Here is a 72089-nt window from a genome sequence, read left to right as displayed (position 1 = left end):
TCACCAATATGTTCTAAAATGCGTATTTTCAATTGACGTTTAGTTTGACCTATATAATATTTTGGTAAAACACATCCACAACCAATAATGTACACTACACCACAGGATCTACAATTAAAGTTATTTTCAGCAATATATTTTACCCCATTAATAGTGCAACCAGATAAATTCCTCACTCTGGCACAAACTTTACATTTACCACATTTTGACATGCCATAATGAAAATTAGAATCCAAAATGGAATCATCAATAAACAGGTGTTTAGGTTTAAGAATTTCTTTTAGGTTGGCATACCTGCCATACGAAAAGGAAACATGATCAGGAAATAAGTGACCTATCTCCTCATTTTTATGAACAATAGGCCATAAAAAATCAACAATGTTTCTTAAAACACCAGAAAAAAGTTGATTCATTTTAAAGTTTGGTACTCTCAAGCCTAAAGGTTTGAATTTGGAAATAAATTTAAACATTTAGTAATAATAGTTATTTATTATTATTACATTACTGTTTGAAGTGAATAGTTTGTATTTCATACTTCTCAGAGATATGCATTGTACCTTTAATTCTTTGGAGCTGATTCATTGTTTTTAATTGTTTTATTGATTGATTGTTGGGTTGCACTAGTATATAAAATGCACCTGGTGCTTTCATGATTATTCCTTTGAAGGCGTTTGTGCCGAGGTACCGGAATAAAATTTGCTGTATCCTGTTCCTGTGGTTTGTCTTTGCTTAATTTGTGTTGGACAGAAAGAAGGTAAGATGAAAGTGAAAGCAAGAGATGGATGGATCTCGTGTGAGAAGAACTGCAGCAGTCAGGCCTGAATGTCAAAGGAGATTGGAGAGTGGCACTGAAATGAGAGAGGTGGAGACAGCAGACACGACACCCAAACCCCATGTAGAAGAAACAGGTAAAAAAGGATATGATGATGGTGATAAATAAGATGGTGATAATAAGTCACTCTGAGAATGAGGTAGAGTTGCATGGTTGACTTGCATGTGAAGGACCCATAGTAGTCCCTGGTGTTGCATTGCAGAAAAGCTTGCCTGTTCTTGAGTTGTGGCTGTTATTTGGGATGTGAGAGAACACAAATAGGTATGATAACCAGTGTCACTTGGTTGGAATGGGTATGGCTATTGCTGAGTGTTATTTTGTGTAGGAGTGCGTATTTGTAATGGTCAAACTGAATGATGTATACATTAGGTAGGAGACATGTAGAATTTTTTTTAAGTCAATACCTCTGTTAAAAGGTGTGTCTTTATTTTGATCCATGTACTGTGTGCAGCTTGTTCTGTAGTTCAGCACATCTTGATAAAATATATAGTATGTATATATACACACACACACCACTTATTGTATGTATGTATGTATATATATATATATATATATATATATATATATATATATATATATATACATACATACATACATATACATACAACATGCACATTCATACATAGATGAATGTTCACACACGTGCACGCACAGATGTGGACATGTACTTAATATTTAATAACAATATATTTAGTTGGAATACTAAATAACTGTTTTGCCTGGGTTTCCTCTGTACAGGTATTCCACTCAGTAGGGCCTAACCTACTTACCACAGTGTAGCAACAGGTGTACATTGATGTATTGTTTGACATTGATCATACTAACTCTAGTATCCCATTGTTCTACTTGACCTACACAAAAAGGAACTGAAGTGAGGCAGAATTAAAGCAATTTTGCATGGGGCTGCACCCATGTGTCCTTGATATGAGGGCTTTGCCCCACAACTCCAGTCTGCAAAGATATTAGCTCTGAGGTTTTGCCAAATTGGAAAAAAATGAAAAGATGCTTATTCCCATTTCTCTGAGTTGGTTCAAGCTTGACAGTAGTGTAGTTAGAGAGTAAGAATGTATTCTGCCTGCTCATACTTGACTATATCAAGATAGTCAACCAGCTGGTGATAAGTTGGCCTGTTGTAGGCTTGGGTGATATAGTTAGTTTCAGTAACTAGAAGTGGATCTGTACTAATTATATGAAAAACATCTGGTAACAATTGGCATCTAGATGGAATGTAAATCATTAAAATTGAGAGCTTTTATGTAACTGGTAATTCAGAGCAGATCACATTTTTCTTTTATTTAATACTTATACTGTTGCAAAATTTCTTTTAGTGCTCTGTGTAGATCCACATTTAGTATACTTTTTTCTGAATGTGCTGAAAATGTCTATGTCAATTTCTATAACAAGAGGATGAGGTAATGACTAGTTTAATTTTGGAATTTCATCATTTTTTATCATGATAAATCATTAGCCTTATGTATGAAATCTTAATTCATTATTGGATATAATCCATTCCTCTTGCATGATAAGAAGCATCTGCTGATGCATTTCTGCCATAAACCATTTTCTTCTAGCTGGCTCTGTAATTGGTGAGGTATTGGCCTTTGCTATGCCAGAGAGAACGCAAATGTTACTAGTTGTTCAGGTAGTGGAAGAGCTGATTATGTGGGAGGAGTCGACTGTTTGTGAGGTGTCATCAGAAGAGCACCATCCTGGGGAAAGGCCTGGAAATGTGGGTTTTGCATTTGCAACTTGGGTTTGTGAACTCACCAAAAGAATGCTTAGTGCTGTAGCCAAAAGCTGTGGGTATGCAGAAAAATACATGCGCACTGGGCTCAGAATAACAACATTGCACTGTGGGATGTTGGAAGCATTCAGAATAATCTTCAGATTCCCTCTAAAAGTTGAAATCCCTGGTGTTGTCTCATTCCTCAGGTGTTCCCAGATGGTAGAGATTGGGTGAAGGAATAAGCCTGCAGGGAATGGGAGCTTCATGGTTATAGAGAATTCTTCTTCTTCTTCTTTTGGCTTTTCCCTGTTAGGGGTAGTGAAAGTGAATCACCTGTTTCCATTTCTTCCTGTCCTCTGCACCTTGCTCTGTCGCACCAACCACCTGCATGTCCTCTCTAACAAAATCCATAAACCTTATCTTAGGCCTTCCTCTTTTCCTCTTACCTGGCAGCTTCATCCTTAGCATTCTTTCCCCAATATACCCAGCATCCCTCCTCAGCACATGTCCAAACCAACGCAATCTTGCCTCTCTGGCTTTGTCTCCAAACTGTCCAATCTGGGCTGACCCTCTAATATACTTATTCCTAATCCTGTCTTCCCTCGTCACACCCAGTGCAAATCTTAACATCTTTAACTCTGCCACATCCAGCTCTGACCCCTTTCGTTTTGTTAATGCCACTGTCTCCAACCCATATAACATAGCTGGTCTCACTACCCTTTTGTAGACCTTCCCTTTCACTCTTACTGGTACTCGTCTGTCACAAATCACTCCTGACATTCTTCTCCACCCACTCCACCCTGCCTGTACACTCTTCTTCACCTCTCTTCCACACTCGCCATTACTCTGAACTGTTGATCCCAAGTATTTAAACTCATCCACCTTCGCCAACTCTACTCCCTGCATCCTCACCATTCCTCTATCCTCCCTTTCATTCACACACATATATTCCATCTTAGTCCGGCTGATCTTCATTCCTCTCCTCTCTAGAGCATATCTCCACCTCTCCAGGGTCTCCTCAACCTGTTCCCTACTCTCACTACATATCACAATGTCATCTGCAAACATCATAGTCCACGGGGACTCCTGTCTGATCTCGTCTGTCAACCTGTCCCTCACTAGTGCAAATAAGAAAGGGCTCAGAGCTGATTCTTGATGTAATCCCACCTCCACCTTAAACGCATCTGTCACTCCCACGGCAGATCTCACCGCTGTCACACTACCCTTGTACATATCCTGTACCACTCTTACATACTTCTCTGCCATTCCTGATTTCCTCATACAATACCACAACTCCTCTCTAGGCACCCTGTCATATGCTTTCTCTAAGTCCACAATGACACAGTGCATCTCCTTCTGACCTTCTCTGTACTTCTCCATCAACACTCTCAGAGCAAACATCGCATCTGTAGTGGTCTTTCCTGGCATGAAACCGTACTGCTGATCACTAATCATCACCTTCCTTCTTAACCTAGCTTCCACTACTCTTTCCCATAATTTCATGCTGTGACTGATCAGTTTTATCCCTGTGTAGTTACTGCAGCTGTGCACATCACCCTTATTCTTAAAAATTGGTACCAAAACACTTTTTCTCCACTCCTCAGGCATTCTCTCACTTTCCAAGATTTCATTAAACAATCTGGTTAAAAATTCCAGTGCCATTTCTCCTAAACACTTCCAAGCTTCCACAGGTATGTCATCTGGACCAGAGAATAGGTGAGCCAAAACACACACACCTTTGCAACAAAGTCAGTTCTCTACTTCTGTACACCATAGAAAATGTAGGATAGCGGGTCTGCAGTGGACATTCATAATCACTGATTCATTAACTACAGATGTGGATTTGCTACAAAAAAAAAATCTGTGACTGTCCACTTAAGGCCAGTATCACTAGTAACAACTGTAGAGTTCAGAAAATATAGTTGGAGAATTGCAAATAAACAAGCCATCCTGAGATCCTCAAAATTGTAGTCGTCTGTGGACAGCATTTAAATGAACCTTGAAATACTGAAACATTTGGCCTAACCTACGTATGAGCTATTCTGGGTCAATGTCTCATTATTTATGTGCAGGGCAAATGATCCCTTACCTCAGTGTTGTTTAGCACATTCAGACATGGTGTGCTTGATGGGCTGAGGTAGCTAATCTACTCGAGAAAGGTTTGATTATGCTGTGTAACAAGGCCAGGTGAAGTTTTGAGGCACCCCTAGGCTGCCATAATATTTTGTCCCTTGGTATTTCCTGTCTTCCCATCTAAGGACTGTAGCATGCACTGACATGTTAGCAGCTGTTCATCTATCTCCACCCATTTAATAATGGAATTTGTAGCGACTCATAGTTTCCAGTGTGTGGCAGTCTGGAGATGATAAAATCTTACCCCTTCTCCCTGGCTAGAAAGAGCTCAGTCTTTATCACTTAACCAACTTACCAGGCCTGTTCCCAAACTTTAAACATTGGCTAGATGCCTTGCAATTTTTAATGTTTTGTTTGATGGACCTGGACTATATTACACAGTTGTTTGTTTTAGATGTACTTTTTAATGTCAAAACACTCCCTGTAGATCTTTGACCCAAGTATGATTTTTTTTTTTAATTAAGAAAAAAAAAGGTAGGAAGTTGGCATAATGGTTGAAGTGTTTACCGTACATATGCAAGGTGCAGGGTTTCATTCTCACATGAGGTAATTGCCTAGGCTTAAATTGGCCCACAAGTGTAGTTAGCCTAATACTAATCTATGAATCCCCTTCTCCAGAATTCAGCACTTCTGTTCTCTTATGCATTTTATGCCATGTTTAGTTATTTCCATTATTTTCCTGTTGTTTCTGGGAGATTACAATGGTTAGTATGTGTCCTTAAAAAATTGGTACATTTATAGTCACTGAACTATCTTTGTAATTTTACCAGTCTCCAAGCAGCATAACCCATTATAAAAAAAGTAACATTTGCCAAGCTACCACTGTTGCGTTTGCATTGTTGTACATTTTTCAAATCCTTCACCACTGTTCATCACAGAACAATGCTTGCAGACCACAGCATTATTTTGTTGACCTGCTTAAAGCAGTTGGTCTAACATTTAAAATTAGTGAACAAATAAACAGATTTCAGTGCATTGACTTGGCTAGACAGAACTTCCAAAAAGGATTAAGCAGCTACCTAAATCGGCAGATTGGCTCTCCTTTTCCAGAACTGCTGTTAGACCCTCTATCAAAAAGCTGGCAGACTAAAGGCATACAGTAACATTTTTCTCTCTTGCAATAGTACCTTTCTTCACCTGTCGGACTGTAACACATTCTCCATTTTTTCATTGGAATTACCTTTGATAGTTAACCATTTTGATCTTGACCTGAGGATGGCTTAGTGATTGTTCTTCCAGTCCTTGAGCTGAAAATGCCTTTTTCATCACAGCAAGTGAGTGTAAGCCATCTGCCCGCTGTTTCCTTGCTTGCTGACACCAACCACAAGTCACATTCGGGGATCATGAAGCAGTAAATAAACCTATGCCCATTCCATTAATGGAGAGCTGTTAATCAGCTGCTTAAAACCTGCTTGTCGGGCAGCCCCTTTGCATCCTGTCCAGTAATCAAGGCTGATTCACATAAGTCACAGGCATGAATTCTGCATGTGATCTGGATGGCCTGTGGGACCCTAATTCTTGTTTAGAAAATAGTCTCTCTTGATGGTCAAGTAATTTAATTAGCCTGTGTTTTATTTATAAGGAAAGATGCCTTCTCCTAGCGTTCTCAGCAGTTATGTATTCTAGAAGCCAACCTACTATTCCTACAGTGTTGTTTGTCAAGGGCTGAGCTTAGCAATTGTTAGACCCAATTTGGAATGTTGTGACTGGGCCCCTGAGCTGACCTTCCTCACCTAGCAACCTAACTGTCCCTCTAAGTTGTGGCTTCCTGAACTTCAGATTGTTTCAGGTTATGTATCAGGAATGTGTGCTATTAATATGTATTAAACAGTATGCTTATTTATCAGATTATATTTTGTTGCAAGGCATGTTAAAACATAAGTAAATTATTAGACTTCTGAATTACCCCCAGATCCAGCATCTCCTGTAGCTGCTCTCTGTGGGTCTGCTTTAAATCTCTCAGGCATACAATAAGGGGTATGTTTGGTGGATCACTTGAGACCCTGTATCTACATGGTGCTTCATCGAGTGGGTACACCCTGCTTACCAGTTAACATGTTCCCAAACTTCTGTAGAACTGAACAAATCTCCCGAAGCCGAGTAGGAGATAGCTGCACATTTCTCCGTTGTCACTCCCCTTACCTTTCTGTTTTTACTTTTTTCTGTTTTCCTCCTTTCCATTCTTTCTCTCATTTGACTCTTTCCTTAGTCTTTTTCCTATCTCCTGCCCAGCAATTGTACATACTGTAAATATTTTGTACATCACTTTCTCCAAGAAATTACCGATTATACATATTGTATTTTTTCTACAGTATCAGGAATTTTATTTTCTGCTCAAGTTTCTAATAGTTATACTAGCTCATACTAAACTTAAACTAATACATTTCTAAGCAGTCTGTCTGTCTGTCTCTATAGTCTGTTATAATGCTTATCTAGTGTCAATTTCTGTTTCTGTATCGAAAGTTGTATTTTTTATCTAGTGTCAAATTTTTGTTTTTTGTATCAAAAGTTGTATTTTTATCTATTGTCAATTTTTTGCTTCTGTCTAGATGATCACATTGTTATCATATTGTTCAACTATTTGCTTTTCTGTACAGAATGTGGAGCTTTTCTTCCTGGGCCTCCGCTGTAAATGGATGTCTGTCCAGTTGGACTATCCCAGTAAACAAATGTAAAATAAAACATAAAAATAAATGTTATGACACTGTATAGTACTCTTCTTACCAATTTTACTGAATTAGCTCTGTATCATGTGCACTTAGGACCGTATTCATGTATGCTGCAAGCTTGGTCTTACATTACCACTGTCAGATTTAAATTGATTACAGTTTATTTTGTTTAATTTCACTCTGCTGAGCTTGGCAGTGGTCTGTGTGGATCACAGTCAGAGTACTACACTCGTTTTTGTTTATTTACTTGAGGTTTGTTAACCATCTTTGAAAGTTAAGTAATCTACATACTCCAGTGTCTTTGGCAGGTGCTGCAGACAACATCAAGCAGACCATGCTAATAAGAACTAGGTTTATTTTGCAACATGCAACCTAGTAAAATCTTGTGATTTATCAAAGTCCTCAGCTTTTGCTTCCCATGCACAATGTCCTTGAATGCCAGGAAGTACTGGACAAATGAGGTAGCAGGACTGTGTCTAATGGTTGAAGGGAAGAATCACCATGAAAAACGTCTAACCTCTATTATACGTTATCATCTCATATTTCCCCTTCATGGCCTTCCAGTCATCATCTGCACCTGCTCTGAATGATTGGTGTACCTTACCCTGTTAATTCTCACTCCTTTGTCTTAGTCACTGTTTCCATAAAACCCTCTAACTTCCTCAGAATTTTCAACAGTGATTGTAATGATTAGAAAAAATATATATATCCCTTGAGGAATTAACTGTGCATGAGACACCACAGCAAACAACTGTAGAACAAAAACCTATCAGCACAGAAACAGGACTGAAGGCAACCAAATAAAATCAGAACTGTTCAATTAACGTAAAAATGGGTAAGTGGTTTCACACTATTACAAGTGCTTCATCAGACTATACAATCAAGTACTCTGAAACACTTTCCATATGTTCAGTAGTCTTTAACAATCATTCAAATCAAACATTCACTGCAGTTAATCAATAAAACAATAAAATCACCTAAGCAAATCTTTAGCTTTTAGAATGGGTCTTAAGACCCTACCATTAAGCCCTGATAATTTGTCTGCCTGCAGCTTAATTATCCAATATAATTCGCAGCTCTCAGTATAACTCCTAAAATCACCTAAACGTACATTCCTCACTACTTTTTCTATAACTTTAAAGCTAAAAACACGACTACCACCACAGTCTAATACATGCTTGGCAAGAGTGCATCTTATATGGCTGATGCATATATAATATACATGCTCTCTAATATGTTCCATTAAGGAACGATTGGTCTTTCCAACATAAAAACTCATACAGGCTTTGCAATTTGCAATGTATATAACATCTGTAGTTCTACAATCAGCTCTGACATTAAACCTGAAAATTGCCCCTGTCCTCGGATGAAAGTATTGGATGTATCAATATAGGCACAAAAGTTACACTTATTACAGTGCTGCGTACCAAATGCATTGCTTACATGAGTTGTCACTTGCTGGTAATTCCTATAACATAACTGACTCTTCAAGGATTTCTTATTTTTAAAATTAAATCTGGACTTATCACCTACCAGATCTTTAATTCATTCATCCATTTGCAAAATTGGCCAGTTGGTTTTAATGATATCACAAACCGCGTTAACTTCGCTAGTGTAGTAGAGGGCAACAGAAACCTTACTTAACTTATTAACCCCTTTGTTATAACTCAGTTCACCCCCTAGAAGCTTTCAAACCCATATCAGATGAATAATAGGGTCGCTCTTTGCCTGTCTTTAGGGTTAACACCTCACTACACACATCTCATTTACCTCTTTCAGACTATAACCCCTCTGTAAAAAATTATACCTCAATTTCTGTAGATTTCATTGAAATCCTCTTCTAGGCTATTGAGCCTGGAAACCCACATCCCATGCCCCTTAAGGATGTTCTTATAAATAAGTCTGGGGAGGATACTACTACATTGTAACATCCCATTCCTTCTACAGTATTTTGTATGCTTTCTAACAACATCTTTATTAGTTTCAGATCTCTTTAATGTGGAATTATTTGATGACTTTTACTTCTGCAGAGATTGTGCATGTTGATTGATATTGGTGGATTGTAATGACAGAAGTTTGAGTGGCCTTTTATAGTTGAAGTGTTCTGAATTGGGCGGTTTGTCATTATTGGTTCATATGTTTTGTTTCATTGCTTACTGGAAAAATGTTCAAAACTATACATTTAAAACACACACTAACAAGTGGTGCTATATTATACAAGGGATATAATTCAATTATTTTATATTATAATTAATACAGTCAGGAAGGTGAATCAAAGAACCTTTGCATGGTCCTAAAAATTTGTGCAAGGGGCCTATGATTTGAAAACAGCCCAAAGATAAATTAACCCGCCACTGGCCAGATCCTTTGAATATGGGTTTCAATGCTGTTTCAGTGAATGTGAGGTTCAAAGGTAGAGAAGTTTTAAAGCTAAGTCTGTTTTCATCGTAAAACTATTGCTTTGTTTAGCAAATGTCTCTCAGTGTTTGTGCTAAAGAATTTGAAATAAAAGTTGTAAATTAAATCCTTGATATCTGGAAACAGGTTTTGTCATCCCTATCCATAAAGGAGATCCTTCTACAGACATAATAATTACAGACAGATCAGGTTCATGCACTTGTTTTGCAAGGGGGTAGAGCAGATCATAATGGAGCTTATTCAGGCAGACAGGCAGACTGAGATGGGAAGCCTCCTTCTCCATGCCTGAACTCCCAGCATGGTTTTGTCAAAGGTGAATATTGCATACTTAACATCATGAATTTCTTAGTGTGTATGTCAACACTACCGTGGATAAAATGTTTTTCTGCCTACACACCTTACATCAGTCTGGCTAAAACATTTGACACTATACACCATGATGATGTAACAACTTGTAATGAAGTTGTAATAATGTGGGTCCATAACTGACTACATGGATGTATAGACAGGTAAGAAAGAGAAGACTCCAGGCATCACTGTAATCTCGCAAAGCTCTGTCCTAAATCCACTTCTTTTTGGTATCCAATGTCAAAACTGACTTTAGTGTCTCACCAAATATGTAGATAACTACAGACTTGGGAGCACTGCCCTTAGTCCTGCTGACACCACTTCCCTCTAAACACAGCTGACCATTAGACAAGAATATTGCAGCAGGAATGGGCTTTGCTGCAATGTTAGATAGTACAGCATTCTGGCTTTTGCAACTCCTTCCCTGCATTTTATACTGTTTTATGCAACTTTGACAAAATATCCCTCCCCCATGTGTTTGAGAGTTGGACCAGGAAGTTAATTATCCTAATGCATTTAGCTGCTTTCAGGACAGTTAAAGAATAAAGCACTGTATTCTGTAACCTACTCATACATCATCTGGTACAACTGGAGGAAGGTACATAGATTCCGCAGAGAGATGAAGGGCATCAAGGCTTGTATTATTGCTAGTGACTACAGTAGCTCTCGATCTCCTCCCTGTTTTACTGTCTCTTAAAAGGACCTGTGCCTGACATACAGAGCATTAAAGGGACCTCTTACTATCTGAACAAAACTGCTTAGAATAGCTTCCTGATGACCTGAGTACAAGGAGACACTCAGCCTCATAAAATGAATTTCAGTTCAGCTTCATATATTGCAAACTGACATACATGTGGAATAAAGTATGGCTATCATTTACTCGGCCTGCCAAGCAGTACCATCATGAAGAAACTGGTTACTACATGGACACATGTAAATACCAACATAGGATATGGGACATCAAGTTCCTTGACAAGACAGTAGGTCTTTTTTTTTTTTTTTAAACAAAAAACATCTTTATTGAATTATTACTTATGACATAGACAGTCATATATTTATATAAATGAAAATAAATCATATTGACATATTTTAAGTTGCAGACATTGTACATCACATATGATCTTCTCTACGTTTATTTTCAATTGAACATTGCATATCTTATTCACTTCCTGCCTTCCCTTAAACCTTATCACTCCTCTAAAACATTATTCTGCATGTATTGTTCACACAATTCCTTTTTTTTCTTTGTAATTTGCCTCTTCCTTTTTCTAAGGATCCTCTGTTACTATGTTCACTACATCTAACACAGTTGGTTTAGACTTAGATTTTAATTTTCTAGTATGTTTTTTTGGCAGCCCCCAGAATTAAACTCAACAAGGCCTTACTATATCTAGGCATTTCAGATCCTGTATCAAAACTTAAAAACATTATTTCCTTAGTTACACCAATTTGCTCACCCAGTATTTCTGACAGAGTAGTCTGCAAGGATTTTTTAAAAGTCTGCCAACTCATTACATTCCCAAAAAATATGTTCCCAATTACCTCTTTCTTCCCCATCACACCTCCGATATTTGCAGTCGACCTGAGGAAAAAGTCTACTTGTGGTATAAAAATACCTATGCAAACACTTCCAAGCAAAAATTCTAAATCGTCTAGACTTTGTTGCATATTTGAGAGCCATACATACATTCACCCATTGTTTCTTTGTGAATTGCATATCCATTCATCTCTTTCCCCAATCTTTTCTAACCTCCTCCTGTTAATTCCTCTAGTGATCCTGTAATATTCTACATGCCCTACTATGTATCCCTTTTTAACAACAGCTGTTCTAGATTCACTTAAAAATCTCAACCAGTTCTGGTCTTTCACTTGTGAATCCCTTACTATTTTCTCTTTGCCTTTACTCTGATATCAGTCCTTGATGAGGAAAGCAGTCTCTAGTCTGCAGTCCAATTTGCTCATTCACCAAACCTGTAAAGCTATGAACCTATTTTGTCATTGAATAATCCCCATTCTGAAACTGCCACTGTACAAATGTGTGCTTGCATGTGAGCAAATGCTAAATAAATACAATCTTGATGCTATTAACAAAATGTCTGTTCTTTGCGTCCAATCCCAACAGATCTGACCCATTCTTAACCTTAATGTCCATAACAGCATACCTGATCATCTAAGCAGTTACTTGTCTTTTCTTCAGACTGTTTACTTTAGCTGCCATTGTCAATTGGCTTCCAGTCACTTAGCTAATTTCTTTATGTGCATTACTATTTTGGGTCCCACCCCCATACTCATTACATTTTTTCACTCGAGCCTCATTTGAAATTTAGTGTCAAAGGCCTACTGAAGTCCAGATACTGCCCAGGGTTCTGTCTGCCCACTGTTAAATGCAGTCAAAAGAGACTGTCAAAGTGTCAATGCAGACTTTAACCTGTTGTGGGAGAGGGGAGGAGAGAAACTAGAGCAAAGTAGCAGCCGTACAGATCTTTCCATCAAAGGTTATCTTTCATATACAGTGGGTATAAAAAGTGTATACACCCCTGTTAAAATGCCCGTTTTTTGTGATATAAGAAAAATGAGACCACAATAAATCATTTCAAAACTTTTCCCACCTTTAATGTGACCTATAACCTGTACAATTCAGTTGAAAAGCAAACAAATCTGTTAAGGGAAAAAAAATAAAAAATGTACAATACGCTGGTTACATAAGTGTGCACACCCTTAAACTAATACTTTGTTGAAGCACCATTTGATTTAATTCCAGCATTAAGTCTTCTTGGGTAGGAGTCTATCAGCATGGCACATCTTGACTTGGCAATATTTGCCCACTCTTCCTTTCAAAAGCGCTCCAAATCTGTCAGATTGTGAGGGCATCTCTTGTGCACAGCCCTCTTCAGGTCACCGCACAGATTTTCTATTGGATTTAGGTCTGGACTCTGGCTGGGCCATTCCAAAACTTTAATTTTCTTCTGGTGAAGCCATTCTTTTGTTGATTTGGATGTATGATTGGGGTCAGACACCTGAAGGTTTTGGGCCAAGAGTGACTGGTATTTGGAACTGTTCATAATTCCCTTCACCTTGAATAAAGCCCCAGTTCTAGCTGAAGAAAAGCAATCCCAAACCTTGATACTGCCACCACCATGCTTCACCGTGGGGGGAGGGTGTTCTTTTGGTGATGTGAAGTGTTGTTTTTGTGCCAAACATACCTTTTGGAATTGTGGTCAAAAAGTTCAACCTTGGTCTCATCCAGACCATAACACATTTTCCCACATGCTTTTGGGAGACTTGATGCATTGTTTTGCAAATTTTAGCCGGGCCTGGATGATTTTCTGTGTAAGAAAAGGATTCTGCCTTGCAACCCTACTTGATAGTCCAGAAATATGGAGAATACAGGAGATTCTTGTCACATGTAGCACACAACCGGTACTTGCCAGAAATTCCTGCAGCTCCTTCAGTGTTGCTGTAGGTCTCTTGGCAGCCTCCCTGACCAGTTTTCATCTTGTCTTTTCATCAATTTTGGAGGGACATCCAGTTCTTTGCAAAGTCACTGTTGTCCCATATTATCTCCACTTTCTGAGGACTGTCTTCACTGTGTTCCATGGTATCCATTGCTGTGGAAAGTTTTTTGTACCCTTCTCCTGACTGAGACATTTCAACGATGCGATCCCTTTGATGCTTTGTAAGCTGTCTGTGAACCATGGCGTTTGGCTTTTGCTGTAGCAGGCAACTGAGTAAATGTCAGGAAAATCCTACTAGGACAGCTGAAATTTGTGTGGGGTTAATCAGAGTCTCTTTAATTGATGGCAGGTGTGTACCCAAGAAGACCAAATGCTGTAATTAAATCAAAAGTTGCTTCAACAAAATATTAGTTTAAGGGTGTGCACACACAACAAAGTATTAGTTTAAGGGCATACACACTTATGCAACCAGCTTATTGTACGTTTTTTATTTTTTATATTTTTCCCCTAACAGATTTATTTTTCAGTTGAACTGTACAGGTTATAGATCACATTAATGGTGGGAAAAGTTTTGAAATTATTTATTGTGATCTCATTTTTTTATATCGAACAAACCTGGCATTTTAACAGGGGTGTGTACACTTTTTATATCCACTGTACATGTGCGTAATGCATGTTGTACTCAGTATTACCATGTTATAGCTTTTGTTCTTTTGTATACAGCATGTCGTGTATGTAATTTCTTGCAGATCGCCTGCAGATTGTTATCACTAAAGAGAGTTCATTAAATTCGGTCATTTTATTTTACTCGTACAGCAAATGAAAAAATCAGTATACCGTCATTAGGAACGCAAACACACCAGCCCATTAAATAGCTTTAAAATAAGTTAATGATAACATATACAGCAGGAATTTTCTTAAGTACATTGTAATAGATGGTGGGGAGTTTCGATGTCCATCATACTGATCACTGCTGCAGTAGCCTTAGCTGTATGGTTATATCTTGCCAAGGATATAACAGCTGGCCAAATTCCAAAGCTTCAGGGCACCTTCCACATGCTCAAACCATTAGCTAGCTCCAGTTAAGCTACCTAAAAACAGGGATTTGATCACCAGACCCTTCAGAGCTTTACAGCCATTAAAGAAAATATTTCTCTGCATGCTTTTGGGGGGGGGGGTTGGCTTGTGCTGGTCCCATGTTGGGCAGATAAGTTCCATCTGGGGAAAAACCTTTCACATAGAACATATATTGTCTTAATGTACTTTCCTGCTTAGGAAAATTATTTTGAAACTATGAGTTTTTGTTTAAATGGGCTGTCATGAGACTTAGCTGTACTTTTAAATGGGAGTGTACCTTTTTTCCTGTCAGTTTAAAAATTGTAGTTGAAAAGCATTTTTTATGTGAAGAAGTTTTGCTTATTTTATTTTGTGGCTAGCAAAGTGTATTAGTGTTTTTAGTGTGTTTTTGTAAGAAAAAAGTGACTTTGAACAACTTTAATTTTTTACCAACTTATGCTGTTTACTGTCCCTGGGAAAGAGGCACCATATTCAGCTTGACCATGGAACAAACTACCAGTCCTATGACCACTCTTCCTTCCAATCACAAAAAGAAAGAGTTGAGCAAACAGCCTTTGTCACCACAGCAAGCTAGTAATTTGTCTAAGCTGCAGATGTATAACTTTGCTGTGGCCAAACCTAGTTCCTCAGACCGTTCATCTTTTACTGAGGATCCCACTGCTTTAGCACCTACAGCCACTATGGACTTGGGGTTAGCCATGTCCTTTGCAGCTGTCAGGGTCCCATTTAGTGGGCAAGGGAGAGCCAATCTTGTCAGTCCTGGGAATGAGAACAGGGTAGGCTTCCCTATTTAGTCATAATGGTGTGCCCATCCCTGGGGAGGCTGCTGCTCTTGTTGCCATTAACAATGCTGTTTGTCCCATTTTTCCTGTCAAAAAGAAGCAGAAAATCAAACATGTATGTAGTCCCCTTCAAATTTTTCTAGACAAAGGTAGTTTACTAGACTCTTCCTGTGAGGAAACATCTGCTTTAAATGGTTTAATTTCTTCCATTTTACAGGGCAAAGCTCATTTATTAAAGTCTGTGTATGACTCTGTTGATACTTCTTCAGGACTGTAGTTACTGGTACTGAGGAGACTTGCCTGGCTGCTTTCTCAGAAGCTCCCAGATGATGTCAAAAACGAGATTTTAAATTTGGATCGAGATTTAGCTTCTGGTCCTGCTGCTGCAGAGTTTATCAAAAAGTGTGATGAGAGAGGTAAGCTAGTACAGGGAAAGATTTTTCAGCCCTCCTTTTCCAGACTTTTTAATGGATTCTGTAATGCTTCATCCAGTTTTGTCAAGAAACAAAATAAAAAGTCTCATCAAAATGCTGGTAAACAGACATTTATGAAGAAATGGCAAGGGGGCTCTAAAAATACAGGAATTCCCCCCCAAAACCAAGGATAGTTCAACAAGTCAAAATGACTAGTTAAGGGAACTTAGCAGTCCCCAAACTTATATATATATTAACTCCATGATCACCGTACCTTGGTGAACAGGGAATATTTTGAGAAATGGCATCTCAGACTTAGTATATGTAAGCCTATTCTATCGGCCATTCAGTCGCCACATTTCAGAACTCGTTCTAGCAAGTCCCGACATTTCAAATGGTTACCAGGTGGTTCTTTTATTTTACAGTAGTTGTATGAGTTGCTATCCTTTGACCTTTCATACTTCTCCATCAAGGTTCATTTATCAGCCATTTCAGCACGTCTGCTCATGGATCTGCCTCTTTCAGTGCATTCTCATGTTACAATGTTTTTGAAAGGGGTTTTGCATGAGACCTCCAAGAAAATTTGAGTGACATCAAAAACAAACGCATTAACAATGCATCATACAAACATTGCCTTAAACATGCATCAGCATCTTTCAAATTTGTCACAATAGATTGTATAAGGGGCAGATGTTTGAATAAGAAACACTGGCTTGAATTGTTAAGTTCCAAGGAGAGAAAATGGATCATAAAACTTGGGGCTTTGTTTCCACCTGGCCTTAATGATCAATTGTAATAACAATTATTTATGTGATGTTGTGATTGGCTAATGTGTATAGCCTATGGGTATTTAAATGATTGTATTCTGATACTTTGATTCTTTACTGCATTTTTGGTATATCACTGAAGAAGGCTCCTGGGAGCCGAAACCGGTTTGATTGATGTATGTAGGGTGATTTTTCACTCCTACATGGCTTTACAATAAAATCTTTTTGATTTGAATTTCGCTGAAGCTCGCTGGCTTTTTTTGACTGTCCTACCTCCAAGAAAACCCATGGCTCCTCTTTGGGGTCTTAAGTTTCTCTTAATGAAGCTAACACTTGCTCCATTTGAGCCAGCTCATTTTGCTGACTTGAGGTTCTTACCATGGAAAACTGTCTTACTGTTTGCTGTGATCTCTACAAGAAGAGTACCTGAATTGCAAACTTTGATGGTGAGCGAGCTCTGTCTCATTATCTGTAGAGACAGGACTTCTTTGTGAACTAATCCTTCTTTTATGACTAAAGTGATATCTGAGTTTACTTTAAGCCAAACTATTCATCTCCCTGTTTTCTTACCTGAGCCTAAACATGAAGGAGAACAGATACTGCATACCTTGGAGTTCCACAAACAAACTCTGATACTATCTTGAAAGAGCAAAATATTTCAGATCTGCAGATTAGTTGTTCATTTCTTGTGAAAGTAAGAAGTGACAACCTGTGTCAAAACAGACTATTTCCAAATGGTTGTCTTAGGCTGTTACCTTTTATTGTTCTTATCAGAACAAATCTTTTTCAGGATTGGTCAAAGCCTGTTCTGCCAGGACCTTGGCAACCACTATGACTTTTTGGAAAGAGCTGGAAATAATCTAGAAGTAGCAACTTTGTCCTCTGTACATACAGAGCACTACAAGCTTGATGCCAAGGTCTAGATCTTGCTTTGCTAGGACCATTTTCCCGGGGCTCCTAGATGCTTCTCCTTCCACCTCTCAAATGTAGTAAGCTAGGGTAATCTGTCCATATAGCTAAGACTACTGCAGCAGTGATTAATAGGATTAACATTTTTTTTTTTTTTTTGAAATTCTCTTTATTGCAAATTTTCAGCAAAAAGAATAAAAAAAAAAAATCAAATTACATGGAAAACCACAAAAGAAAATACAGCAAGCGAAACATAACAAAAAAAAAAAAAATTAAACATTAACATAAAGGATAAATACACTAAAACGAAAACTATATACAAATCATACATTGCCCAAAACAATTCCTATATAAGTCAAGTACAGCGTGATGAAGACTAATGGTAACCATGAAAGGAAACTACTTATTTAAGTATATGATCAGATAATATTCCCCAAAATTCCTTAATAATTGGCTTGTGCTTAATATTGTGGAACAAGAATTTGTGTGCCTTGAGGTGCTTAATAGCTATGTGTTTAAAGCCTTCCCAAGAAAGGGAGTGTCTATTTTTCCAATTCAAGGAGATGTAATATTTGACTAGCATAAAAATAGGTATCAGTACCTTGCATTTTCTTTCAGATAGGCCAGGGGGAGGAATATGAAGGATGGTAAATTCCCATGAGAGGGTGGATTTTTCATACCCAATTCTTTCAAGTATCACCCTCAAAGCACACCATAGCTTGTAGGAACACTTGCAACTCCAAAACAAATGAAGGATATCATCCGTTTGGTTCGAGCAATATTGACATTTAGGGGATTGATTAGGGAAGATTTTGTTGAGGATCTCAGGGGTAAAATACGCATTGTTCATAATCATCAGTTGAGTGTATTTCATCTTTTTGAAGAGAATAGATTTAGAGCTTAGGTTTATAGCCTTTGAGATTAGGCTTTGGTTAATATCAGGGTTGATCTTTAGCCAGAATTTCGAAAAATTTAGTTCATTCTGATATCTAAGTGTCATGATGACCTTGTATGCATTTGAGGTCTTTTTTTTTTCACTGAGCAGGAGTTTCCTTAGCGTTTTACATGTTAAGATATCTTTGTCCGAGACTAGTGGGTGGTCTAGGTATTTTTGTACTAATTCTCTAATTTGTCGTAATATAGTCAGGTACTTATAGGGCAAGTCCAGATTAGTTCTTAGGTCAGATATTGTCTGATGTCTAAAGGGGAAAAGATCAGAGATAGAGGTATTCAACAGAAGGGGGTATTGCTCCAAGTTTAACATGTGCCCATTTAATTTAAGGTTGGGGTTGAGATGAAGTGGTTGTAAGGTTAAAAACGAGTGAGATAAATTCAAAGATTTGAAAAGGGCCTGCAGGGATTTTATGCGAAATAATATGCTTTTTGTACGTTTTAGAATACCTAAGTTATCTTCATTTAAAAATGGAAGAGCAGCAGGGTTGAGTTTTAATGTTTTAATGTAGTTATTATATAGAGACACCCATGCTGGGGCCCATGGCGGTTTAACCTTATTATAAGACGCTATCTTAAATATTCTGCTGCCATTGATAATCTCATAATAGGTTTTAAAGTCAGGTAGGCCCAGTCCCCCCTGCTCCTTAGGACAGATGAGTTTTGAATAACTAATCCTGACCGATTTAGGGGCCCACATAAATTTAGAGATAGATGTTATAATCTTTTTAAAAAAATTGTTATGTAAAATGCTGGTAGTTGCATGAAATAGATAAAGGAGTCTAGGAAGAATATTCATCTTAATCACTGTTGTTCTGGCCAAAAAAGGGAGCTTAAGCCTAGACCATCTTATGATATCATTTTGAACATTAGACCAGTACCTGACTACATTATCCTGATAGTAATTATGGTTACCTTGCGAGAATTGAATACCCAAGTAGTGCAGCTGGTCCTTGGATTTGATCTCTGTATTTAAAATTATATTAGGCAACATCGAATGGATGTTTAAGGGGAGTATTAAGGATTTTTCCCTATTAAGTTTATAGTTTGCTAGGTTAGAAAATATATTAATGGAAGAAAGTATTTTAATTGGGTCAGAAGTGGGGAGGGTGAAATATATGTTCAGGTCATCTGCGTATGCCGACAGGGAGATCTTTGAGTTATAAATATTAGGGGGATGATGAAAAGTAGCTTGTTTAATAAGCATGAATAATGGTTCCATATATAAGTTAAAGAGGAGAGGGGAAAGAGGGCAGCCCTGCCTGACTCCATTAACAATTTTGATTCTGTTAGATGAGTGTTTATTGATTTGTAGGGTGATGTACGCTGTAGAATAGAGGGTTTTTATTTTGCTTATAAAAGAGATTGGGATGTTAAAGTAGGGTAAAGCGACAAATAAGAATTTAGTACTTAATCGGTCGAAAGCCTTAGATGCATCTACTGCTAAGGCGTATACAGGGTGATTTTTTAGATTGGAATGATGAATCATAGCTTCCAAAAGTAAGGTCTGATCATTAGTATGTCTACCCGGAATAACATATTACAGTTGTGTAAGTAAGCTTGTCATAACAGTAGATGTTTGAATGATCCCTGCTACAGTAGCTGCTGCCATCCTCCATCCCCCACTTTTTGTTTGTTGATTTTGCCAGGATGTGTATACATGTATATATTTTTACTCATAGTCATGTCCTGTCAAGGCTCAGCCTCTCTCTCTGTTTACATGAAAGCTCTGAAGGGCTTGGTACTCAAATCTGTGTTTTTAGGTCACTCAACTTGTGCTGAGTAGTGGTTTGAGCAAATGGAAGGTGCCCTGAAGTTTTGGAGGCTGGCTAGCTGTTACATTCTTGTCAGGATTATAACCCTGTGTAGCTAAAGCTACTTTCAGCAGTGGTCATTCCAGCATCTACTGTTATGTTAAGTTTACTTACACAACTGTTCTTAAGACTGATTAGTGGCTTGGGTAATAGGAGGAGTTGGGCAGGGAAAGATAGGGGTGAAACATAAACTCGTCTTCCTGGGGTGAAGAAGTGATCCAGCCTACTACAGTGCTGACATTTAGTGGAGAGAAAGAGAGGTGCAAGACATGCAGCAGTATAGTTTGTGGGGATTTGTCTGGCTCTCCAAAGTACTGTCTGTGTGGCAGCTTTCAGTGGACATGTCACATGGACAGGAGTGCACACTCTCACAAGGTGTGCGTAACAGACCCTCATGTCAGCCACCAGGTGAGATGTTAAGCCACAAAATTCAGAATACTTCAGTGCTGCTTGAATAATTTTTAAACCACTAGTAGCTCTCACTATATGGTAGCGGTAGTAGTTAGAAGAGCAACAGACATAGGGAATGGAAACAAAGGACAGACGCACACACAACACTAATCCTCGTTTTTTAGGCTAACATTCTGGTGAAAGTCAGAGAGAATGAATGTCTTTGCAAATAATGCCCCCCCCCCCCCAAAGTGAACCACCTATAAATGGTGAAGTTGTAAAGGAGTATTTTGTGATTCATTTTCTGCATAACGTTTGTTAACTTGTATATTTAAAATGAATAGTCCTGGAGGAACACAGAGCAAAACTGCAAGCTAAAAGTGGAAAAAAGAAAAAAAAAAATGAAGTCAGAAAAAAACTGTGATATACGCAGAAAAAGACAGGGCTGCACTTCCATCCAGACAGAGCAGATTGTTTTCACAAAGGTGTCTTGCCTTGCTAACAGTGAAGCATGAAAAAATAAAAGTGCAAGGCATCTTGCACAGAATTTTAGCTTACAAAAATCTGCACATCCATTGCCAGCATCGTGTCCCCTGTCATAAAGTTAAATACATTTAATGTCAGCTGATTCTAAGACCACAAATCTCAGAGTAAGATACTATAAATTGAGGACACAAGAACCTTACTCCTTTTTGTTGTGTTTTTCAGTTGAAATGTTAAATGGAATTATTGGGAAGTTTTCAATGTACTTCTGTCTTTGTAGTTAATCTCATCTGCTGCTTTTCAGCATTCAGCCTCTCATCTTCAGTTTTTTCATTGGACATTTAGAAGGTGAGGTGATATGTTTTCATAGTAAGCAGGCTTGAAAACCTTGAGCAAAATGCATACTAATGCAGGCAATGCATGTACTTTTAAGTTTCTTCAGTGCTGTTAATACTGTTTCTGTAATTTATTTTGTAACTAATGGTTTGCATTATCAGGGCTGATTTCCAAGTATTGTTCTGATGTTATTTATTGCATGTAAATGCTAGATTTGTGCTTTCATCTTTTGGGTAGTTGGGAACACAGGCTGCTGTGCCAGTCAATCTTATTGTGAGAGCTGCAAACATTTAAAACAGCTCCTTATTGACTGTGCTAGTCATAAAAGTTAACATATTTATCTTCTCAAATTAAAAGAATTTGGAAATGACACCTGTTCAGAAGATGCACACTGCCACTTTTTCTAATATATATTTTTCCTTTATGTTATCCTTAGTTCATTAAGTGTGTATGTTGTTGTTTTAGATGAAGAAAAACCCAATATCTTGACTGTTTAGACTCCTGCTCCTTCTTGAATTACAAACAGTGAAGGATTGCTTGCAGTAAATAAACTGGATTCCATTCAGTTACTTAGTACACCCCCTTTGCTTAACTTAGAGCATATTTGTGGCTTTTTTATGAAGATTTCATGTTAACAGGAAAATAAGCATAACAGTATACTTCTGTGTAGGGCATCACATACGTAAGCAAATCCTGAAAGGCTGTCTCTGAGGGACACACAAACATGTTTGAATGACATCCCACTTTTAGTTTTTGGATTGGATTAAAATGTTACTTAGAAGTTGACTAGATTCTTAGCCTGTATGTTTTTTATTGTAATTTGCATTTTTCAGGTAGCTTCATAGTTACCAGGGAAAGCAGAGATGTACAAGATCAGCACATTCTAACCTTAATTAGATAGCTGAGATGGTGCTTTTGGAGGCTCGGGTTCATCTCCTAAGAGGTGCTTCCATTATGGATTTTATGAATCCTTGTTCACATCTACTCACACATGTTGTTCAGTAGACATATGCATGCATATGTCAGATAAGTCTTTTAACCCTTGATCCCCCTTAGGTAGAGTATGTGAAAAGCTGAATCAGAATGTGCCCAGTGACTTTGTATGAAACCGATATAAAATGTGTGCACAATGGCTATATGAAAGGAATGATATGTAGTGGAGCCATTGTTTTACAATAGCTATCCTGGAGCAAACTGTTGTGGTGCTTCTAAGGTTTTCTTAAGAAAGTGGCTGCCAAGGGAAGTTCTCTTGGAGTGTTTTTTGTCATATTCATTGTATGGTGGGAGTGCTGCTCTTGTGCGTGCACCTTCCTTTGGCTGACATGATAATCCAGTGTCTTATATGCCTGAGTTGGTGGTAGCTCAGGTGACTGTAAAAGGTTCCCTGTTGTTTGTTGGAATGAGGAGATGAATTTCACTGGTGTCCTGGCCAAATTTCCCGTAGTCAGTATGAATACTACCTCAGGCCTCCTCTGAAAAGAGGCCATAGTCTTAATGGGGTTAATCTTGTTAACAAAGCATACAGTAAAATAAAGTGTCTGAACTTTTTTTGTTGTTCTTGCCTGCTAGGTTGCAGTGGAAGCACTTAAATGGACCTGATAATCCTCTACCATGTATACTCAAAAAGGAATCTAACAAAATGGTTCAACCTTTTTTATACCCTGTACTAAATTAGCAATGTCAACTTTTTTCCAAATTTAGACCACATCATTGTGTGTGTTCCTTAGAAAGGCAGCTTTCTGTAAATCACCATCTACTGTAACATTGCGCAGTTGTCTCTCTAGTATCCAAAAATCCTATGCTGTGTGTGTATGATTACTGAAAATACAGCCGCACTGAATTAGTGGTTACAGACTGAAAAGTATTCTGCTGCTGCAGAATCATAAACACAGGCTTAACACAATGATTTTAATTTCTTACTAACCTCTTGTCTTTTTTTTGACAGACTTCTATTATGTTTTGTGTTGACTACTACTCTTCTTTTGTTGTTTTCTGATTCTTCAAATTAAGATCAAACCAAGTGGTCTGTGAAGTAATGATGGGCAGGGTGTAGAAAACCAGTAAAGATTTTGGTTATGCTTTTCTTATTCTAAAGTCAGCAAGCAGTGTTGGAATATTGACCGATGTGCAAGTCATAACCCTTTTAGTCATATTCAGAAACTGTGTGTTAACAGGTCATTGGAGACTTTCACAAAGTTGATGCCCTCCATTTCATAAATGATGTGCACTTCTTCCTATGATAACTAAGCTGCATACCTTGAAGAGACTAATATTGTTGCTTTACTCATTAGGTGCATGGAATTGAGAAAGGCAGAGTTGTGTTACATGCCATACATGTTGAGTATTATCCACCTGGAGTATTGCCAACTGAAAACTAAAGTATTTGATGAAATTTTGCATCCAGATTGGGCCCTTTACTGGGAATGAGAGACCGGTTACATTCCCCCAGACAGATTCTAGGAACTCCTATATATCAGATAAGGTGGACTCCAAGTGAAGCTTCACTTGTGACCCTTTTTGTCCTCTGTCAGGTGGATTGCCTTGTTGCATGTATGACCAGTCATGTTGGTGACCTCACTTTGTACTTGGTCACGCATTCATTTGTGGCTACCAACCACATTCACCTGCTCCACCAGACATAATCCCCAAAGGCACAATCTTTCTTATCAGTCAGGAGCATCCACTAACCTTTTTTCATGGAGCCCCTACAAAATATTGTTGTTCTGTGAATCAGAAAACTTCTGCTTTCTCCTTCTCTTCTTTGACTTGCATTTGTATAGATAAATGTAGAGAGTGAAAAGCTTAACACATTGCTATTGAGTATCCCTCTCACCACATCTAAGCACCATTTGACAAAATCCATTGTTACCAAGGACTGTGTTGTTATTTCCCACAAAAGAGGCACCTAACACCTGTTCATTTGCCATATGTTCAGTAGTAGTCTATACGATGTAATAGTATATATCATTTTGACACACACTAAGCAGGTTACTTCAAAGAAGAATGTGCAGCCATACAGAGATACCTGGAGCATGCCATGTATTCTGTGTGTATTGGACCCACAACAGCATGCATACCACCTCCACAAAATGTGTGGATAGGTAAAATTGCATTTCCTCTGTATCCTGTCTGACTTCATAACTGTTACAGTGCTACAGGGACCAAACGTGCACTTGACTACCATTGTATGTACCCCACCCTACCAATGGCATCTGCTGTAAAGTTCTGCCAAAGTAGGTCTGCCATATGATCGTACTCCACTGGCGTAAAACCCCTGTGCTCATTATGTGTGGAGCACAGCAGTAGTCTGCAGCCTAAGACATGCCAGCCATCAGCATGTCAATGATTCACCCTAGTGTAACCTAAATGGCCTTCCATCACATGCATTTCTGAATCTCTTCCTCTCAAATCAGATATATAGCTGCATGTTGTGGATTTATTACAAAACACTCCATAAATGCGGCATAGGCCTTATGATCAACCTCTCTAAAAACCACCCCTGAAATAGAAAATAAAGTGTTTACTTACCCCCCCCCCCCCCAGTGGACTGATGCCATGCCTGCACGTTTAGGCACTGGTATGTAACTGGACTGAGTCAGAAAATGGTTTAGTAAAATTAGTGCTCTACCTCTGTCAACAAGAACAAACAAGCAAACAAATAAAATACCACCTCCCATGATCCTTGCCTACCATGGGAGGTGATTGGAAAAGGAGAGAGGTCACATCAAAGAGGTGAAGCTTGTGCTCTACATGATCCATTGCAATCACACCGATTAGAATGCTTTCCCTTTCTAAAAGCAATGTATAACACTACATGAATGGCCACTCATCACAGAAACATCTACGACACAGCAGTGTCACACTAACTGCAATCCTCTTCACAGCCCTCCCCCTTCAAGTACACTGTATGAAAAAGGGGGATACTCCTGGCAGTATCCCCTATACAGTATTCACCTATACAGTGCACACAACAACAAAATGAAATCACTGGTGCAACACTCATGGTTCTTGGCCTGTGTACTCCACTTCCTGTAACACACCCTAGACCTCCTGCTGTGGCATTTAAATTGCAGCAGCAGCAGATATCATACCATTTTAAACACCCGTCTGCGTAGATTTCTCCTTAGTCAGCAGTCAGTTGTTTGCAATTCAACTTCCATCCCCGAAGGAAACAAAAACATGTACATCAACGAGCAGATCTGCAACTGATGTACAAATGGTTCATAAAATTGCAGGCAGTATCCCTAGTTCACTTACCTCATGTGTAATGTTAATGAAAGCTGTAAAGTAGACATGGATCTAGTACAGGTCATTCTAGAATTCTGCTGAATGTAGCAAATACCATAGTGTGATGAGCACAGCAATGGCCATGTCTGTTTTTATTACACAGTTTTGAGTCTCTTACTGTGATAATTATGCTAATGAGCCTCTTTACAGCGAATGTCTGTGATTCATCTCTTTATTGCAATGTGTACGCAACCAAGCCTATGCTACAGGGCACATCCCGTATTGTGCACTTGCATGAGAAACTGCAAAGTGTCAGTGATCTCAATAGGCATATGGGTAAGTGTTCAAGGCTCTTCCCGCATATGGGTAAGTGTTCAAGGCTCCTTCCAGTATCATGCACTCGCATGAGAACCTGAAAAGCTCATGTTATGGGAGGGTCAGAATTTCCAGCAGGCACGTGGATAAGTGTATCTCTTTTATTATGGTCCATAGAGGTGCTGAAGTGCAGAATTGAAAGCAACTGTGAGTACTGTACTTTTGTGATGATCCTGTCATGGTATTGTTTGCACCCCAACACCATCCTCCCAAGCCTACATGGTACATATGGTGATACTGTAACATATACTGCACTAATTAACTGCACAATACTTGCACATGTTGGCAGCAGCGTGTTGATGCAAATGAGCTACCACATTGCTGTAGACTGTGCCTGTTAAACAGATATGGCTTCAGATGGTGCAAAGGATGACAGGGCTCCCTGGAGGTGCTCAAAGTTATCTTTCTTTCCTTGTGTCCTCCTCTATGTTTCTCTCCTTGCTCTTTTCACCTTTCTAACATTCCTGTGTTTCTATTTCTTGCCCATTTATATTAATAGAACTGGTTGGGACTTTGCTGGGTACCGCATATGGTTGTCAGCAGTTCTTATAGTGTTGTAAAGTTGCTGTTGGGTACCCAAATGCATGTTACATGCATGCTGTTGCTGTTTTTGAATTTTGGAACCACAACAATGCTACAATCCTATATTATACTGGCGACGTCATTTACTGAGAAGGATTTCTTAATTGATAGTTGAGGCACTAAACACATCCTATTTAATTGGTGATTACCTTAGAATTGTGTGCACTACTCTATATCATGCTGTTATCCATTACATGGCCACATTAGGCATGTATCTGAATTTCAGGGTATGTTTTTGAGTTACATGGTCTCAGTGGTATGCTATCCTCATGAAATTTGGAGCAGACCTCTTACTCTATATTCTGTCCGGAAGAGACTTGTTGAAAGACACTTTTTAACTCTGGCTAGATATGTATATTTTAGGCTTTGAGAGTTTACCAGTTGTTTTTGTTTTGCTGAACACATTAAATTTATTGTTACATTTGAGTAAATGCCTATAAATCTTGACTTTCCTAGCTTTCTAGAAAAGCTGTTGTGGGAAGAAAACTTATGACTATACTCTGCTGCATAACTGTGTTTATTAAAACTCATTCACTCCAATGGAGCTCAGGAAGTTTGCACTGTAACTTCCAATGGGCGGAGCCTAAGCCTTTTGACAGAATCAAATTATGTCCTCACATTTCAAAAAGCCGTGGTGGTGCAGCGGTTAGCATTGTCGCCTCACAGCAAGAGGTTCTCCAGTTCAATTCTCGGCTGGAGTGCCTTCTATGTGGAGTCTGCATGTCCTCCCTCGGGCAAGTGACATTTAAAGACATGCAGGTAGGTGCGTGTATGACTGGGTGTGCCTTCTTTGAAGGTTGGGTGTCAGGCTGGCACCTCGGCACTGTAAAAATCCACTGTCAATCGTTAGCAGACTGAAGTTCTGCTGTGGCAACCCCTAACTGGGAAAAGTCGAAAGATATTAGTATTTCAAACAATTGTTCATATCTCTGGAACCATGGGGATTATGAAAGTAATATAAATGGCAAACTCTTCAGCACAAGCTGTTTTTATACTGTTAGTATTCTTTAGGTTCTGGGTCTTAAGCCAATTTTATAAATCCCAGTAAACACAGTAATTATTACATTTGTAATATTTTGTAAACATCTTACAATATCTTGGCAACCATTCAACTTACACATGTAAATGCTGTCAACAGCATTTTATTCATATAGCTGGGAGCTTTCATATGAGGCTAAGGAGTTCTGTCTGCATTACTTGTTTGTTGAGATATTTAGAAAAATGTGAAAATTATATCTATACAAATTAATATTACAAAAAACAACAGTTAATATCTATTTGCCTGCACGAAACAGGGGACAAATACTAATGCAGTTGAGTTTGTTATTATGTAAGCTTTTAGATGAAATATTTTAAAACCTTGTACATAGCATGGTTTTAGAATTATTGATGCAAATATGAGCAAACAATATTTTTAATGCCTAGAGGCGTCAGTAGGAGTTAGATGCACCTGAAGGCGTCACTCGGATATAATGAGTTTATCACCCACTGAGTAATTCTTGTCAGAAAACTGAACCTTTCTTTTACCTGTTAAACTTCTTTTCTTCAGAGATGTGACAGTATACATGAAAACAATATATATAATAGACTGTCTTGAAAAGATGGAGTTGTTAAAGGCTTGCTGTATATTTTGTTGCTGCAGTCTTTCTGTACTGTCTTAAACTTCCAAACATCCATACTCTGTTCTGTAAGTATGTATGTGTTTGTTTTGTTTGTGGGGATTGTCCAAATGAACTGGTTGCATCTTGAGCAGTGATGCAATAAGCAGAGAGAATTATGTACACAGATGCAATAAAAAAGGTATTGGGATTTTCTGAACTCATTACAGTAAACAGGGAGTAGTGAAGTACTACATTCGCAGAATATAGCAGAGGCATATTGACAGTTACAGCATAGCATAGATTACATGTCCATTTCCAAATATTGCAGTATCGGTGATGATAACAGTGATGAACCGTACTGTTGATTGAAAATCCATAGTATTAAGTAACATTTTCTGGCAGTTAGTGCAGAGAGATTAAGGCTGTAAGCTCTTAATGAGTTTTTCCTGTAACCAGGGGCATAGGGTTTAATTCCTTCCACCTCTGGTTGCCTACTTGGATGAATCTGAGCAAGTCATTTAACCAGACAGTGCTCCTGGGTTACCCCTCCAAAAAAGGGCACTTTTCTCAGTAGTCTAAGTTATTTAACAAACAGATACAATAAAATAAAAATTGCCTGTGATCAATAATAATCTTTCTCGAGGAGACAACATATTGAGGCAATATGTTACCTGTTACAGCAATGATAAAACTATATAAATATATGCAGAAAAGATTCAGGTAACACAGAGTCATATGCTTCAAAAAGATTACCAGGTAGGTATTAAAGTAATGTAATGAAAATGAGAATAATTATTTCACAGGTTTATAGGAGGTTACTAGGCTAATGACTCAAGCGCCCTTTCAAGCCTAGCCATTTTTACCCAATTTTCTGTTTCTAGGGGAAAGATAACAAGGGTCAGCAAATAGAGTTTTGACAATTTTTTGCAGACTGCATATGTCCATAAGGGACAAGCGCCACCCCAGGAGTGAATTTGTGATTTTTCCATCCTTTGGTCTAAATTGCACTTGAAGATGGTCATGGAAGGGCTCTGCTTCCTGTGAATAGGAAGCCTATTCCAGAGGAGATGGAACACACATCTATCTTTCCAGCATGATCTGTTCATAACAGAGATCAGGTTTAGATCTTTAGAGCAGGTAACCCCTTGTGTAGTTAGTTTTGCAAATATGCAACATTTCCATCAGGACTGGGTCAGAGACTGCCTTGTAGGTCAGGCACAGATCACACTTCAGTAATTGGCAGGAAACTGAATACAGTGATAGGGCTTTTAATTGGTCAGCATATGACATGTTGGTTATACCCTGTATTTTTTGGTGAGAAACCTCTGAGGACACTCCATCTGTTGCAGATACCTAGCAAGGTACATGCCAAAGGGTGCATTGTACTCGATTACTGGTCTGATGACAGCCAAGTACAGTGGTATTATGTGACATCCTTAGATCTGGATGTCACGTCCTTACTTATATGTTGAGCCACATAGAACGATTTACTCACCACCATGAACACATGGCGGTCAACGTTCAGATTACTATTTGTCTAAGTACCCAGATCTTTCAGCACTTAGTCCACCCTTAAGGGCGTGATATCACTGTCAATGTTGTAATTTGCAGAAGTATTTTATTTTCCAAAGGATTTTATTATGCACTTCTTTGCATTTAGTTTGAGTCCATGGCTCTAAAGTTTTTTTAATTGGAAAATTTGCTACGTTCCCACAAGATTGATGATGACATTGTTTGTGAAACATGGTTAAAAAACAATGACTGGAAACCAGTACTGTCAGGGTATAAATATTTGTACTGTAACAGACATTCTAACAAAACATCAGGTGGAGGAGTTATGATAGGGATTAAAGCTAGTTATGAAACCTGTAATTATTAACATGTTCTGTGATAACACCAATACTATAGACTGTGTAACTGTAAAGATAACCCTGGAACATATAACAATTGTTAGAGTGTATAGATCACAAAAGTCAAGTGCATACGACCTAGAGGAATTTCTACATTTCTTGCATGAAACACAGGAAAGAAGAATATTATTAGCTGGGGACTTGACTCAATATTATTCCAGTCTGTTTCTGGTAAATTTAAAAACATGGTACTTTTCTGTTATCGGGGCAATGTCGATAACATTAGAAAATACATGTCAGCAAAGCTGACATTGCATTTGAAAGAAATACAGGACATTGCTTACAATTTCACTGCTTAATCTGTCGGTATATATATTTTTAAAAAAGGCAAGTGTTTAATAATCATCAATTCCAAAAGAGAAAAAGGTTCCTTTATTTAATGTGACGCATGCTCACTGCAGTAGTATAATGCCTTTTTCTTAAAAAAACGCGCCAAGTAAATATGAAATTGTACTTGAAAGTGAGTTGTGAACTAAATATTTGACAAGGGGGCTTATAAGGCAGGTGGAAGAATTCTCACTTTACACAGACGTGCAAACTTAAAAGACAAACTTGAGACTTAAGCAGATGGGTACTGTATGGGCCAAGTCTGAAAAAGGTGCATTGTGATCAACGCTCTTCTACATCTGCAATTCATTTCTGTGGTTTTACACATGGTGCCACAGTGTCACTTCAACAAGGGCAATTATCTTTAGCCATTTTGCACTAACCAGTGCCCTGCCTCTGGTAACAAGTACGTACAAATGACCAAATAAATAAGGAAGCAGACAAAGAAACAAATGCCACTGTTTCAACCTTTGAAACAATATTTTCTGTCGGGTTTGTAAGGTGAACCCAATCAAATGCATCATTGCTTTGAACCAATTTTCTGTGCAATCGAGTACAAAGTGAAATAATCAGAGCTAAATCGAGTGGAAAGTCAAAAATAAGCAGATGTAAATACACCATTTCAGGGACACTTCCAGTATATTGGCAGAAAATTTGACGGCATGAAAGGATTTGCAAGAATATGTTTTTTCTGTGAAAAATTGTAAAATATATGCAGTAGCACAAATAATGCAAACTGTTATATAACATTGAGATGTGATTAAATGATACCTGTAGGGGATAAAGAGCAAGAAAATATTAGATGGCCCCAAAGGGATACTACATATTTCTCGCTACAAATGTTGCCCCGATAATGGAAAGTACCAAGCACATTCACAACGTATATTCAGGAACAACAATTGCTTCAGACTGTAAAACATTTTTTTTTTTTTTTTTTTTTTTTAATCAGGGGAGAGAACATACTGGATTGTTTGTGTTCCTAAAGAAATCACTGTTACTTCAAGTCAAGTTTTAGCACTGTTAATGTGCAGTGATAATGGGGTTATAAAGGTAAATTTGTTGCTAGACAATACTGCCAAACTGAAATCTAAACCAGTGCACAGAAGGTTAATTACAAATTATATAGATGCAAAACAGTCACTATGTAAAACTAACTGGAGTGAGGTGTTCATTGGAAAAACTGCAGATGGAATGTGGAAAGTTTTGAAAGAGAAATCATTTGAGTATAAAAAATAAAAAAAAAAAATTTTTTAAATCAGGATCTAGGCATACAATGTCTGGGGGATATATTTCCATAAGAACAATATTTCTGATTAAGTTGAGAGACAAAATATATAAGAACTAGAAGAGAGGTTGAACTACAACTTTGAAAACTGAAATAAACTGGACAAGTAGTGAGAGACACGATCAAGAAAAATTTGAAGAAAATTTATATAAAGATATTGAGCATAATAGGAAACTTTTTTTTATAGATACATAAGATATGGAAGGAGTAAAAACATACAAATGGATAAACTGTGTGCAGATTCTAAAATTTATTCTCAGGCACAGCAGATTATAGATATATTTACAAAATCTTATGCAAAACGGTTTGGCTCCACAAAAGGAGTGCTAAGTTCTAGTGATATCCAGGTAACCTCAGATACTGGAATCAAATTAGATTATATTGAAAAAGAACTGTGCAAAGTGGATCCAAACAAAGCACAGGCAGGAGATGGAATTAGTAGCAATGACCTGAGAGCACTTCAGCAAGAACTTATGGTACTATTATATCAACTATTCAGTAGGTCATATAAATATGGGGAGATTCCTCAAGATTGGAGACATGCGCTTATTAAACCGGTCTTTAAGGGAAAGAGGAGTAGGACAAACCCAGAGGTCATATAGGCCCTTAAGTCTATTTTCATGTTGAGGAAAAATAATGGAGACGGTAATATTGGATAAGTTATTGTCAGAATTGGATAGGTTGGGACTTGAAACCATATATCAGAATGCATATGTTGAAAATAGATCTATTATCACCTGTAATGTGATGTTCTATAATGAATGAAAAATTGTGCTGTGATGTAATTTATATAGATTTAACTTCAGCATTTGACAGGGTCACACATAAAACACTGATCAATAAATTAGAGCAACTAGTTATTGATGTACTCTTGATAAGATCTATAGCTGCATGGCTTTCAAATAAGACATGGCAAGTATCATACAGCAACTGGACAAGTAAAATCCTTGGTTACAGTCAGGGTGTCCCACAGGGCTCTGTCCTAGGCCCTTACTTGTTTAAATTGTCTTTCAGACCTAACTTTTTTATCTGAGGTGTTCTTGTGTCTTTATGCAGATGACTTGAAATTGGGTAAACTGATTACATGTGTTACAGATAAGGCATGTCTGCAAAATAACTTGACTAAATTGACCATTTGGGCACAAGAGAATAATATTCTGAGAAATACATCAAAAACTAAGCATTTGGGAGACTTAAATTGAAAGGTGAATATTTAATACAGCACACAGTGATTGAAACTGTAGACTCATTTAAGGAGCTGGGTATATGGGTAGATCCAGCTATGATTTTTTCTAATTATATCAACCAATTGGTTAATGATAGTTATAGAAGTGTACGTTGTACAAAAGGATTTATAAAGTCTAAGAAATCAAAAATGATCATTGTTGGTTACATTGGACCCAAACTTGAGTATGGAATAAAAATATAGAAACCTTATAAGAAAACAAGCATTAGTAAACTGGAAAAAGTACATTGTAAATATACTAAGGGCATCCATGGATGTGAAAATTTAATTTATTATGAAAGAGTAAAATATCTGAACTTGTACAGCGTCTCTTACAGATATCTAGGAGGAGATCTTATTCAGGTATATGGGGCAGTTAGAGACAACTAAAAGTATTAGAGAATCATCCGACAACCTATATAGAAGATTCTTTAGGAATGTGAAGTGTACTAATTGGCACTCTAACAGAGTAGCTGATGCATTTAACAGACTACCAAATTACATTAAAGCAGGTACTAGTTTAGATATTTTTAAGAACAGCCTTGACACTTTGTAGGGGAACATGTTTTGGTATATTGGCAAGCTAGAAGGGCATTAATGCCTGTGCTTGAAATATTTGTATGTATGTATGTAATTTCCAGATCTGTTAAAAATGCTTTTCTGTAATGAAATATGGTGTTTAATTAAAATGGATGTCTTCTTTCAAATATATGATGGGAAGTGTATGCACTCTTATTAATGTAAAGTGTTATTAATATCACATTCAAAATGTGCTACAGAATGATTTTCTGTAACAGAGGTTTTGAAAATGTAAAGATGTTATATATTTCGAAAGGGTAGTTTAGTGTTTGAAATAACTGTAAATGGTCATGCTTGGATATTTAAATCCGAAAGGAATTCTGGTTTTATTTAATAACAGATTATGCAATTTACACATAATGAGGAAAATACTGCTGTAGATATTTGTTTGTGCTTACACTTATATTCTGTCATCATTGGATCATACATTTTGTTTCACTGCTTGCTAGAAAATGTTAGACTGCGTTTTAAATTTGTAGTTTTGAACACGTGTTGCTGTATTAAACAGGGAATATCATTTAATACAATCTGGAAGGTGAATCAAAGTACACAAGTATTTATGCATGGTCCAAAAAATGTGTGTGGGGCCCAAAGGTACACTTAGTCTGCCACTGCCAGATGCATATTTAGTTAATGTGGATTTCAATACGGTTTCAATGAATGTGAATTTCAAGGACAGAGAAGTTTACTGATGATCATGCTATCTGTTTTCATTGTGAGACTGTATTGTTTTGTTTAACAAATGCCTGTCAGTGTTTGTGCTATAAAATTTGAATTAGAAGTTTTAATTTAAATCCAAATAGCTGTAATCATTATAGATGTAAAGAAGAAGAAAAATTGTGTTTACATAAATGGATATGAATACTATTTATGGTAACTGGGTTGAGATGGCCAAGTAATGGGACACTGAATAGCTGCGGGACGGGGTGTCCTAGGGCCCCATTTGGCCATGATCTGGATATGTCCTTTACTGGTATAATGGTGTTTTATATGTACGGGTGTCTAATTTTTAACCCATGGTCAGTTGTATTCCCATGTACTTGATACAGCTGACAGTTTCAGGGAGAGGAGTTATAGAAGTTTGGATCTTTTATTTAAGTGGGCTTGGGGAACAAAATCATTGCTTTTGATTTGTTAGCATTTAAAGTTAGCATCGTCTAATGAAAGTTAAATGCAGTTTGGAGCTTGCTTTGCATTGTAGGAATGGATGAGGCAGAGCAAAGAAATGTGTAGTCATCAGTGCTCTGGTCTTTGGCATGAAGCAGCCATATTATTTGAATTTTGTTTTTGTTTTTTAAAGAGAGACGCAGAATGTGAGCCATGGAGAAAAACAAGGGGTCTGATAATGTATTGTTCCATTTTACTGTTTGCTATTAACTGTCAGGGTAGATAGCAAACCAGTCATTATTATATGGGTGAACTACTGCTTGTATAAGAATGTGGAATAGGATCCATAGACAGTAGAGATGTAAGCAAAAGCAGTGGCAATAATATTTTTGTTGAGTTCTGGGTAAATAAAGTATTTGATTTCTTGGAGTATGACCTGATGCTACATTGACAGTTGCTTGGGAAAGGATCCACTTCACTACAAATTCTCAAAAACAAATTCTTTGTAAACATACTGCATACGTCACACTCACTGAAAAATGCACCTTAGAAAAGTTTGAGTAAAATCATAGAAGTGTGTGTATTAAATATGTAGATAGATAATGATATCTGTATCTCTCTATCTATATATATTTTTTTCTTTTTTTTTTTCCTCCAGGAGAACAGGGCCTCCTGAACTCTCTTACTAACTATATACTAACTTCTAGGTCATACAGTATAGAGGAAAGAGAAAATACCTGGTACAGTTGAAAGACACCTCACACAAACATGATCTTTCTGTATAGCCAGCAACTATTGAAAAACATTCCAGGAGTTGCATTTCGGAAAGTTTACATCAGCCGTTGCTCTGTGAGTGAGTTAATATTCTGTGACTTATAGGTATTGTGCAAAGAATGTTATAATTGCTAATAAAGTGAAGCAGTTCTATTTGGATGGCTTTTTCCAAGTAATTTACAAGGGTGGAAATGAGACAACTGTTTATTTTGAAGAAGCCACGTAAAGTACTTCCTTTGTGTAATGGGTTTGCTATAGCTTGCTTGCACAGCCGAGATGTAGTATTTTCTGTAATGCTACAATTTGAAGGATAGGCAACTTTTGCGGATCTAAATTTAATTGTTTTTGGACGCAGGCTATCACTTCCTACATAGCTATTTAGTTTTAAATATATGAATATTTTGCATATTTCAGTAACAAATGTTTTATGGTAAAGAGTGGGTGAATGATTAGTGGAGGAGCTATTATGTTAGAGTTGGAATGAGCTGAATGGATACAGAGTACGTTTGAAATAGCTGTTGTTGTTGGGCAGTAGATTAGGTGGTTTTGATTTATAAGACAGGACCCTTTTATTCAGACTTAACTAAAATAATTAGGATCTGCGTAGGATTCAGTGTGAAAGTTGCCGAAATTGTTCTATTTTCCTTGTCAGTTAAGTGATTTCCAATGATTTCTTGCTGTTTTATAAGTTTGGAATGCAGTGACGGTTCTTTTAGACAGATGTTCAGTATCCCTTTTATCCATAACTTGTTTAAACATCTAATGTTATTTAGGGGAAAGAGTGCTGTTCAAAATAATTTTTATGTAGAAGATGCAATGCTAGCATTTAAAAAAAAGTGTGGAAATAAAGAATCCTGAGACATTATCTGAAGACAGGCTGTGGTGAAGGATGACCAGCTAAGGACAGCGAGTAAGTCAAAGTACAGCTGTAGCTGAAAATTCTTAGCTTCTGATGGTAATACTCCCTGATGGATGTGGGAATTGTGATGTGGTCCATATTATGCAAGTGGCCATGTGCTCATTTAGGATATCACATAATAGTACCTCCTAGCTGTTAGTATCCTATCAGTGAAAAATATATTTGATTTTTAACACCTTTATTGAATTATCACTTAAGACTTAGATGAAGTTATATTTATGTAAAAGAAACCAAACCATATTAACATGCTTCCAGTTGCATACATTGTACATGACATATATTCTTTTGTATGATTATCATAAGCTAGCTGCCCCTCTGGGCCATTTTAAGCACAGTTTCCCTTTATGTGCTTAAAATAGCCTTTTGCTTTTGGTTACAGACTGGCCCTACCTATCCCATGGTTGATAATTATATATTACGCCTAAAGAGAATAACTGCTATCAAACCACAAAGAAATTGAGGGGACCCGTGCATGGGATAAAGCGTTTAGGATCTACTTGTGTCCATTAGTAGTACAGGGGGCAGCCCTGGAGTAAATGTTCCGTCTCCCATTGTTAAAGTGCACAAATAAATAAGAGTTTTACCTTTTTAGTCTTGAGTCAGGAATAACACTTCAGGATGCGCAAAATACTGGTTTATTCCATAGGCAGTGCTGGGAGACTGCCTTCACAAATTTCCAGATCAGTCTCAAAGATCAAAGAAAAATAATACTACATTATGTGTTTATCTTTTCTTATCAATTTCATGCATGCCGAACTTCGACGTAACATAGCTTTTAACAAATCAATATATTTTAAAATATTATATGCTCCTGTGCTCCTCGCTTACAGCTTCACATGAACACTTGACAGTATAACTTTTTAAAACACAGACCAACTGGCCTTAGAATCTTATCCTTTGACCTTGTTGCATTCAGTACCAGTAAGCACTATCTTTACAGACATCCTTGCAATGACTCATCCCCCAGCTTGAGAAGGCCAGAGCTTACAAAAAATTCCTGACACATTATTTTTCTTTCTTTCCTCCATTAACATTCTGAAACCAGACTCTTAAACATAGTAACATCCCTTAACACCTTCAACACTTACTTTGCCTTCAGTTATCTGTCAGAACGCTGTAATTTGCTAATAAAGAGAATACAGTTGTAAGGCACTTGAAATATAAAGCTACAACTAATGTGAAACTATGTTTTGCATAATCGTGCATCCTTACTACATATTATAAACATTTTACTTGACTCATTTGTGAAGAAACTGCAAGTTAATATGCATTTTGTGAAGAATAATCATGAGACAGCATATTTTCCAGTAACACTATCAATAGATCTAAGTTGTGGTTGAATATGGATAGGGACAATCTTTGTTATATGCAGATGGGGAGTCTGTTCAACAGCAGCAGTATCCTCTTTGAGGTACTCCTTTCCCTCCAAACTGTTCTGTTGATGTTGCAGAAAAGGTTTAGATCCCTAGAACGAGTATTTATGATGCCATTTGACTTGCTGTTGTGCAATAAATCCATCAGAGGATTCCTTGTATGCCAGTCATAGGTCATCATTTGTGGTCTGTTGGATGCAGAGTATAGTGACAGATCTTTGAGTCGGTCCATGTAGGACATGTTTTTTACGTTGTGTCCTTTTAATAAGGTATCTCTGTGGTTGTTCCAGTTGTTGCATGTATCTGGACAGATACATACCAAAGAGGGCATTATAGTCAGTGACTGACCTAATGAGGACTGAGTAAAGTGGGCCAATGGCATACTTAGATTTAGACACAGTCCCTTTGTTTATAAGCTGTGCAGTATAGAATGACTTTGTTATACCAATGGACACATGCTTGTAAAAAGTTAGATCACTGCCCCCATAAGTTCCCAAGTCCTGAACAACTTGGTCAACTCTTAGGAGTGTATTGTCAGTGTGTGGTAGTTCCCTGGTGTATATGATTTCCCAAAGGATATGATGATGCACTTTTTTGGCATTATGTTTCAGTCCGAGATTTCAGCACCAGTTATTTATTTGGGACAAACCTTCATGCAGGATGGCCAAGTCATTTGGGGATTCGATGACCACTCCAAGCTTGCAGTCATTTGCAAACTTAGCCAGCCAGACCTTTTTGGTACTGGATTTTACTTCATAAAAGTAGATGCCACACAGGTGAGGTCCAAGCAGAAAACCTTGGAGGGACTCCTCTGGTGACTTGTGTCTTTGTGGAGGTAACTTCCCCTGTTTTGATTATTTGTATCTTATCTATAAGCTAGTTGGCAATCCAGTGTGTGACATAGGGGTTTATTCCCAGTTTTCTTTTCTAATATGCCTGAGTGGAAAATTGTGTCAAAAGCTTTGGCCAGGTTGAGGTATGCTGTATGCATCATTTTTCCTTCATTAGTTGCTTTGCTGACCTTTTCAGAAAAATCCACCAGCTTGGGTAAGCATGACCTGCCCTTGACAAACCCAGACTAAGATGGGTCCAGTGTTTGGAGGTTCCTATGCCCTGATTGATTAGTTCCATGCTAAGTCTTTCTATGGCTTTGTATATGAGGCTGGTCAGACTTGTGGGTCTGTAATTGCCTGGGTCTGTGAATGACTGTAGCTGTTCTGAATTCACTTGTTACATAATCTGTATGGAGGCTGAGACTGAACGGTGGTGTTAGGGATGTTAGTAAATTTTTGCTTTATGCTGTTTAAGATGCAACCAGGGATATTGTCAAGGCTCATCAATGCAGTAATTGTAGCTTTTGATATCACTGTCAGGGCTTGGTCTTGTATATTGGGTGGATGCAAACTATTTTCAGGTATATCTTGAAAGAGAGATGGAGGGGGGAGAGAGGGGTAAAGTTAGGGATAAATATATTGGCCAGTAGGTTCTCTTATATCATCAGACTTCAGCCTCAGTGGAGATAATGTCATTCAGTCAGTTCAGGGTATTGCTGCACTGTGCTTTTAAGATTACAAACATAACTAAAAATGTTTTGTGATTGTCTTTGGCTTGGTTGGCTAGTTTAGCCTCATAGTTGGCTTTGGTGGATTTTATTAAGCTCCTGAGATGTTTGTTTATTTCAGTGACAAGGGCTTTTACATTCTAGGAATTACTCTTCTTACTTTTGTTTAAATTTCTTTTCCTTTTATTATAAAGCTTGTTTCCATCATTTGGGTTTGTTTCTGGTTCCTACATCAATCAAACATTACATGAATTGCTCAGTTCCTGCAGTCCTTTGAACCTCATTCATCCTGCAAAACATTATTCTGCATGTATTTTTCCCACAATTTCCATTTTTTCTATTTAATTTGCTCCTACCTTTTCTAAAGATACCACTTCAAGTTTTTTTTTTCTCTTTACATTATTCAGTACAGTTGATTTACACTTTTGTTTGTATTTTCTAGTAATTGCTTTCTTGTCAGCCACCACAGTTAAACTTAAACAATGATTTACTATGTTTAGGCAATTCAGATCCTATATCCCAGCTCAAAAAATAATTTGCTTGGTTATATCAATTTGTTTACCCAATATTTCTGACAGAGTACTCTGTAGGGAATTTTTAAAGTCTGTCAGTTCATTACACTCTTAAAACATATGCTCCCAGTTACCTCTTTCTTCCTAATTTCACCTCTAACATTTGCCACCTACTTGAAAAAAAAAATTCTTCGGAGTCTGCTTTGGGTATAAAATACCTATGCAGGCATTTTTAAGCAGAAATGCTAAACTTTGTTGCATATTTGGGAGCTATACATATGTCCTTCCATTATTCCCTTGTTAATTGCTTATCCAATCTCTCTTCCTGATATTTTCTAACCTCCTCAGATTGATTCCTGCAGTTATTGTGCAATATTTTAAGTCCTACTAGTTATTCCTTTTTTAACAGCAACATGTGTTAAAGATTTAACTGAAAACTCTACCAGGTAGGTCTTTCACTAAGGATTCCCTCTGGATCATCATGATGTTTGCTTCCCCTCGACAACAACACATTGATCCATATCTATCAATGTTGGCAACATCTTTGCCAATCTTTTAGCTATCAGAGACATAAACACTGTATAATCATGGTTTAAAATTGAAATGGGCCTATAGGAAGCTGATTCTGATGGGTCTTTACCATCTGTAGGAATTAGAGTTCCCACAACTTTCTTCTGGGATGTTGGTGCTTCCCCTTCTTTTAAAATACTGTTAAAACCTTCCAGATCTTTATCACTGTTTGTTCACCAATTATGTCACCATTTTTATCTCATCTCCTCCTATCTTAACTGTTAATTGTTGAGTTTTATCTACCTATCACCTTGTCATATACAAGCCTTCCATAAATATTTCCATTTGTGCTCTTTGTTGAGTTCCTCATTTTTCTGCTTTATACAAACTTTCATAACATTTCTGTAAAATTTCTAGGACCTCTGCAGGATCTCTGGCTATTTTTCTTATAGGCTTCATAGGTTTGGCAACAACCCTTTCTACTTTCTGTTGCTTAAGTCATTGATCTAGACGTTTTTTGTGCTCTGGTGTTTTCTAAAAACCGCAATCTTTCTAAACTCGTGTATGTTATCCAGCTAGTCTCTAATTTTTTTCCTTCAGCACTCTGCAGTTGCACCTCTTGCTCTGTGCGATTCCTCATATTCTGCAATACGTTAACCTTTGTCAGTCCCTCTAAATAATTTTTATTACTTCTTAACCATATCTCTTTCTTTTATTTCTACCCCTTGTTAAAACCCCGCTTTTATTTTATCCCACTCACTAGCTATAGTGTCTGTCTTCCCTAATAACTGTCAAATAATTTCCACCACCCATTCATTACATTCTTGTCTTTTTAACAGATAGGTGGGAAGCACTAACGTCTCATTTTTTTTTCTTCATTACCCTGCATTTTTATTACTGGATGTATGTCAAAGCTTTCAGTTAAATGCACATGCTCCTCTGAAATATAATATGTTCATCATGTTGATCACTACTGCAGTAGCCTTACTTATATGGGTTATAGCCTACCAAGGATATAACAACCAGCTGGCCAGCTTCCAAAGCTTCAGGGCACCTTCCACGAACCTAAACTGTCAAGCAGCAGGAGCTGAACTGACTAAAAGACAAGTCTGGATGCAAAGCCCTTCAGAACTTTACTACTGGTGAAGACTGTGCTCCTTTGAGGCTTTTGAGGATCGACCAGCTTGTTCTTTTGGGGGAAGAAACCTTCATTTTCTTAAATTTATTGATCTTCAAGAAAGTTATTTTAAAGCTAGGAGTGTTTTGTTTTAACAGACTGTCTAGAGACTGTAACATACTTTTAAACAGAGCACTCATTGTTTTCTATCAGTTTAAAAGTAGCCTTAACCAAATGAAAACATATTTTCTGTGGAGAAGTTGTGTTGAACAGATTACCAGCCCCAAGGTCAGTTCTTCTTCCATCCACAAAAGAAAAAGTTAAGCAAACAGCCTTTGCCACCAAAGCAGGCTAGCATTTTGCCTCAGCTACATGTGGGTGACTCTGCTGTGGCCTTTTGTTGTACCTCAGACCACTCATCTCCTAACCCAGAACCCTCTGGTATAACACCTACAGCCAATATGGACCAGGGATAACCATGTCCTTTGAGACTGTTGGAGTCAACTCAGTGGGCAAGGGAGAGCCACTCTTGTCAGTCCTGGTAGGACTATAGTTTTTTTTTTTTTTTTCTCCCAGACTGTTGCTAGAATGCGCCACTGTTTTCAGTGGAAGAATACTGACGATTCTGATTCCTTCAGAAAATATTATCAGTTGTTAGAGATTGATTTTCCAGAACCCATACCAATTCCTCCTGTTCTATCAGCTTTAGAGGATTTTTGTGTTATTGCATGCAGTATTTCAGTTAGTCAGCCAGCTGCTGCTAAAAAGGCAGGTACGATGTATACAATTCCTCAATCTTTTAAATGTTTATGCACTTTTCCCAAAACTGACCCAGCAGCTTTAGCCTTAGTTGATCCCACTGCTGCTAAGCACTTAGGTAATTCCAATCTTACCTTTTCTGATAAGGATGGGAAAATTATTGCTAGGTAGGGGAAAAAGTGTACACTTCTGCAGCTTGATTTTCAGAATTTTAAATTGTCAGGTTAATTTTTTTTAGAGTTTGTTCTGACAAATTGTGAAAGTGTGAAGATTGTTTTATGTGCAGTTTCTTCTTGTGATGAAAAAATCTGCCATAAATGTTTCTTCTTTTGCACATTTCACTACTCACTGTTTGCATTGTATGTATGATCTCTTGATACTTTTTCCAGGGCTATGATCACTGAAACTGCTTTAAGGAGGTTTGCATGGAAGCATTCTCATAACCTTCCAGATGACGATACAATGAGATATTAAATTCTCCCTTGTTTAGAGATTGTGTTTGGCTCCCTCTGCTGTAGAGGTGATCAGAGGTGTGATGAAAGGAACAAGTTGATCCAGAGAATCTCCAAGATTTTTCAGTCCTCCTTTTCCAGATTGTTCAAGGGATTTTCTTTTTCCTCTTCCATTTTTGGCAGAAAACAGAATAAACCGTCTTAAAGTCTTAATTTCAGTTTTTCTCTTTGGCAACAGATTGCTTCAGACAGATGGATTCTGTCATTCATCAAGATTACAGATGGCAGTGAGAGGAAATTCCTCCTTTCTAGCAGGTCATTCGTCATCCTGCTGATAGACTGTCTTGGTTCCATCAGTTCTTCATCACAAGCTTCCCCAAGGACTAATAGAACCAGTTCCTCCTTCCCATGGGGAAGGGTTTTTATTCAAGGATATCTCTAGTGCAAAGAAAGAAAGTGCTTGGAGACAAATTCTGGAACTTTCTTTTCTAAACCTGCTTGTGATAGTGCCCGTGTTCAAAATTATGTTGTTTCACAACCTGTTACCACTTCTTTTTTCAAGTTTCCTGGTAACACTGAATTTAAAGAGGGTTATCATCACATCCCTATTCTCCCAAACTTTTTTTTAGGTTTTGTATGTCTGCATCACATTATCAGTTCTCTACTTTAACCTTTGGGATACCCACCGCACCAAGAATGTTTACAAGTGTCTAGCTCCACTTACAGCCCATTGCAGGCTACAGACTATCCACATGTTTCCATACTTAGACAACATGTTTATCTTTGAAGATTCTTTTTCAAAGTGTTGGGAATCTGTCTGTTGGGTAAGATATCCCTTACACAAGCTGGGATTCCAAGACTACAGTCAAAAGTCTTTCTTGACTCTCTCATATTGGATTGTGTTCCTGGAATGTCAATTAGCCACCTCAGTTCAAAGAGCTTTTCTTCCACAGGAAAGAACAGATCCTTATTTAGATCTGTTGTTAAGATTTTCTACTTGTAGTTCAGTCACTGTGAGGGAATACCTCAGGATTTTGGGTCTCATGGCATCCATGATTCTCATAATACCCCTGGCAAGACTTACATGAGAAAGATACAGTGGTATCTGAAGAATCTTTGATAATAGCATCAACACCCTTTCTCTTTTCAAATCCCAGTGCTTGGATTTGTCAGAAGAAAAATCTTTTGGTGGAGACAACAGATATCTTTAAATCCAGGTCTCCCTTTCTCCCTCCATGCTCCAAAGCAGTCAACACAGATGCTCAGACTTTGCTTAAGGATTAGTTTCAGGAGGGATAAAAGTGCACTGAGTGAGTAACACCAAGGATATATGCAAGCACCTGTCTAGGAGATAGTTGCTTTGATCAAAACACTCAATTCTCTGGACCATCTTTGGCCCCTGGGACCTCTTCAAGTAGTTTGAAACAGTACCACAGTCATGTGGTACATCAACGAGCAAGTGGGACCAGGTCATACCCCCTTTGCAGACTAGCCATCTTAGCTTGGGGTATAGGTTCACAGCACAGTCTCACTCTCCAGACATCCTACAATCTGTCAGAGGAAAAGTGTGTAGCAGACAAACTGAGCAGGACCAGGGCAGACCCTCACAAATGGAAAGTAGTTCTGGGTGTCTTAAAACATTTGATCCACTTGTAGGGAGCTCCTCAAACTGATGTTTTTGCCTCCTCTTTGAACAATCAGCTGTCAAGATTCTGTTCCTGGACTCTGTGGAAGAAGGCCCAGAAGGCAGATAGATACCATTTCTTTTTCTTTTCTTTTTTTTTTTTTTTGACAGGAATGTTCCTGTATGCTTTTCCACCATTTTCCCTAATATCCAGGGTACTTTTGAAGATTCAGAAGGAATTCCCCAAATCCATTGTGTGGACATCCTTCTGGCATAGGCAACTGTGGTTCTTCCTTCTTTCAGAAATTGCCAGGGGTAATTACCACAAGCTTTCCCACAGACTGGATCTACTCACACAAGAACAAGGGTGTTTGATACACCAGCATCAATCATTTTCAACTGAGACACATAGGTGAGTGATGCACCAACATCAATCATTTTCAACTGATTGCCTGGATGATAAGGTCTTAATTCCTTTTAGACACCTGTTTAATAAGGATGTGAGGTAGGTGCTAATGGAGGCAAGAAAGCCTGCTACTAGAAAATCCTATTTTAGCAAATGGAAGAAGCTTTCTTGTTAGTGCCAGCAACATAATCAGCAGCCATTCAAGACTAGTTGTTCACTGGTTTACAATATTTGTGTGGATTACTGTTCTGTGACCTTTCTTATTCCTCTATAAAGGTTAATTTATTGGCTTTTTCAGCATGTTGCCCATAGAGCCTCCTCTTTCAAGGCAGTCTGATGCCAAAATGTTCTTTAAAGGGGTTTATTATAATAGGCCACCAAGTAAACCAGTGTTTAATTGAGATCTTAGTTTTATGTTAAAGAAGCTAACTGTTGCTCCATTTGAACCTGCTAATCTGGCTGCCTTGAGGTTCATATGGAAAACAGTTTTACTGATTGCTCTGAACTCTGAAAGAAGAGTATCTGAGTTGCAAACTCTTATGGTGAGCCAAACATACCTGCTTTGTCACAGGTACAGGGTTTCTTTGAGATCTAGCCCTCCTTTTATGCCTAAAGTGGTTTGCAAGTTTACTTTAAGCCAAATTATTCATATTCCTGTTTTCTTTACTGAATTTAAAATGAGGGGAAAAGATACTCCATACCTTGGATATCTAAAGGAAATTGAGGAGCTGCCTTAAAAGAAATAAATCTCTCAGCTCTTTGAATCATTTGCTTATTTTTTGTAAAGGTAAGAAGAAGGGACAACCTGTGTCAAAACAGAATATTTCCAAATGGGTGTCTAAGCTACTACCTTTTGTTATACTCACCATAGTAAATCTAGTCCAGGCAGGGCCAAAACCCTCTGTACCTGGGCCTTGACTTCATATATGGCTTTTTGAAAAGGGTTGGAATCTAGAAATATTCTAGAAGCTGTTACTTGCTCCTCAGTACATACTTTTCCAAATCACTGTAAGCCTGATTCCTTCTCTAGGTTCTTATTAGGCTTTGTTAGGAGCATTCTGCAGGGGTCCCCTGGACTTTTCTCCTTCCACTCCGCAAATGTAGTTGGCTGTCTACCCATATAGCTAAGGCTACTGCAGCAGTGACCCATATGATTTAGTGATAACTACAGCAGTAGCCACTCCCTCCCTCCACCCACCTTGCTTTTTTAGTGTACCTTTATGCCAGAGTATGGACATTTATGTTTTGTTGTTCTTAGCATAGTCATTTCAGGGCTCAGCCTCCCTGTCTGTCTGCTGGCAGGAAAGCTCTGAAGGGCTTTGCACCCAAACTTGTCTCTTAGTGAGCTCAGCTTGTGGAAGATGTGCTGAAGTTTTGAAAGTTGGCTGGCCATTATATTCATGGCAGTTTATAACCCCTATATCTAAGGCTACTGCAGCAGTGATCATTCAAACCTGTACTGTTATGGTAAGTTCAACTTGGGTTCATATTAGAACATCAAATGTTCTAAATATCGAACTCTCTAAAGAGCTAAAATGCAGGACCTCAAAATCGTTATTGTGAGGGGCTGTGTCTCCACACCCCCCCGCTAAATATATATTCCAACTCCAAGATTGCACTACAGTGAGGAAAGGGCAAATATTCTGATCTTCACTGTACTGAGATCTTGAAAAAAGCACTTTGAGGTCCTGCAGTTTCACTCTTTAGAGTGTTCACTGTTTAGAACATTCAGTGTTCTAATATAGACCTGTTCAACTTACACAATTGTACTTTCTGTCTAGTCTAGCCCAATTATTGTACCTTGGGGAATAATATGTAAATTCTCTCTGAGTTCCTACTACTGAATTTCTGTCTTCTATAGCAAATATTTTCATACATTTCTTCATAAATCTACCTTTTTTTCTGATATTTTCCATTCTAGGTCCCCAGATACATCACTCTCCACCTATAAGTAATATTCCCTGCTGAAAGCCGATTCTTTCTCTCAAAATGTTCTTAAGCTCCATTATTGCAGTTTTAGGTAGAATATAAATATATCACACCACGAAGATACACTAAGTCACTGTTCATCCAAAAGTAGCCAAAAACACGGTAGTCACAAACAAACAATTTTAATGAAGCTTTCGGGTCTACACCCTTCATTAGCACATAAAATCACCTTACATAAGTTGCATTTAAATAGAGGAAACACTGAAAAACACATGATCAAGCCAGCCAACCAGATACAAACCAAAATTAATTATGCAAATAATTTAAAATGCATCACACCCAAAACTCTTAAAGAAGTTTTACTTATATTAATAAAAAACAATTTTATATAGATTAAATATAGTTACATACAGATAAATCATTCATATCAAATAAGAACTTTTTTTAAAAAACTTTTTTAAAAACTTTTTAAAAAGGTAGCAGCTCAAAGTTAGCATCATAAATTCTCCCTCTGATGCTTAATCAAAACTGGTTTGAGACTTACTGCTCCATTCAAGCCAGGCCATTTATCAGCCTGTAAACATACTATCCACTCATATTCCTTCAATAACAAAAGATTTTCCAAGTCACCACCCCTAATACCCATTCGTACAGTGCATATGCATCTGAATTTAAAAGCATGAGTTTGAAATTCATGTAAATGTCTGAATAAACCATTTGTCTCAATCTTCCGTCTTATTTCGACCTATGCTCTATTATTCTATCTTTAAGCTTCCTGGATGTTTTCCTACATAAAATGCGTTACATGAAACACAGGTAGCTAAATAAACTAACTTAGTAGTACTACAATCTGCTTTGCAAGTAAACTTAAAACATTCACCTGTTGTAGGATGTCGGAAGCTACTGTTACTATCATTAATATCAGAGCAACAGACACAATTATAGCACTTGAAAGTGCCCACTTTAGTACATAAAGGAGCAGATTCAGTTTGAAAATCCTTGTAACATAATATTTGCTTAAACGTCTGACCATTCCTAAAGGCAAACCTTGGTACTGGACCTAAAATGTCCTTTAAATCTGGATGAGACATTAAAATTACCCAATTCTTTTGAATTATTTTACAAACATCATTTGTATTGGCATTATAGGTGGTAGTAAACCTGATGACAGGCTTGCTTACTACCTTATCAGCTTCATTCCCTAATATATACCCTGAGTGAGTCAAAGAAACAGAACTAAAACTGGTTTATAAGGACCTCTTCTGCCTTGCAAAACCTCTTCATAACTCATATTTACATCTCTAAGGTAATAACCATTCTCAATAAACTCTTTCCTCATCTTCTCAGTTTCCTCCAAAAACACACCCTCCTCAGTTGTTAGTCTACTGACTCTTATTAACTGAGATTTTATAATGCCTCTATATATATGTACTGGATGCATGCTAGCAGTATTTAAATATCTTGCTGCATGCACATCCTTCCTATGCACCTTTGTTTCCAACCTTCCAAGTTTCCTATATACCCTTATATCTAAAAATCCATTGTATCTAAAGAAAAATCCATCTTAAATTTAAGGAAACTTGTCGTAGTGTTGAGATAGGACAGAAATTTTTCTAACTGAGTCAGAGTCCCTTTCCAAACAAAAACAGCCATCAACAAATCTGCAGTAACAATCAAAGTAAAGAGCAAATTCATTATTTTCATTTAAGATGTATTGTTTTTCCCATACATATAAAACTAAATTAGCAAAGGTATTGGCCACGGACGTCCCCATGGCCACCCCAGTTAACTGCTTGTAGGGAACACCATCAAAAATAAAATCATTCTTTGTCAACACCAAATCTAATAAGAGGCAAATATTCTCTATTTCACGTGTTTGTTGAGAGGATTGCATTGTTAAAAAACTTCTAATTGCCTCAATCCCATATTCTATTGGAATCACCGTAAAAAGTGACACAATATCCAGTGTAACTAAAAAATAATCAGAACTAGTTTCACCATTAAACCACACACTAAGTTTTTTCTAAAAAGTGCACCGTATCCTTTAAAACTGTTTCACATTTCAGTAAATACTTTCCTAACACTTTTTGTAAATACCTAGAGATGGGCTCAGTCACCCATCCTTTACCAGATACGATAGGCCTTAGTGGTGGGTCACTCATGGATTTATGCACCTTGGGGATACCATAAATCTGTGGAATTTTAGGACATGTTACTGTTAAATAAGTGAATAATTCAATTGTAATGTCCTGATTCAATTGCATATCATATAAGAATAAATTCACCTGAGAAATATGATTTTTAACATCTGCAAATGTTATTACTTTAAAAGTATGTGTCAGACAAGAACTCTTTAAACTTACTCATATACCATGATTTGTCCATAAAGACTGTTGCCCCTCCCTTGTCTGCTTGCTTAATCACGATACTCTTATCTTTTTTAATTTGCTGTAACAATTTATATCCATTAAAAGATAAGTTATATTTAACATCCCTACTTTTATGTTTACTTTTGGCATTATATAAAACTCTTATCTCATTCTCAACAATATTTAAAAAAGCTAAAATGACAGGTGAAAGTTGAGGTACAAAAACACTTAACTTTTTGCATACAGAGTCCAAATCATTCGCTTGCTTATACAAGGATTTAAGCATAACATTTCTTGCAAATAGTTTAACATCAGTTAAAATGTCCACAATATTATCCTTAAAAGTAGGGATAAACTTCATCCCATTCTTCAGTAAACCATAATGCTGCTCAGTCAAAACACATTTAGAAAGATTAACAGTACCTTGTAGTAGGCAAACCTCTGTCCTCAGCGACGAGGAGCCTTGCTGGGTAATTTTGGACTCTCGTTTTTTCTCTTTAATACCTGCACCGGTTTCTGCTGCGTTTTGTCCTTGGGGCTCCTGCAAGTTCCTCTGCTGAGAAACTACCTTCTCTGGTTGTTTTAACCTGAAAGGTAAAAAAGATGAAATTTCAAGCTGCTTACTCTTCTCCTTTCCTTCTGTTCCAGGTACAGGAATCCCAGCAAGGGAGGTAGCTACATGCTCATTTAATTCTCCGACCACAGCAACACTAGGTAGCGTTTCCTTGTCCCTGACATTTCCATTCATCGTATTCCGCTCACTCTGATGCGTCGAAGAAGGAGCAGAAGCAGACACACTCGACGTATGCGCTTCCTGATTGGCTGCTGCAAGTCTTGGAGTTAGTGGCAATTCAAATACATCTAGTTAATCAAGAAGTTTATTAATGGGTTTTACTGATCTACTATTTAGTCTTTCAATTCTCCGCTGACCAAAATTTCCCCTCGGCCAACTAAAGATATGACCATTTTTAAAATCATTAATATCACGTTGAAGCTTTCGCTTCTTTTGTATTTCTAGCCTGTGATCCAATGCTTGAACACGACTTATAAATAACTGATATAATTCATTCATGGGGACGTCCGTGGCCAATACCTTTGCTAATTTAGTTTTATATGTATGGGAAAAACAATACATCTTAAATGAAAATAATGAATTTGCTCTTTACTTTGACTGTTACTGCAGATTTGTTGATGACTTTTTTTTTGTTTGGAAAGGGACTCTGACTCAGAAAAATTTCTGTCCTATCTCAACACTACGACAAGTTTCCTTAAATTTAAGATGGATTTTTCTTTAGATACAATGGATTTTTTAGATATAAGGGTATATAGGAAACTTGGAAGGTTGGAAACAAAGGTGCATAGGAAGGATGTGCATGCAGCAAGATATTTAAATACTGCTAGCATGCATCCAGTACATATATATAGAGGCATTATAAAATCTCAGTTAATAAGAGTCAGTAGACTAACAACTGAGGAGGGTGTGTTTTTGGAGGAAACTGAGATGATGAGGAAAGAGTTTATTGAGAATGGTTATTACCTTAGAGATGTAAATATGAGTTATGAAGAGGTTTTGCAAGGCAGAAGAGGTCCTTATAAACCAGTTTTTAGTTCTGTTTCTTTGACTCACTCAGGGTATATATTAGGGAATGAAGCTGATAAGGTAGTAAGCAAGCCTGTCATCAGGTTTACTACCACCTATAATGCCAATACAAATGATGTTTGTAAAATAATTCAAAAGAATTGGGTAATTTTAATGTCTCAACCAGATTTAAAGGACATTTTAGGTCCAGTACCAAGGTTTGCCTTTAGGAATGGTCAGACGTTTAAGCAAATATTATGTTATAAGGATTTTCAAACTGAATCTGCTCCTTTATGTACTAAAGTGGGCACTTTCAAGTGCTATAATTGTGTCTGTAGCTCTGATATTAATGATAGTAACAGTAGCTTCCGACATCCTACAACAGGTGAATGTTTTAAGTTTACTTGCAAAGCAGATTGTAGTACTACTAAGTTAGTTTATTTAGCTACCTGTGTTTCATGTAACGCATTTTATGTAGGGAAAACATCCAGGAAACTTAAAGATAGAATAATAGAGCATAGGTCCGAAATAAGAAGGAAGATTGAGACAAATGGTTTATTCAGACATTTACATGAATTTCAAACTCATGCTTTTAAATTCAGATGCATATGCACTGTACGAATGGGTATTAGGGGTGGTGACTTTGAAAATCTTTTGTTATTGAAGGAATATGAGTGGATAGTACGTTTACAGGCTGATAAATGGCCTGGCTTGAATGGAGCAGTAAGTCTCAAACCAGTTTTGATTAAGCGTCAGAGGAAGAATTTATGATGCTAACTTTGAGCTGCTACCTTTTTAAAAAGTTTTTAAAAAAAGTTTTTTAAAAAAAGTTCTTATTTGATATGAATGATTTATCTATATGTAACTATATTTAATCTATATAAAATTGTTTTTTATTAATATAAGTAAAACTTCTTTAAGAGTTTTGGGTGTGATGCATTTTAAATTATTTGCATAATTAATTTTGGTTCGTATCTGGTTGGCTGGCTTGATCATGTGTTTTTCAGTGTTTCCTCTATTTAAATGCAACTTATGTAAGGTGATTTTATGTGCTGATGAAGGGTGTAGACCCGAAAGCTTCATTAAAATTGTTTGTTTGTGACTACCGTGTTTCTGGCTACTTTTAGAATATAAATATATGCCAGCTTAATCCTTCTACCTTACAAGTAGCTCCTTACTACCACAAATTTATCATGTTTATCTTGTTTTCCTCTCTTGTCACTATTGAAGCTCCTCTAGCAATTAGTATAAGTACCCCATTTTCTTTTGTCTCTAATATTTTGCTGAATGTCCATTATAAAATCCTTTGATTATCAAGTTTATATGCTGACTTCTTTCCAAATGTGTCTGCTGTTATTTGCAGTCTGCATTTCTTAATATAATTCAATACTGTAACGTTTTGTTTATACCTGTAAGGCTGATCACTTTCCAAATTAATATGGTTCATAGGTTCATAGGTTTATACTAGGCTATCTGCCCTAAGGCATTTATAAGCCTAGCCCAAATTATTGTGGCTTACGCCACCCCTTATATGAAAAAATACTGTGCCCATTAGTTTGTTGTGCCTCTGTCCAGCAGTGACCCAGAGATGATTCCCGGGGTAAACCTACGATCTCCCATCCACAGGTCTAGATTTCTCTTGAACAGAGTCAGCGAGGTGCTCTGCCTCACATGGACCGGGATTTTATTCCACAGCATAGGGAGTCTCTGAGTGATAAATCTATCCCTCCAGCACGTCCTATTTATATCCGTGCTAAGGTTTAAGTCGCTTGCTCTAGTGGTTTTGGTGGATTTGGATTTTTGAGGTGGAGCATGTCCATTAATTCCGGGTTGGACATGGCCTTGTATGTCAGGCACATGTCACCTCTGAGCAGACGGTATGCGACTGAATAGAGCTGGAGTTTCTTCAATCTGGCAGCATATGACAGATTTTGGAGTCCCTTTATCCTTTTGGTGAGGAACTTTTGGGGTCTCTCCAATTGCTGCAGATGTCGGGTGAGATACATCCCGAATGGGGCATTGTACTCGATCATTGGTCTGATAAGTGAAGAGTACAGGGGAACAATGACCTCACTAGATCTGGATGTGAATCCCTTCATGATCAGGTGGGCAATGTAGAAGGTCTTTCTAACCACTTTAGCAATGTGAGTGTCAAAGAAAGGCCACTGTCAACCTGGGTCCCCAGGTCCCTGATAACCTCTTCTGTGCTTAGTGGATTGCCACCTATATGGTAGCTTGGGGTTACCTTGTTTTTCCCGAAGGGTATGACTATACATTTTTGGCGTTTAACTTCAGGCCATGGCTCTGGCACCAGCTATCTGTTTCCGTGAGTCCCTTCTGAAGGATATCAGTGTCCGATGCACTTTCCACTATGGCCCAGTTTGCAGTCATCTGCAAACTTTGTCAGCCAAAGTCCTCCCATGTTGGCCTGTACTTCTGAGAAGTAGATGCCAAACAATAGGGGCCAAGGACCGAGCCCTGTGGGACACCACTTGTGACCGGCTTGGAGTCTGACACAGCGCCAGCAACTCTAACCCTGTGGGTTCTGTCCTTAAGCCAGTTTGCAACCCATCTTGTGACATATGGGTTTACATTTAAGCTGGTAAGTTTTTCTACAATACCCGAGTGGGGTATTGTGTCGAAAGCCTTTGCAAGGTCAAGGTAGGCTGTATGGACTGCCTTTCCTCATCAATGGCCTTGGTGACTATTTCAAGAAGTCGACCAAGTTCAAAAGGCATGATCTTCCCTTGACAAAGCCAAACTGGGTCGGGTCCAATGTCTGCAAGTCCCCTATATCTTTGTTTATGAGCTCCATTATGATCCTCTCCATAGCTTTGCAGACTAGACTTGTTAAGCTTATGGGGCGGTAATTACCAGGGTCCGTGAGGCGCCACCTTTGTGGAGTGGGACCACAGTTGCCGTCGCCACTCCTTGGGCACGTATCCTGTGGTAAGGCTGAGATTAAACAGCTGCCTTATGTGCGGGTTTAATTCCTCATTTAGCTCGTGTAGCACACAGCCGGGGACACCATCCGGTCCCATTGATACTGTGTTTTTAGCTTTAGAGAGAGCAGCTTTCACCTGCGCATTTGAGATGTCCGGGAGGCTACACTCGGCTGGGATAGTTATCTCTCCTTTAGGGGAGAGGGGTGAAGTTTGCACTGAACCTGTCTGCCAGTATGTTGGCAATGTCTGTGGGTTCAGTGATTTTTGTATCATTTTGGACTAATTCTGAGCATATCTGTGAGTTTCCACCCAGGTTCCTAACATAGCTGAAAAAGGCCTTATGATTGTCCTTTGAATCCATGGCAATTTTTCTCTCAAAATTGGCCTTAGTTGATTTTATGAGTGCTCGTATTTTTTACTAATAATGATCAGGGGTGACTTCCCTTTTATGGATTTTGTTCTATCATGTAATAGCTTTCTCCTCTTATTGTAAAGTTTGTTAATGGCTGGGGTCCACCAGACTGGACGCTTGCCCTTTGTGGAAAGAGTCTTGGTTTTATTTGGGATTGCCTGATCCATGCAGTCCTGGAGGTGTTCATAGAAGGCATTTGTAAGGGCTTCCGCAGCTTGGGTTGTGGTTTCCTCTGACTCAGGGGCCTTGAAGGATACCACACCAGTCTTGAGTAGTGTGAAGTTTGCTTTAGAGAAGTTCTTCACTATGGTCTTTTGTTTGGGGTGGGGCGGGATGTGGATTTCCAGTGAGATTAGTTTATGATCAGATCTCACCAATGAGGGATATACTTCCGTGTGGAGCATTTTGTCCCCATGTTTGTGACAATGAGATCTAGTATATTTTCTCCTCTCGTGGGAACAGTGACTAGCTGTTCCATGGCATTTGAATTTATGAACTCCAGGAACCGTTGGGCTAGAAAGTTAGGGCTTGAGTAATGTTCCCAGTCTATATTCGGTAGTTGAAGTCACCCAATATGATGGTGTTTGGAGATACATTTATACCCTCCAGTGTCTTCAGGAAGGCTGTGTGGGGTTCCTGAGTTTGAGAGGGTGGCCTGTAGCATGCTACAATTTGTAGAGCAGTTTTGCCTATTGTTAGTTGCACCTGGATGGTTTCCAAGCTTCATGCGTTGCCACCAACCTGGAGGTGTGAGTATCCTTTATGAATATGGATACACCCCTCCTTTTGTGGAGTGGTCCGGGTTTTGGGGCCGGAACGCATGATATGAGGTAAAACCTAATAGTGCCGGGTGCTCTCAGGAGCCTTGAACCAGGTTTCAGTTACAGCACAGACATCGATGTTCTCCATACTGAGAAGGGCCTCGAGTCGTGCATTTTGAGATTTAGACTTCTGGCATTGAGCAGCATTACCCTCAATTTCTTCCCATTTTTGTTTTCTAGGGTGGTAGGTTTAGAATTTGAGCCTTGCCTAAAAAGGCACTATGGGGTGGCAAGAGCCTTAGCCAATATCCGGAATCCCAGGGTGACAGGTGCAAGCCGTCCCTTGCGAAGCAGCGTGGCTTGTCAAGCATGTCATCCCAGGCAGACAGACACTGGATCCCCTTTGAATGACACCAGACATTAAGCCAATTGTTAAAGCTGATCATCTTGTCTCTATATTGTGGCATCATTCTTGGTGAAGGAAGGATACTGCTCAGGGTTAGGGTCATACCTGCCTGGGCTACATAATCAGAGAGCTCCTCTATGTCTCTTTTCATGCAGTCCAGGGAGGTATCGTCTCAGGTCGCTCACACCAGCATGGACAATGACTGTGTCATATTTGTACTTGCTGTGGAGTGACCCAGTGCTTGTGTTATGTGGCGGATTCTAGCGCCCGATAGGCAGCTTACTGTGACCCTCTCCTTGTTCAGCCTGGTGAGTGGGACGCCAGTGTGTCTGACTATGGAGTCACCTATGACAAGTATGTTTGGTGTTGTATTTGGCCTTAAGGGCTGTGACTGCTTTGCACACTGCTTTTGTGGTTTATGTGTTGCTTGTGGGGTGTCTTGAGGTAGCAGTTGTTTGGGTGTCTGCTTTGGAGGCCTCTGCTGTTTAGGTAAATTTTACTCAGAGCCTCCGAGTATGTCTTTGTGTGTTTATGTGTTTGATTCAGTGGAGTTGGTAGCATTATGTGAGGCTGGTTTTGTGGTGTGTGTAGTTGCCTTCTCCTCCTGTCTGGTCTTGCCAGTCCTGAGTTGAGAGAGCTCAGCCTCCAGTTTGGCTAAATAGCTGCATCTCTCGCAAGTATTTGTGTTATGTGGGAGGAGGAGAGGGTTGTCTGTGTACATGAGGCAGTTATAACATTGCCTCAAGATTCCCAGATTCACCAGCTGGACCGAGAGGAGATTGACAACTGACCTTTGGACATGCTAGAATAATATTGGGAAATCCTTAATTGAAAACAAGGGCCAGTGGGGAGTGAGGGTGTAGTGCTTTTAATTTTTAGTGCTGACTTATATAATTGCTTTAGTGAGCAAGTGCCAGGTAACTTGAGTGCAATGTGATACAAGTAACTAAATGCAAAACGACAAACAGTAACTTTCTTTCAAGTGAAACAAGGAAATAAGTACAGTAAGCAATGCAGATATCACTAGTGATCCACAGAAGCTGAGAAGTTGCGTATTAGGTGAATTAGCTTCCAGGGAAATAACAAGCAAACAAACAACAAGTATATAAACAAAGCTAGATTCAGTAGGCCTGGATCTAGTCTATGCTAGAGCAAACAAGGTGAACCAATTTCAGTAAGATACAGTTCAAATATTCAGGCACTATAAACCTTTAACCAGAAAATTCCCAGCTCAGAAGGGCAGAGTCCAGCCTCTTCTCCCACAAGAGTGCAGTCCACGAACCTTCTTAATGTAAAATAACTGGCCTGAAGCCCAAGTGCCTAAACCAGAACTAATACACTTGGACACTGGGCTCTCAATCAGCAGTTCCCAACTTAGAAGGATGAAAGCTACCTGTCCTGCCACCACAGTGGATAGTGTAGACATTATGATAAGAAGGTATTATTCCCACCGATTATATATGACAGATTTTTAAAAGTCTATTTCCAGCTTTTGTGTTGTATGCAACCTCTAATGTTTTGCAGGTTGATGCTTATTCCCATTTTTTTCTTGTCATATCCATTTCAACCTTTGTCATATTTTGCAAGACTTTTTTTAATGAAAATCCTTTAAAAGCACCCACATAACACATTAACTTAAACACACAAAATGTGTACATCTTCAGATAATGAGGTTTTACCCGTCTGATAGGAATAATTATCCCAAATTGGCAGCTGCACCCACAAATTAAGGTTGTTTATGTGAAGGAGCATGTTACACCCTGTGTTCCTACTTAAACCATTTCCTGTTCTGTTCTTGTTTTATCTTTATTCCCTCTCCCAGATGTAAAAAACAGCTTGCATGCTTTCAGAAAACTTTAACTTTTAGCCTTAAGAAAAAATGCATTAGCTATCTTTAAATAAAACTAAATTATATACCTTTTTAGTAAATGCATTGCAGTATTTAGCTACCAGGAAAGCTGCTATCTCTTATTTACTTCCAGTAATTTTAATTCTAAACTTTATTTTTTTATTAAGCTGTTTGCCCTTGTACTGTTAGTTTTACGTTTCTGCCTGCAAATAATGTCCAGAATTTTCAGGATATATTGCCTGCACCTAGAGTCAGATTGTCTCCATGAAATCATAAGCACAGACACTAAAGCTGCCCTCAGCTGCAGACTTCTCAACTCACACTGAACATTTATTTGCTGAAGGAAAACTTTTCATTACATTCACAGCGTTCTCTTATTTTTATAATTTACCTGCTTAGACAAAAACTTGTTAGATTTAAGCAATGGCATTAATCCAGTTATTCACTTATGCAAAAGTAAGAGAAAACATTTCATCCCAACTTGTATTGTAAACAGTGCATTTTTACACCCCATCCCCACACCAACAGCCTATGATTACAACAAATTAACTTGAACTTGCTTTTATCCAGCCTCTCGCCTCTTTTTACATTGTAATATCTGCATGTTTTGAAAGTAAAAAAGAAAAAAGTGTTTACTTTAGTATCTTTTACTATTTACTCTTGAATGCTCAACTCTTGGACGGTCGAGTTTAGCATTCACTGAAATCTTTCCCCTAAAGTTGACATACTGAATACCTGAACCCTGAAAACTATTTAGAACACCAAAACTCCTACCGCTCCTGACCCAGCATCAAGCACTAATGAGTCTGACTGTCGGTAATATTGGTATTCAAGATTCTGACAGTTGGAATGTCGGGTTTGCACAGCTCAACTTGACCTTCCATGCATGGGGCATGTGAATGTAAACCATCTTTAACACATGTAATAATCACTGAAAATGCTTTAATATATAACATGGTTTATATCATGAAGTGTTGTATACAACATCTGTTAAGAACAAAATTTGTTTTATTTACTGCTACTTTCCTTTTCATGTCCTTCCAAACACTGATATGAAATGGTGTATTTGATTTTCAGCCTTCCACAAGTTTTAAAAAGTCAGCAAAAGTCCAATCTTTCTCAGCCAGTTTTTCTTGTAAAGCCATATTTCACAAATGTGATTTGTGTTTTATAATCTCATATTTATACACTAATAACAGCATTGCTGGTCTTTTTCCTATTCATCTCTGTTATCCAACCCTAGACTACGAGTCAAGTCCAAGGTAGTTCAGATTTATATAGTTAACTCTTTTTTTTTTTCTCTCTCTCTCAAGCATTTTTCTTTGAAACATTTGAAAAAGTTTCACTGGCAAAGTCTCTCTATGAGCTTTATTATTAGAAAGGTGAGAAGCAGAGTCCCCTTTGTTTGACAGACTTTTGTATTTCCTCCTCAGCCTGTTCTTCCTCAGAAATTGACTTGGATCACCCAGGAAAAAAAACATTCTGAAGACAGCTGGATACAGCATCTTGAATCTCACACTCACTTGCCTTTTGACATTCTGTGATTGCTGGGATGAATTTGCTTCTCTCTTGTCTGATGTACAATGAATAATCGGTTCCCTGTTAAATCAGTGAATGCTTAGAATAGCAAACACTTTTTAATCGAACCTTTAAAATCAAAATGGCGAAATTCTGAACATACAGAACAACAAATTTTTTTCCCAGGGGGAAAAAAAAAATCAGTGGGCCGTTTTCAGGACTTTGCCATTTCCTCCACTGTGGTGCGATCTCGGAGTTGGTATATTTAAGTGGGGGGGGGGTGAAGCCCCCCAGTCTATTTTGTGATTGTTTTTTTTTTTTTTTTTTTTTTAACAGAGTAGCGATTTTTTTTTCCCTGGGGGGAAAAAAAATCGCTGTTCCGTGTGTTTGGCATTTTGCTGCTTCGATTCTACAGAATTCGCTATTTTAAGCATTCACTGTTATAATAAAGACCTTGAATAATCTTTTTCCAGAAATACTGTTCTGTCTCCAGTTTTTAATACTTTGCCCTTCTGTCACGGGTTTGTTAAGATCAACTCTTTTGGCTGGTATGATTGCATCTTAATTAATACATGACTTGGTTGCTTTCTCATGGCCGGGTTTGGAGCATACACACAATATCCCCTTTTAAATGACAAAGCGGAATACCAGTCCAGTTGCTTATTTGTGTTTTCATCAAATCAATATAGTCTGTTCCTTCTAGTTTCTCAGCATGCTCTGTCCTCTAACGCTACCATTTTTGAAAAAAGCTCTTCTTGAGTAGTCTCATACTTAGCCAGCCTTTTCTTCCTTTCGATGTCTGATTTTTGTAGTTTTATCTGTTTATATGAATAGCTGTTTAAAACTTCTTCCGGCTTTTTATTTGAGTTGATATTTTCCTTCAGGGTTTCATTTATTTTGGTCAGCTCTGAGTACATCTGATGTATTTTTCCCCTAAATTATTGGAAGACCTCTCTTGTACCAGTGCTGGAGCTTGAACTGCTTTTTGCTGAACAATTACATGATTCTTTTTGATTTTCATTCAGGCAAAGTCTGTGTTTTTTTTTTTTTTTTGCTGGCATCAGGCAGTGTACTTACTGGCCAGTAACTGTTAGAATTACTAGCTTTTATCTTTTGGTTTCTTTTTTCACACTGGAAGAGCTGAAATTAAGCTGCTGATCAGTGTACAGCCATCTTGGAAGTCTCTAATGAAAAAAATATGTTTTTGGTATATTTGTTTATTCTGAGCTGTCATATTAAGGAGTTAAGCTAGGATGTAGAGATTTGTATCAGGAAGGGAGCATTGTTCCAGGTGATATTAATGACAGCTACAAAGTATTTCAGTGTTGAAACACTTCAAACAATTGCCAACTGCCCATTGGGGAGTAGCATTTTGATGTTCTGTGTGTGTTCAGACAAACGCTTGCACATACATACACACATGCACATTTTATTTGTTGTTGCTTGTATGTGTAATGACTGCTTCTCTAGTATCAGATGAGTGTCAGTTGTAGTTGGGCTAAGAACCATGATAGGAACTTTTGGGTTTGTAATAAGTAATCAGTGATTAGTACGGCAACAGTATTTGTGTGTGTGTGTGTGTGTGTGTGTGTGTGTGTGTGTGTGTGATCTTGCCAGATTTTTATATAAGTGGGAGGGACTGTTTCTTGAGTGCAGGGTTGCCAGATTTCCAGCCCCCCAGGTACGGACAAAAAAAAGGTCGGCAAGTGAAGACCAAAAAAAAAAAAAAAAAAAAAAAGGTCTTTAATGCGGAACAGAGTTCCACATTAAAGAACTGAGCTCACTCAGTAGCTCTGCACTAAACAAGGAGCTTCTCGTGTTTAATGCATTGCAGTTCTGCATTCAACACAAGTAGCTCCATGTTTAGCGATTTTTGATTGGCCCGTATACCGGCATATGGGCCAATCAAAAATCGAATCTGAGCTTCGTGTTTAATGCGGAACACAAGAAGCTCCATGTTTAGCAATTTTTGATTGGCCCGTATGCCAGGTATATGGGACAATCAAAAAAAAAAAAACAAACAAAGCGGAGGCTGGCCGGGATTTAAACCGGCAGGGCGGGACTCGGGATCAGGCTACTGATCTCGGGACAGTCCCGCCCAAATAGGGACGTCTGGCAACCCTGCTTGAGTGAGATATAGATATAGAAAGTGAGTAACTGACCATGTATACAAGTCTTTTATTTTGTTGCATATGCTTCATGTATTCATGTTGGTAGTTTGGAGAATGTTTTGATCATTCCAGGGGCTTCAGTAAATGTTTAACAATGTTATATACTAGGGAATGGAGAAAAAGTGGAAGACAAGAAAAGATGCATCAGGTAAGAAAGAATACTGATTGCCCTCTTTGTTAACCAATCACAGTAACAAAGAACAAGGCATCAGAGGTACTCCGCCTCCCTCCACAGATGGCACAAATAAACTATACCATGTTGCAAGGCAAAGCTTGAAAGACAAAGAAGAAAGTTGTCGGACATCATTCATAAGAGATATCAGCAACAACCTGCTCACTAGTCCACAAGACATCAAAGATAGGTGGAAGGAGTAATTCTGGTAGCTTCTGAATGAAGATAACTTCACTGAAGTGTACTGCCCTATACACAGCCTACAATGAAAGAGGAAGAGGAGACCATCCTAAAAGAAATGAGCAGCACAAAAGAAAATGAAATCAGGGCAAGCAGATATGATCAAGATGTTGAGATCATAGATTCATAGTTAAATACTAGGCTATCAGTCTGCAGACTATTGCAAGCCTAGCCAATAACCAGAGGTCAGACTCAAACCCTGTACAATGTACCTGTGATGTTAAGATCATAACCATTATTAAGGGAGAAATGGCTCTTGAGGTTACTCATTGCAGTACGGAGTAAAAGGTGTATCTCAGAAGACTGGAGAATAAGCATTCTAGTGCCAGTGTACAAGAAAAAGACAGTCACAGCTGTGGCCAGTCTAGAGGTACAAAAGTCCTGTCCCACCGAATCAAAGTGCTGGAGAGTGTGATGATAAATGAATATGTAGAATAGCAGAAAGTAAGATGGGAGGTGACCATTTCAGATTTAGATCAGGATGCAGTACAACTGATCTGATGTTTGCAGTGAGACAACTAATGTAGAAATAGCTGAAAATTGAGGAAAAAAAACCCAACTATCTTCCTAGAGTTGGATAAAGCATGTTACACGGTCTAAGGAAAGCTGATTTAGGCAGTCCTGCAATGATTCAAGGTCATGGAAACATTGGTAGAATTAGTGCAGGCTGTGTACAAGGAACTAATGACAGAAGCATGAACAGTGATTGGACTTGCAGAAGGTTTCCCAATGGGAGTGTGGTGTGTCAGGGTTCTTCTTTGAGTTTACTGCTGCTCATACTGTTGATAAATTACATCAGCAAATGGGTTGGAATAGGATAGATCAACAAAGCTGCTGTATGCAGACAATGTGACATTACAAGTAGACTTCGAACAGGAGGTTCAGTAAATGATAGAGGAATGGAATGCAAAACTGAAGGCTCATGATTTGAAACTGAGTACAGCCAGTTGTCATGGCAGCAAACTGGAAAATCAGAAGAAGCTAAACACTGAAATAGAAGGGTGAATTGTGGGTACAAGTTAATTTCTTCAGGTATCTGTGAGGTGTGATTGACGAGTAGGGAAGTCTGAATGAGGAGATCAAAGCGAGAATCGGAGAGGTTAGGTCTAACTTTGCAAACTTCAATGAATGTACAACTGAGTTGCAACATTCCTCTGCTTCGATTCACCAATAGCAACATAGCGGTATTTTTCATTGAATTTATTGAATATCTCTTTACATACTGGTGTTACTGGTTTATATATGTAATAGTTAAAACACTATAACCTGACTAATACCTGCAATAGATGTTGGAAATACTTTTTAAAACTGTCAATGTCCAGTGAACACAGAAAATTTGGTAAACATTTGAAATGTCTGGACCCGCTAGAATGAGTCCTGAAATGCGGGGACTGAATGGCCGAAAGATCGGACTTGTATTGGATGAAAGATCAGACTTGTATATACCAAGGCCAAGAAGCTATTTCTCATACCAAGGCCAAAAAGCTATTTCTCAGAATATTCCCTTTTCTCCAAAGTATAGTGATCTGGAGTTGGTTTATATAAGTTTGGGGGATGTGGTGTTGCAGAGGGGGTTGCTTCTCCGCAGTAAGAAGTGGAAGAGCGTTTTTCGAGATTTTCTGTCTCTGGATTTTTTTTTGGGGGGGGCGGGGGGTTCCGGCTTTTCTTCACTCTGCATTTTGAGTGCTGACATGTCAGTAGGGAGCCGAAATCCAGTTAGGCATTTTGCCTGTTCTCTCATAGTTTCACATATATGGTCTTGTTTTACCATTAATTCTTTTGTCATTGATCATTAATGCATCTGAACACATATATATATTTATAGTTTTATATATTTATGTATGTATTTTTTAAGCTATATTGTGATCTTTAGTGTAATGTCTAATTAGCATCCTTACAGATTTTTGTGCTGTTTCCTTATACATTCCAGGGCACACCTTCTAACACATGAGATGACTAATTCCATGTTTAGACTGATCTTATTTCATCAGTCAATCTGATCCAACAGTTGTCTACCAAGCCACTCTTCTGATCCAATCAGGCTATTTGCCAATGTTCTGGTGCCTCAAGCTTCTGCAGACTTTTTCATAATCCCCATGTGAACTTCCCTTTCAGATTTAATTTGCTCTCATAGCAATAGAATTGTAATATCAGCCTCAGCTAAGTGTTCTCAAAAATGTCTGTTTTTTTCTATCTCTTCTCATTTGTAATGAATATCTCTGCATTTTGCTAATATTATTAGAATTGTTTGGTAGTAAAATTTTTACTGTACAGCTTATTAGTGCCTCCACTTCTGGTGACAGCAGCTACTGTCCAGCATCATTTACTTCTTCAGCTGCTGTTTTTTTTTTTAAGTAGTTATTTCCCATGTGTTATATAGTGTTAGTTCTTCTTAATTTTAGTTGTTACAGATACTACTGTGACATTTTGCTGTGCTGTTATTTAATCTGCTTAGTAGTTAGATGGACAAAACTTTTAAGAAGTGCTCAGTGTGAGGACACAGTCTCCCATCCAAAGATGCATATGATTTATGGGTAGTTGGTCTAGACTTAGAGCACCTCATTGAAGTGCTCTATTTGTAAAGGTTTTGGACCCCATTCTTTGACTGATAGAAGGACCAAACTCATTGTGAGAAGACTTCTTCCCGCTGAGCAAGAAGAAAGAACTAAGAAAAACCATGAGGATAGAAGGTTAGAAAACAAAAAAAAAAATGAAAACCAGGCTTCTGTCTAGTCCCCTAAAATACAAAGAAGTGAATCTTCTCCTCCTTGGCTCAAAAGTGGAAATCTCACATTTTAAAGAGAATTGTGATTAGAGTCTCCAGCTAAGACACTTGGCAAGCATTTTTCTAAAAAAAAAAAGTATCCCTTTTTCTTTCATTCTTTCAGGCTTCCTTTAATTTCTTCCTTGAAATCCATTTGATTGTTTCAAAGTACATCAGAAGCTTTTGGTGAGGGCTTTCCTGAAGATGGAAATGGAACTGGACATCATTCCACCCCCCCCCACCTCCCCGGTATCAGGCAGATTGGGTTGCCCCCCCCCTTAGTTCCTCCTTGGTGCCAGTTTTTTCACTGGTGGCTTTGGAGCTGATGTTCCACCTGTTTCCTGTATCTTTGGCATCACCAACCATTTTGGCTCCAGTGCTTTACAGTTTCTCATCCAACTCCAGACCCTTCAGCATTGAACAGGTCTTGGACTCGAGTGCTCCATATTGAATCCTCAGTACCACCTGCAGGAACACCTCATGTAGAACTGTTTTTGGTGGTCAGGTCCCCAGCATTTGAGCCAGTGGTACGGATCTCTGTCTCTAGGCCATCTAGTTCCTTGGTATTGGGACTTCAATCTTCTGTTCCACCTTCTGCCTTGGATTACTTGGATTATTACATACCTTAGATGTTCACAGGCAATTCATTTTAGCTACAGAGAACCAGACCATTCATAAAGGGCACCCAATTGTATGAGTCATTTACCCTAAACAGATGGGGATCGAAAGTAACCAAACAAAATCTGTCTAGATGGCTATCAGATTGCATTTAATTTGTCTGCTGTGCCAATAGCATGACTATGAGTTCAAGACCTAAAGTCCATTCAACAAGGTCCATGGCTATTACTGTGACCTTTTTCAACAACTTTTTCTTTGACGATGTTTGTGCAGCAGCCACTTGGTCCACATTACACATTTTCAAAGCATTACAAACTGGACATCATTTCTAGGATCATAGCAGCCTTTGATTCCTAGGTTCTTAGTGGTATCTGGTCACAGATTTACCCAAGATTTATCCCAACTGTCAGGTCAGATGAACTTAAGAATGATACAGAAGTTATGTACTTGCCATATGCTGAATCGTATTCATCCACGTCCTGCCGATATGACTTCTGTCCCTCCATCCTCCTACAAAATTATCACTTTCCAGTCATTTCATATATTTTGCTGTTCTCCTACTATAGGTAGTGCCTAGGCAGCAAACTGGATCTGAAGAGGAAGATTCACAGGGGATTATAAGAAAATTTGTAATATCTCAAAGCTTCTGTAAACTGGCAAATTGTCGGACCAGATCTGAGGAATGGTTTGGTACTCATCTGGCTTATTGGGACGGACATGGAGGAAAAGGATCCAGAGATATGGTTAGCACCTTACTTCCTTTTTTCATTATTGGTATCCTTAAGGGTGAACTTAGAGTGTTGTGTGTTCCATATAGGCATCTTAGTTTCCACTATACATATCTAGATGTGTAATATTGAAGTACACTGAATTTATGTAGTGTCTTTAAATCATGAGCATCATATGTCCTGTATTATATCTTTACTCACAGCATTATCATATGTGATATTTCAGATTTAGAAATTTGCCAGGACGTTATTAATTTTGTAGAACTCAGTTGAATTCTGAGGCATACTGTAGTGACAGGGAAGATATTATCATTATATTCATATTTCATTGGCAAACACTAGGCAGTTAGTTCACCGAGCATTTCAGCCTAGCCAATAGCCCATATTTAGGAGTTTACTCCCTCTTTTTTGGGATCGGAGGTGGTTGACACAGACACAGGACAGTTATAGGGAGAATTTATGGCTGCCCCTCCAGTTCTCAACATTTACTTTAAAAGTGGCAAGGATACTACATTGTTTATTCAAGAGATGGGGAATGCATTAGGAAATTAATCTGTTGTGCCAAACTGTTTTATTAATTTTCTAATGGAGATTCATTTGTTTATTTACTTTTACTTTGTTGACAAGGTGGATGGACTGGTCTGAAGACCATTTTCAGCCATGATCAGGTGTAAGTGAACAGTTGCAGAGATAAAGCAGAAATGACAGTAATTCAGATACAGAAAATCTCAAGCATAAAAAGCGGTTGTACAATAAGTAAAACCACTTGTTCTTCCATGTTGTATAATGTCAATCCAGTTGTTCTTTAGTGTTTCACAGTAATAAAGAATCTGATGATATCCTCCTCTTCATTCATTCCTTAACTGATGAGTTCAGATCCAATACCCAGATCTTGCTCACCTTGATGCAGACTGTTCAATCCAGGATTCTACCATATCATCAGATTCAAGAACCCTCGAGCTCCTCCCTTTACCCACAATGCTCCACCAACTTAACATACCTTGGATCTTGTTTGCCATCATTAGCTTCAGTTGCAGATCCCTTTGCTCTCGAGCATTTCATCGAAATTTTCCAAATTATTCATTTTCAGTTAAATCATGAGTTAACCTTTAGTGTTATTTTTGTATTTTACTCTTTCTTTTCATCCCTGCCATAACCTGTAAGCTACATTTAGCTATTGTCTGGCTCTCTTTGAGCTACTGTTTTTCAGTACTGTTACCTATACCATTGTTGGTATCTTTTCTTACTCTGCAAAGTATTTTGGTCTATTATTGTTGATCGTTTTCTCTCCTTTTTCTATCCTTTCTATCTCTTTTGTAATTAAAAAAAAATCTTTTTTGTATTTATACTTGTATAGAAAGTTTTCTCTGCGGAGTTTGTTACTGCTGTATTTTTTGCTTGTAGTGTCATAGGGTTTGACATGGTTGACAAACCTAAAGGATTCAAAAAATGCATTACCTGTAGGCACAAACTTCCTAATTCTGATGCCCACAGAGAATGCGTGTTTTCTTAAATCTTGCTCACCTTGATGCGGACTGTTTAATCTGCTTTGGCTTCAGTACCAGAGCTTTAACGGATGCAGAAACAAGTTAGTGTTAAGAGGCCTTTTTCCATCTCTCTGTACTTCCTGTGGCTTTGGAGCTCAAATCCCTGCCAAAAAGCCTGACAAAAACAAATCAGTCTCTATGCCAAAGGAAAAGGAGTCCCATAAGTGGCCTTTCAACCATTTTTTGGCTTTGTCAACAGAGCCACTTACAAACGCAAATAAAAAGTTGGATCCATCTGTCTCAGATCCGACCATTTTGCAATACAGGTCTCCATGGATCTGTTCCCCACAGCTTTTCTTGGATCCTGTTTAACATACGCCCCCTTCTCCTTTCCTGGAGGGATCTCCAAGAAGACACTTCAGACGTTTGTCCACCACATCCTATCTTATATCATCCAGAAGCTTATCGGAAGCCAATTTGGATAGAATGGTGAGGAAGTTCTTCAGAGCACAGATTCAGATGAGGGCTCTCATGGCTGCAATTACCACCGGGTCAGTGAGCCATAATTTGTCCACCTCTCCATTGGTATCTACTTCTCTGATCTGAATCTGTCTTGGAGCTCTTGGATTTGAGATCGCTGGGGGAGTCTACATCAGATATGAAGACTTTCTGTCCTTCATCTCCATTGGTTCTGTTGAGCCGCCCAACACCGAACACTTCATTGCCACAAGACTCCCACAGATGAAGCATCAGCACCATATCTGATGTAGTTGAAGTCAACTCTGAAGCTGTTTGAGCCTTCTCTTCCCATAAGGGCCTCAGCATTGGATAGTTTTGATCCAACAACCTCCTGGGGTGGAGTGCTGGTGGGGTTACAGGAGCCGACAGTCCAAGATATTCTGGCTTTTATGCCATCGACTTCTGTGTCCCCTAGGCATTCTGCCTTTGAGGTTATGGAGAGGGTTTTCTCCTTGGTTAGAGAAGAGACATCCCTGCCTCCCTCGGATCAGACAACCCTACCTCATCCAGTTCTTTGCTCTGAGCCTCGTTAATCCCTGCCATTGGGTTAGCCAGCCCAAACTCATCTCCAGTAGGTCCATCAGGACATCTTCATCTCTTCTGATACTTCCCCAGAACATTCCATTGAGGAAGTACCTCAGAAGAGAACATATAAGAGGAGGCAGTTAGATTCCCCCAAAGGAATCTCTCAAAGAGGACACTGATTTTGATGAGGGGGAGGGGTCCCCCAGATCACCACCTGAAGAAGTCTCCTTTGTAGATGCCCTGGAGCTCTTGAAACAAAAAAGTAGCTGGTCATTTGACACCCCTTCCAGGAAGAACTGGTGTTCCTGGAGGCTTTCTGGTCTGGCCCATCTACTTCTTGGGTGACCCCCCCCCCAAGCTGATGAGCTCATTGAATTTGTGTCTCAACTGTTGTGGAAGGAGCCCAGCACTGTTGAGCCAATACTGTAAGGACTGGACAAAATATTTAGCTTCCCCTAAAAACCATGCACATTGGAATAAGGGAGTCCCAGTTGATGCTATGATTGTGGCTGACACCACAAAGAAAGAACTGGCAGAGCAGAGTTGTTCTGTCTGTCTCCCTAACAGGGAGTCGAGGGCTTTGCACAGATTTAGGAAGCATGTGTATGCTTCAGCAACCTTTGCCCTCAACTCACTGAATTACTTGGCAAATTTTATGAGGCTACAAAGAGAACTGACCGAGGAGCTTGCTAAATCTCTTTTTGAGTCCATATTGCCCAAGGATGGAAACAGAATTTCCTTGCAACTGGTCACCCTTCAGTCCATCTCAAATGTGTCCATGACGTTGATCTCATGTTGTGGGAAGGTATCTCATGGGCTTGCAGATTCAGGCATATAGCCATCAAGAGACATGCTTGGATGCGCTAATGTGATTTTGTGGAGCCCTTTAAGTCTTTGTCAGTGCGCCATTTGCCAGAGCTTCTCTATTTGGCCTCAAGGTTAAGGATACACTTTCCAGATGTGAACAAGAGGGAGAGACCCTGTCTGCCATGGGTGTACATTTTTCAACCCCTCAAAGACTTTTTTCTAGGAATCAGTGAGGAGGTAAAAAATGCGATTTAGGAAATTCCAGGGTCCTTTTCAAGAGTCACACAGAGATAGTTCCTCTAGGGACAGAGGGGAAAGTCAAATGGAAGATGCTGCTTTTGCAGCAGAAGTGGCCCGCAGAACCAGGGCTTTAAGGATTCCTTTTAAGATAAACTTTGTCAGCACTCTTGAAAGGAGGCCCATTTGTTCTCCTAATGAGGCAGTTAGGGGATGTTTGTCTCCACAGCAGAGAGCCTGGCTATCTATTACAAAAGATTTGGGGGTGCAGAGAATCACATCCAGAGGTTGTAACATACCATACCATTTTCCACTAGCTTCCCCCTCCATTGTGAAAAAAATCCCCAATGTTCCAGCCAGTCAGATGGAAGCAACATCTCTAGAAATTAAAAAAGCTGCTAGAAAAAAAGTGTCATCCAAGAGGTCCCCCAGACCAGAGAGGGTCTGGAACTTACTCAGGATTCTTCTTAGTGCCAAAAAAAGACAGGGGATTTGAGACCAGTTCTGGATCTCAGCAATTTAAATCAGTTTGTACAGTATTCTGAGTTCTGGATGGTAATGGTTCAGTCCATTTTGCCTCTGCAGCAAAAGGATCATTGAATTTGCTTGATAGAGCTTCAGGACCTGTACTATTACATCAAAACAAACAGGTGCTCCGGAAGATATCTACTCTTCTGGCTGGGAACCAGTCATTGCCAGTTCAGAACTCTGCCCTGTGGCCTCACCACATCCCCCAAGGTGTTCACCAAATGTATAGTGGTGGTAGCAGCTCACTTGAGCCTACTGGGATTTCAGGTGTTTCTTTATCTAGACGACTGGCTTCTAACTACCCCAACCAGGCATTGACTTCTACAGGCAATTGATTACTTGCTCCAGCTGTGTTTACATATTGGAATTCACAGTCAATTACAGCAAATCTCAACTCACTTCTGTTTAGAGTCTGGGATTCATAGGTGCTGTTCTGGACACAGTCAGTCAGATAGCCTCTCTTCCCTCTACTCGAATAAATACACTTAGCTCCCAGTTAAGAAAGTGATTCAGAGTTCTTCTCTTCCAGCCGGATTAATATTACAAGTTCTGGGATCTACGGCAGCAACTATCACTCTCATTCCTCTGGCCGGCTTTCACATGAGAATACTTCAATGGACTCTGTTGACTCATTGGTCCATTCTTCAAATTCCATTATCAGCAGCATTCAAAATCATGCAAGCATTGAAAAGGTATTTTCTTTGGTGGATCCATTCAAATCAGCTCTGTGAAGACTGTCCATTCGGTCTTCCCCTGCTTAGGACTACAGTGAAAATGGATACCTCCCAGTTGAGGTGGTGGCACTGCTTGGGAAGGGTGGTCCAAGGTACGTGATCCCGACAAAAGGTAAGACATATATGAATGTCCTGGAGATAAGAGCAGCCCTCCTAGCATTGCAGGCCTTTCAGAATGTTCTCTCATCTGGGAAAATTGCCAAACAGATGGACAATATGTCAGTGGTCTGGTACGTCACTAAATAAGGGGGAAGAAGCTACGAGAGTGATATGGTAATGGGCAATCTCTTTTGGTCGCTTTCTAATAGCAATGCTTGTTCTGGTGAAGTCCAGCATGATTGCAGACAAGCTAAGCAGGTCTATTCTGATGACTCACAGGTAGTCTCGTAATGTCAAATTGCAGCAGGTTCTTTGTCCTGATCCCTCTACCGAGGGAGTCACAGAGAGATGCTCAAGTCCACAACTGATCCTCAGGTCTTTTTCAAGCCTACCCTCCATTACTCTAATTCCCATATTTCTACAGAAAGCATTTGTTGAAGAGCACAGTTATTCTCATTGCAGCCTTCTTTCCTTGTCAGATTTGGTTCCCCTTCCTGTGGCCTCACCTATGGCAATCATCCTGGATTCTGGATCCATCTCCAGACCTCCTGTCTCACCCACTGGGCATGATTCACCCAGACTTAACAGGCCTCAAACTGACTACATGGTTTCTCTAATTCCATTAGTTACTAGACAGCCCAGACTCTACTTCCTGCTTCATCATATCTTGGTATCTTAGAGAGCTTCTGCTAGAAAGATTACAAGAGTAAATGGAAAAGATTTGTTTTCTGGGCCTTTAATAAAAATATGGATCATTTTTCAGCATCTATGCCATCTATCCTTGAATTTTCAGCTTCAATTTTCAATGAAAGGGATAGTTTCTCAACTATTAAAGCTCAGTTGGCTGCTATTTCTAATTTCTACTTGGTCGAAAATAACTCTACTTTAGCTTCTTCTAAACTATGCAAGGCCTTTCTCAGTGGAGCTTTTTTGCTTAGATCATCATTAAAAGATCAATACTCTTCCTTAGGGTTTAACTATCCTGCTTCAGCCTTTAACACAATCTCCCTTTGAATCTTCAGCCAAAGCAGATATTAAACTTTTTCTTGGAAAACCATTTTTCTGGTCACTATCATATCAGCTAGATGAGTATCTGAACTCCAGGCTCTATCTTCTAAGTCTCCTTACCTGTCTTTTCACAAAGATAGGGTGTTCTTGTGAACAAATGCATCTCTTTTGCTTAAGGTATCTTCCGAGTCCAACATAAACCTGGTATTTAATCTACCAGTTTTCTTTCCGAACTTTGCAAATAAGGGGGAGTATATGCTTCACCTTTTAGATGTGCTTAGACAACTTTGTTTTTACCTTCATAGAACCAAAGACTTAAGGAAATCTAACCAGTTCTTTGTTTCCTTTTCTCCTAACAGATTGGACAAACCAGTATTCAAAGATACATTGGCCAAATGGTTAAATGAATGTATCTTCTTTGTTTATGAGAAAAAGGTTAATCCTTGCCCAAGCCTCCAAACCTCATTCCATGAGGTCTGTGGCAGTTTCTTCAGCCTTTTGGTAAAGGGCTTCCTTAGATGACATTTGTGCAGCTGCAACCTGGACTAATTCTCACACCTTTATTGCTCATTACAAATTAAATTTGATTTCCAGAAACAGAGTGGCTTTTGGCACTGCAGTGCTCCGGAATATCCTTCCATGGGGGCCTACCAAGGTACAGTAACTGGAGTTCAGTTGAGGAATGAATGAAAATGACATCAGATGAAATGCTCTGTTTTGTACATTTTCATTCTTCCTCAACTTCCTGGCTAGCTACCCCCTTCTTTTGATTCTGGAAAGATCTAACAGTTATATTGGAACCTCTGTTCCTTTTTGAGCTCCAGCTTCCCTTTTTTTCTGTCTACCTTTGTTTGTCTGTAATAGGTTATTCCTTGATAGGTAGAAATAGCAAACTTGATTTGAGGTATGTTACGTTGGTGGGACATTGTGTGTAAAGGTTGGAGCTCAAGAGTTCT

Source organism: Protopterus annectens, chromosome 6.part0, assembly GCF_019279795.1.
Source record: "Protopterus annectens isolate FY-2018-M chromosome 6.part0, PAN1.0, whole genome shotgun sequence".
NCBI lineage: Eukaryota > Metazoa > Chordata > Ceratodontiformes > Protopteridae > Protopterus > Protopterus annectens.
Note: the sequence above shows the minus strand (reverse complement) of the source record.